The sequence below is a fragment of the Centroberyx affinis genome, unplaced genomic scaffold (assembly GCF_046629955.1).
Source record: "Centroberyx affinis isolate AG114_WGS23_722 - 3 ecotype Tasmania unplaced genomic scaffold, CSIRO-AGI_Caff_v1 ptg000809l_1, whole genome shotgun sequence".
NCBI lineage: Eukaryota > Metazoa > Chordata > Actinopteri > Beryciformes > Berycidae > Centroberyx > Centroberyx affinis.
Genome location: NW_027279412.1, coordinates 78,730 through 150,818, shown reverse-complemented (window position 1 = coordinate 150,818; position 72,089 = coordinate 78,730).

The window sequence follows — 72,089 nt, the reverse complement described above, 5'->3', positions numbered from 1 at the left end:
TCGATTAGCATTTAGGAGCGCACCGTGAAACTGTTGTCAGGTTAAAAGCTTTTCTGTATATATTAATTTATTAAAGGTTACTGTTCAATTTAGTTTTTAATTTATGTCCATTTCTTTCTTTTTTAAATATTTGATTAGACAGGAGCAATAAAATAGCATGTTATGGTGTCCTATCATTTTAATATGAGAGGGTGTAGATGACCCTCTAGGGCAGCAACCCTAAATCACTTCTAAAAGCTTTGACAAATGCAAACCCAGATCTTGTAACACACATTATTTATATAAGTGTTTTATGTTACCCTGCTTTGAAAACTGTATTAATTTGCCCTACAACTCCTATGCACCATAAAATGACCCAGAATGATGTCAGCAAAGCAGCTACAGAACTGCCATTTCCAGGGAGACTCTAAGCAATTTAAGTACCACACCCATATTCCAAAGACTTCATATGAATCACATGAGGCCATATTTCTATTACCCCATGGAATTTGGGGTAATAGGGCCACCTGGTCATGTAAATGTGTCTCTGTGAGCTTGGATCTACTAAAATATTCTGGCTGTGCAGGTCACAGTTGTTTCCTCACTCTGTGCCCGCTTCTGTGAAACAGATCTCATACGGTAGGTAGGAAGAACACTGGAGCAGGCTGTACTGTGTGGGAGCGCCTCTACTGACCGAAAAATGCAGGTGCACTTGCTACCCTACGGCACAAGGATGAGGTGAGACCAGCCGGTGTCAGATGGCAGAATGTGTTACAATTTCAATTGCCATATGTAAATATTGGCCTTGATTCTGTGCATATTGATACCTCCAAATGGCATTTCAGCACGACTCCAATGAAACTACGATGTTTGTTAAATTATAATCCGATAATAAATACATAATCTCTCTTATTTTACTGCTGTAGGCTAAGCTATCATATATATAAATCTTCTCCATCATTATTTCCAGAATGAGTATGGGACTCTCTGCCTCTCCTCTCTGTCTAATTTGATATTTCCCAAATAATGTTAAGGCTTTATCCAGCAAATGAATTTCCCAAACCACCGAAAAAGAAAATTCACATGAGAGTGATACATTATTCATTATCTTTCTAATTCAATGATACAGCTATCACCAAGACACTTGTACTCTATCTCTATTTTCAGCTATGTGATGAAATTCTTTGTGACAACAGTGCTGTTCTTTGAACAATGCATCATGTAAATACATTTGAGTGAGAATATCAGCAACTGCTCAACGCAATAGGAGGAGTGTATGTGGAAAAAGCTTGTCGCTATTTTCAACACCCACAAAGTTTTCCAAAGTTATGCACTGGTAGAAGGTTTTCAGTGTGTCAAAAAGAGACGCTTGGTGTACTTTTCTTTTTTTTTTTTACATACCACACCAGTGTCTGGAGAAAGACAGAATGAAATACAGAAAGACAGATCAGGAGGCCTTCATTCTGAGTGGCTGATGGAAATAGCATTGAGAGAGAAAGAGAGAGACAGGGAGAGTGAGAGAGTAGTATCAAACTTTTAAATGCTAGCTAGATGAAGAGTGTAAAAAAAACAAAAAAAACAAGGAAAGGAAGCAGGTCTCTCGTGTAAGCTTGATAGGGCCTGGGAAAACACGGCATCTAAGACATCTCGTTCCCGGGACTGGTGTCAGGGGAGGTGAGCCTCTCAAGCTCTAGACGCCAATTACGGGAACCCTTGCCTAAGCAGGTAACGAATGGAGCCATGCTCCCCGATGCTAATGAAAGTCCTAATTATTTCAGACAAAGCATCTGGGGTTGACACCGAAGGCTTCTAAGGGGATTGACTCCATGTGCCTTCATGCCAAACGTCGACGGGAGCTTGAGGAGAAATCGTTGGATGGATAGTTTCCCACAGGGCGGCTCGAGGGGGGATACAGGTTTGGTGGTGCTGGACAGAAGGATAGATGGATGGAGTGAGGGAGAGGAGGAGGAAGAGAGTGAGGGAAGATAGGAATGAGACAAGGTGTGGGCTGGAGGAAGGCCAGGAAGGGCGCTTCTGTCACAGAAAAAGACATGCAATAGCAGGTAATCTGTAGTCACAGAGAGCTCTCTGCTGGCTGGCAATGAAGGTCCCCAAGGAGCTGTCATGCCTTAGCTGGTGCTGTTGCTTTCTAAAAGCTTAATGCTGAGGAGGAATTAGACTGCTGTGTGTGTGTATGAGTTTGCGTGTGTGTGTGTGTGTGTGTGTGTGTGTGTGTGTGTGTGAGAGAGAGTGTGTGTGATCTCTTTGTTTGACATGCTTGAACAGGCAGAGCAAATAATCAAGCCCATTAACAATGACTTCCTCAATCACTTCCATTACTGGCTCTGTAGCTGAGAGAACTGAGCGTGGGTCAAATGACAATCCTTTCATGAGCCTCAGAGGAGTTGTGTGTGTGTGCACGGGGTGGGGGGGGGGACCACACACACACACACACACACACACACACAAACAAACCTAATACACCACAAATGAACAAACAGTAACTCTGCACTCGTGCCCATTAGCAACCACATTGTCGAGCGACTGTCCATGCCATTGTCAGGCTACTAATTTGAGCTAGCTGATTAGCAACAATGGTGTTTCAGCAGTAATATGTGAGGTTACTGTAGAACATGTTTGGCAAAGGAACAGGCGATGTCACCCACAAGTTCAGCTGTAGTTAACTTTTTCTTGCAAGTAAACAAGGAAACCAGGCAACTGTGGTCAGCATCTACATACAGTACATAAAAAACAAATGGACTTCTGGTGTCTTGTACCTCAGGATTGAGGACAGCAAGGTGGCCTAGTGGTTAGAGAGGCCGTCCTTTAACAGTAAAGCCCTGATGCTGTCATATGTATCAGCAAGAACCTGCGCTGCTGAAGTGTCCTTGAGCAAGACACTGAATCCCTACCAGCTCCACAAGTGCTGATCCTGTGCTCTGCCTAGCCTAAAAATAAAACTCTCCTACAAGGATCAATGAAATATTATGTTGTTATTATCATTATTAGGTTGCTTGGTGAGTGAACTTATGTTACAGTGTATCTTTATGAAAATACACACAGACACAGTGACACACAGTGACACATACACACACACACACGCACACACACACACAGTGCAGTTGTTAGCATAGTCATCACCACAGCTTATTTACTGCATTAGCTATCAGCTATCGCTCACTTCCCCATGTGTGAAGTATAGCTCACTGGTTCCCAGATTTCTCCAGATATCTCCCTCTGGAGCACTTAACGGTTGACCTGGCCGGTGCTTAGCGCTTGTTATGTGTGCATTGAGTATGTTAGTGATTAATTAAAGCAATCTATCTGCAGCTCCAGAGGGGAATCAAGATGCTGTTGGAGAGATTAGTGGCTGGAGAAGCCTTGGGAAGTTTATAGCACAGTAGCCCTTCAGGGTAAATACTGTTCAGGGTAAATCTATCTACCTATATCTACAGTATATCTATATGCTGTATATGCATACTGTATATACTGTATATATGTATATCATGAGAATAGCAATGACAAACCCCTCCTACAAAGGGGTTTGTTCAAAGTAAAGCAAAGCAAAGGTCTCAACTCAACTGCCTATGCTGATTATTTTAGCCTTAAAGGATAAGTTTGGCGATTTTGGACCTATATACTACTTTTTAGTACTTTTTTTTTTACATACCTGTAGTACTTGGACCTGCAGACAATATTGGCTCCCTAGTCACCTGTAGGTTGAAATGGCGAGCTCCCATTGCTAGGCTTCTTGCTGCTAACAAGAGAAAAATGTTTTTTTTCAAAATATCTGTCTTTGAAAACGACAAAAGGATATGCCGACCAACCAATGTCTTCATCATGCCGTCGGATCATGCCGCCAGTAACACACTTTCACCCCACAGCAGTCTGTGCTGCCGCAGAGAAAAATTGTTCTGTGATTTCCTGATTAGTGAAAGTGTGCATATTGGCAGAATGGTGTCATGAAATCAGAGCTAATTACAATTTATGTACTTTGCAACTTTTCCATTTACTCCCATCTCCCCTGTGGAGCCTACATATGGCTTTTTTGGGGATATTTTGACAAAGCCCGTTTGGACTCATTGTTAGCCGTAAGTCCCTTTGGTATAAAGCATCACAGATCGGCCGGGTTGATAAACATGCTGGGTATTGAAGTCCTTAAATTTCAAACAATTACCTCTTGCTGTGCAGTGGTTATGTTTTATGAATTATAATGATAATACGCCATCACTGTCTCTTAAAAGAATTACAGCATCCGTTTCAAGCTTACATTTGAGACAATGTGGGGATATACTGTATGTAGAGCATTATTTGTATGTGATGCTTCAAAATCATCATAGTATAGAAATATTGAAATCTGCCAACAGAAAGCAGCTCACAAGGGTTATAAAACTTATAGAGTTGTTCAGATTTAATTTGACTCTAATACCTCTACACATACATACCTCTATACAACTACACAAGTCTTCTCTCTTAAAAACTCACTTATCCTGGCTTGTTTTTTTTGTACTCACCAGGCTTCCTAGTGATTGCATTTTGTGTCAGTCAAACTTTGGGTAATTATGTAACCAAATAGGTTAGTGCAACTGAGAAATGCCTTACTTCCTACAACAACCCAGTCTATCCATAATAGATTTGAACAAAGTGGCATGGGAGACCTTTAGATCATGGAAATTCTGTTCCACGCAGGTTCTGACCAAAATATAGTGTAGAAAACCTCTCACTCTCTCTCTCTCCTCTCTCTCTCTCTCTTTCTCTCTCTCTCTTTCTCTCTCTCTCTCTCTCTCGCTCTCTTTCTCTCTCTCTCTCTCTCTCTCTCACTCTCAATCTCACTCTCTCTCTCTTTTGGGTAAAGCAACAATCCCATTTCAGAGTTAATTCTGTACTTGTGTCCTTTCATCCATAATTAAAATAACAAGCAACTAATTACTTTTGAATAATGCCAAGCCAGTCAGGCGGGTTGCACAATCCCTCTCCATAATTAAAGTGCACCCAAGAGTTTTGGCAGACATTCCCCTCATAGCCACGTCACTTTGCATTGTTTTCAGTGAACCCTAGCACAAGCTAACCCCTCCAAAAAACTCAGAGATACACCAGGGTTTGAATGTCAGCTAGCTTTCAGATGCTTGGGGCTTGAGTTAGTTAACTAAAGGTTTGAAAATGCAACGCAGCACCTTCTGAAGCGTCCTGAGGGCAAAGAACAGTGTAGCATGAATCTTGGGATGAAACAATCAGGGCATTCTCTTTCTCTGTACGCCAGAGCAAGAAACTGAGCAACAGTGCGCATGAATAAGTAATGATAGACTGATTGATGGTGATAAATCTGCATTATTTACCGTGAGCCGTGACACTGCAGATGTTTACAAAAATACGCCAAACCACATTGTTTTGAAGGAATGCCATCTGGGTGGCCACACAAAATGGTGTCTTGGACGAAACACCAGAGAAGGTCTCGGGAGATTTAGACTTTTTCTTTATTTCTATCTAGGAAAACAGAATTTCTATCTAGGTTTTACGCAACACCTCCACTCCTCCCCTCACTCCTCCTTCCTCCTCTCCCTGTCTAACACTGGAGCATGGAAATCACTTTTGCTGAGTATTCTACACCATGCCTAAGAAAGGGGTGAGAACCCTCTAGGGTTTTAAGCAGTCTCCATATCAAAAAGGCAAAAATATATACCAGCAGCTCATTGGATATAGGCATATCATGTTCGCATAATACACTGTAGATGCTGTGATATTTGATTTTAATGCCTAAATTTGATTTAATGCCCATACACCACAAGGTTTAAGCCTATCATTGCTTGTCCATTCTTATAACAAATTGCCCCACTTTTAGTACCTTTCCACAATGCTGAGGCTCTAAAACACTGCTCCCAATGACCGTGGGGAACGCCCCGGTGTAAAACCGTGCCAGGAAAGGCAATTTATCAGATGATATTGCCTCTGTGTAGAGTGGGGGTCCCAGGGCTCCTGAGCTCCTCCCTAGCACGGACTATTGGGTTTGGACCAGCGGCAGAAAGTGGGGGAGGTCTCCTAACTGACCTGTGGTCTGCCACTATCAATCTTAGAGAGATCCCAGTGCTTCAATGGACACGGATACACAGAGCCTAATGAAGGCCTCACGCTGCGCGCTGTCTGCTGCAGCACAACATGTTTATCTCTGTCAGTGTCTGCTGTGGTGAAGATTAGACAGAGGATAGATACTCGGCTCATGGCGGGAACGTCTTTATCTGCTGGTTTTCTTGTTTTGTTTACAATTTACCAGATTATCTATTTTCTTCTCATTGTATTAATAATGCAAAGGCATTGTGGAAGATATTGCTGAAACAACAGTCCATGTATATCTGTTTTTTGAGTGCAGAGTATTTTAAAATAGGTCAATGAATCTGTGCCTTTCTGTGCACAGAACACCGTGATGTGTTGCTGCCTGTGACTGTGAACTTCTGACACACCCATTAATGACTAATTGCTTTCCACCCAGCATCTTGTTGTCGTTCAAAACAGGTTTTACATAATTGATACCGCATCTGCCCAGGATGTTGTCTTCCACCATGGCCTTCTCTCTCTTCATTATGGGCTGTATTGGGAGGGAGATTTTATATGAACATTGCTGCTGACAGCAGTACATTGCTGTACATTCTGAGAGTAGCATATCTGTATTTTCATTATGTCTTTCTTTAGTTGCTGTTGATATTTCATATCCAAGGACCAGTTTCATCTGAACTAATTTTAATTTCCAGTGAAAACAATACTTTGACTCTCTGACTTGACTTATTACATGTTTGCAGTCATTAAGGTTAGGTGTGTGTATTCAAGTTATTTAACTTTTACCCTATTAGGTATAATGATGCATCTATATTTACTGTTCTTCCATACATAAGTGACACTGAGGTACACACCGAGAAAACTGGTGAAATGGGTATTTATCTTGCTCGGTGTTAGACAGGCTTGCTTCCTCATTCTGCACCGTGGCTCCACATAAATGACATGATAATGACATTTCAACAAACTGTGACAGGCTGAGGAAGTGTTAGAATAGACACGGTCATGTTGAATGTTGGTCCTCCCTGCCTGCTTGTCTTGAATGACAGCTGTTGCAGTATATTGTTCTCATTAGTATTTCAGCTTGCACAGCAAAGACAGACAGCAAAGTGGGGAGGGATTGAAGAGACTGACACCATTGCATTAGTGGTGATTATGTAGCATGATGATAACACCCCAGCTGTTGGGGTTGATTTATGCTAAGTCACTGGTTCTCAAAGTGGCGTCCCGGGACCTTGAGTGTCCATAAGGGGGTTCCAGGGGCTTCCCCAGCAAAATTAATATTTTCAATGAGCATTTCTGAATGTTTCATTTCTTAGGGGTTCATTCTCTACAGTTTAGCACAATGAGATAATGCATATGAATGGCTATTCTGTTAATTTCACTTGTCGCACTGTTATCTCCCCACTTAAAGAACAGACAGACATGAAATTCTCCATTAAAACATATCAAACAACAAAAAGCTTCTCAGTTGGGGGCTTCCTGGGACAAAATCGTATCAAACGGCAGGTGATCCAGATCTATTTGTGGATCCTTGATATGAAAAAAGTTTGGGAAGTCTGCGCTAGTTGACACTGTGTCCGTTTCGAAAATCCTGTGGGATTGGTGCAAGCTGAAAAGTTTCAACGGATGACATCCCCTCTGTGTGAGTATGAACAGCTGTGGGAGAGGTTTCTAAGTGGTTTGGTGTAAGATGTCAGCTTTGTTCAAGGAAAGTGGGTTGACTTGTAAATGGTGATGGCATTGTGATGGGCAGACAGCTGCAGAGCTTCAGGAACAGGATTAACAAAAGCATGTGCATTGTAATGCCAGCTCCTATTAATAAAAAAAAAAAACTAAAAAAAAGAAAAAGTCAACATTGACAGATGATGACAGAAATCAATCTCAACAGTTTTCAAGTCATTGCTTAACTGTAGAAGGGACTTCTACACACATATGGAAGCACTCAAGTTAGCCAAGTATAATGAAATAAAGAGGATTTTGTTGACATATTGACAGTTTAGTTTCACAATACATACTGACATACGGACAACAGGTATTTTCACCTGCAGCACATTGGTCAAGTGTACCATCAACATGTTAGGCAAGTGAGATTTACAAGCTAATGTGAACTGATGCCTTATTTTATAGTATTTTATTTTAATAAAAGCATGACTTTCCTTAGTCAAGGACAGTAGAAATAGTAGTAATAAAAAAAAGAAAGAAAAGAAATGACTCCCTTTGTGGGCTTGTGAAAGCTGTGGAAGAGATTGCTAAATAGCTTTGTGTTAATGTCTGCTTGGTTCCTGTCACCGGCTAATTGGTTTATAGTGCTGATGGTTGCTAGTTACATACCTCACTAATGTTCTTCTGTCAGTGGTTATTGGACAGGCTCTTTAGGCAGGTCCCACTGCTGCGACGTCAGGTTTTATTTTCTCTAACTTATTTCCTGGGAGCTCTCTGTGGTATTATTCTTTTTTTTTCTTTCTTTTTTGTCAAATTTGTTAAATTATTTACAGCTATTAGGCATAATGAAATGCTATTTTTCTCTCTTAGAATGAACTCTCATTACTCCAAACCAACAAGTAAATATCACTTAGTGTTTTCCAATAGGAATGTGTTTACACAAGACCAGATACGTAGGATACTATATGTAAAAGATCAGATACAACTGCCATGTTTCAATGTATCAAGTCTCTCGGCTAAACTCTGTGACATGCTCTGACCTCTTTGGTCCTACAGTAAAGCTAACATCGGCTCAGCGTCCTTGGAGAGGTTACTTTAAAGTGCTCCTACCCTTTCTGCAGCCGGGGCCTCATTATCCCCACCCCTAACGGACAGAGGAGCAGAATGAGAACATTTTTAAACCCCTTGGATCGCACGCTCTCCTCGCTGTAGTGTCCAAGCCTATTAGACCAGTGTGACACATGGAAATGAGGTCATGTATTCTCTGTGGGGCGATCCATATCCTATATTTCTGGGATTTCTCCTTAGAGGGAGTGAGAGACAGAGAGAGAGAGGGAGAGAGGGAGAGAAAGAGGGAGTTAGTCCCAGAGAGGATCATTAAAATGTGTAAAAACCCTGACCAACTGGGCCTTTCAGCCCTTTGCGTCATGACAAATGTTCTGAATATATAGATCTGAGAGAAACCCGTTGTTCCTTTCAAAAAGATGATAAATCTAAAACTTTGTTCCCTCGCTCAGTACTTCATTGTGCTTCAAAAAGCCTTTGAATGTAATTTATTACACTGTAATTTGTATGAATAAAACAATAATTATCTTAAGCAAGGCCATGAAGCAGTGGTTAAACTGCTGCCACCTTTGACTTTGATGCCTTAGGGTATTTTTTTTTCACACTACTGCTACTTCTACTGGCTGAACAAAGATAGACCTCTGTGCCTTGAGCTTGGTTGTACTGGCGCTGACCATATGATTTCTATGTGATGAAGACAGTAGACATATTGTGCCATCAGACTCTTTATTCTTAAATGTCTACTGTGGTAGACAACAAAGGCTGTGACTTTGCAGTTGCATATTAATTTTGATAGGTTCAGTAATAATTACAGCTCAAATGCTGGGTTGGTGCTTTCCTGGAGCATGTACTTAGTGATCATCGTCTTTAAGGAGTGCCAACAACATGACTGCATCTCTCTCAACCCACTCGTCATACAAATAACTCCGGGGCTTTCAATAAAATCAAACCAGATTTCCTTTTTCAGAACAAAATCTACTTTCTGTTGAGATGGCATGAAGACATGCTGAGAAAAATGGAAGAATTGGAGATTCTCAGATTGTTTTCCTGAAAGTTGGAGCATGCCAGCCATTTTGTGTGAAGAGACAGTTAGGGAGAAGGAGCCTATGGTTCTGGTAACCTCATTCAGTCAACCAAAAGAAGCAACAGATTTGAAATGTAAAAAAAAAATAGATGTCACATAAAAGGTCAATCAATCTTACCACTATATCTTGATCAGAGGGCATGCAGCTGAAAAAAAAAAAGTTTTGAAAATATACATTTTCAAAAAGTTCTATTCTTTTTGGGAAGATATAGTGGCGCATGATAGATACACAGTCTAGTTGATGTTATTGACAAGGGTATTCACACATACTGGCTTTAAACAATGAAGTCACTCAGGTGTAAAGAGAAGCACAAAAGACCAAGGTCTGATACCAATGCAATCTACCAGTGCCATCTAAAGAGCAGTGTTTTGTCAAGATTACTGAATTAATGGTGATGCAAAGGATCACCTCACCTCTTTTAAGAATCTAAAATGAAAAGTGAGTTAGCATATTATGACATCAAGGCTTGTCCCAGCCGATATCTGCGGAGTGATGTGTCACTCTATTGTGGATACGTGGCATGCTTGATCATGAAATGCATTCATAATAGATCTGTAGCCATGTCTCCCCCTCTATAACACACTTGGGAGTTATGCTATATGCCTTTTGCTTCTTGACATCTATATGATCACTTATTCATCACATGAAAGCAGAAATGGTATGAAATTATGTCAAAGATGAGTCTTAACTTTCAAAACATGATTCCATACATACACAGGGAGTTAAAAGTATCAGATTAAATGCTTGTTTTTTTGCCTCGTAATTGTAGTGGAGCTACTTAGAATACTCACACGGTATTGCGCAACACCATTTTAGAATCAAATGGCTCATTATGCAATGTAGTGAAGCAAGAGGGATGCTAGGGTTCAAGTGGAGTTTGAACCTGTCCTCTGTGACTTAGTTTGACATGTAGATGCACTTTAGGGCATCGATTCTGTATTTCAGGTCATTAAGAATGATTATGGATGGCGAAGGTAATCCAGATATTATAGATCAACACCTTTACTTGACAAGCACTAACACAAGACTTCGCCTGTAGAAGGGTCATTATAGTTTACAGCTATTGCATTTTACTACTCCCTAAGTCTGCCATTAGGTTTTCTCTATGTAATTGAATAGGGATAGTTTGTATAGAACACTAACACCATCTCTCTGCATGGAATATCTGCAGGAAAAAAACAAAAACAAACCTGAAGATGCCCCTGCATTTAATGCTCTACAATAACTTTTTATTGCTCCCTAATGCCTCTATGAACTAGTGGACTTGCCTCACAAGTAAATAAAATGGCTATAAATAAGTGAGGGCAGTGAAAGTGGAGAGGTCACCTTTCAAAGAGGCCCGCAGACTGTGCCTGTACTATGTAAATCAAATCCGTCCCTTGTTAAATTCGCCAAAATCTGTGGCCATTTATTCTTTAATTAAAAGGCGAACTCAAGGAGGCATGCCCTTCTAGTTGCATTAAAGGCTTTTGATTATGCAGTCAGTCATGTTTAATTCACAACATATTTCAGTGTCAAAAGATACATTGCACAGTCATGAAATATTAAGGGGACCCCTAGAGGCAAAGATCGCAAGCTTGCTCTCTCAAAAAGATCAAAAATGAGATAACACACCAGCGCACATCCAGGGCAGCGGTGTAGCCTCTTGATCCTCTTATCTCATGCTGCAACGGAATGGCGTATTCCATCGACAGAGCATGACCGGCTCGGAAGCGAAAAGGGGTAATGCTCACAACATCACGGTCATATAGGCACATGCACTCACAAACACACACACACACACACACACACACACACACACAGACACAGACAGACAGACAAACGTGCAAACACTCACACTTATGTCGCTGTTGTCACTGGCATTGTTGGATTACTGGCAGTTCTGGTTCTGATAAAACTACCTCACACATACAGACAGATGTAGCCTCCGCCTCCTGTACTACAGCTGCACTTTTGCTTCACCAAAAGAAGAATAGTTTGCAGAAACACCTAATGTTAATGTGGGATAGATGCAAGGTGGATGGATTTCTACGACTGACAAATCCTGCCCCACAAATAGATCCTGAATTTCTCTCAGCTGATAAATGTGATGAATTTGCTTACTTTTTAAAAAAATAAAATTGATAGTATCAGACTTGAGATTAGCTCAAGCCTGACCCAAACTCTCAATTTACCTACTACAACTACAAGTAAACCAGTCCTGATGTCAGAGTTCAGCCCCATCAACAGAGATACCTTATTAGAAATAGTGCACCACCTTAATTCTTCCACTTGTTGTCACGACAGTTTGCCCACTAACTTTTAAAAAAATGTTTTTAACTCCATAGAAACCGATGTTCTTAACATAGTGAATGTATCACTTCTCTCTGGCACCTTTCCTTCATCCTTGAAAACTGCAGTTGTTAAGCCCTTATTACAAAAAGGCAACCTAGATACCTCTACCCTCAGCAACTTCCGACCCATCTCAAACTTACCCTTTTTAGGCAAAATTATAGAGAAGGCAGTTTTTAATCAGCTAACACACTTCTTAATTTTAAATGACTATTTTGATAAATATCAGTCAGGCTTTCCTGCCAATCACAGCACAGAGATGGCTCTTTTAAAGGTTTTAAATGATATTCGTTAATAGTGACTCAGGCAAGATATTAATTTTAGTGCTTTTAGATCTTAGTGCAGCATTTGATACCGTCGATCACAGTATATTTTTACATAGACTGGAAAACTGGGTTGGTTTTTCTGGAACAATTTTAAAATAACTGAAATCATACTTGGAGGGCAGGGATTATTTTGTCGCTATTGGGAACCATAACTCAAAACGCATGCCCTTGACCTGTGGTGTCCCTCAAGGGTCAATTCTCGACCCACTTCTGTTTAACCTGTACATGCTCCCACTGGGCCACATCCTTCAGAGCAACAACCTTGCTTATCATACTTATGCTGATGATACACAAATTTACTTAGCTCTCTCATCAAATGACTACGGTGCTATAGAGTCATTATACAAATGCATTCTGCAAATTAATAACTGGATGTCTCAATTTTTTTTGCAATTAAAGACAAAACAGAGGTAATTTTATTTGGCAGCAAAGATGAGAGGCTCGGGGTTGCTGCTCACCTAAACGATAAGGCACTAAAAAACAAAAGAGCAGGTTAAGAACCTTGGTGTTCTAATAGACTCCGACCTAAGTTTTAACAGTCATGTAAAAGCAATAACAAAATCAGCATTTTATCACCTTAAAAACATTCCAAATTCAGGGACGCTATAACAAAACAAGATTTGGAAAAACTGATTCATGCTTTTATCTCCAGCAAAATTGATTACTGCAATGGACTTCTGACAGGACTTCCTAAAAAGATCATCAGGCACCTGCAACTTATTCAAAATTCAGCCGCAAGAGTTCTGACCAAAACCAAAAGGACAGCCCACATCACCCCAGTCCTTAAATCTCTACACTGGTTGCCAGTAAGCCTCAGAATTGATTTTAAAGTTTTATTACTTACTTATAAACCTCTACATGGAGTTAGCCCTAAATATTTGACTGATATGCTTGAACAATATAACCCCACGAGACCTCTTAGATCACTGGGGAGTGGACTGCTAGTGGTGCCCAGAGCAAAATCTAAACAAGGAGAAGCGGCTTTTAGTCATTATGCAGCACAGCACTGGAACCAACTGCCTGATGGCCTTAGGAATGCCCCAACCATTGCAGTCTTTAAATCCAGACTGAAAACCTTACTGTTCTCAAGTGCTTTCAACTAAATGTTTTTAAAACCTAAGACCTTATTATCATGTTATTATTATTATTATTTTAAATCCTTTTTATTTTTTTATTTTTTTTGTTTTATTAAATTGTGTTATTTTAGCTTTGTATTGTGTTGTTTTAACTTCTCTGTAAAGCACCTTGAATCTACCCCAGTGTATGAAACGTGCTCTATAAATAAAAATGCCTTGCCTTGCCTTGCCTTGCTACCACTCTATTGTTATGATGGTGGTACAAGATTTGCCTGTATCCGAAAGAAATGACATGAATCATATCACACACAAAAAAATCTAAGCCTTGACTCTGCAGTACAAGTTGTGGTACTTTCAATTGATGGAGGCAAATGCAAGCTTTTTGGACTACAAAGCATTCCAACACATTTTCAAAATACTTGCTAAGCTCAAATAAAACTCAGGTCACATTTTCATCTTTACAAGCTTAACCCAGCTTAATCCCCTGATTTGACTCACCCTTACCTCTGCTCTTCAAGAAACCATCGCACAATGAAATGTCTGATGTTTTGGTTGACTGTGTGTGCAGTATGATTTAAAGTGGCTGCGCTGTGTCGTACAAGGGAATCACATTCTGCTAAGGTTAAACCCTTTGAATTCATGAGGTGGTAAAAGAAATTACTTTCTTGCCATAGCTAAGTAATTTCTCAGTCTCTGCTTCATCCATTGTACCTCCTGTAATCTCCAGGTTTGATTAATTCAAAAGATGGATCTCTGGCAAGAGCCAATCTCGACATGTTCTGCTCTTTTCATAGAAACAAACTGTAAAAGCTTGCTTCCCAGAAACCTCCTCTGAAATCCTGGGTGAAATTGTTTTCAGTCTAGACTGTGAAAATTGACAGCTAGATGATTGTTGGAGGGTTTAAAGTACAGATTACACCTGTCACTGTCTTTAACACAATGATTGAGATGTTCATGGAAGACTAGATGGGAAACTTCAACTTTGGCCAGACAGTATAGTAAAATGATAAGACAGTTTTGTGTGATAAGACAGTAAGGTATTTGTCTCAATAGAAAATCTATTTGATTATATCTATACCCGTTAAGTCTGAGCCTTTGATTGCAGATTTTGGAAAAGGGCATGAGTTCATTGTAGTGGAAACTAGGGTTTTGAAAGGTTGCTGTGAAGGTCAGAAAAGCTTTTCATAAAACCGTTGTTTTTCAGTCTTTCCCTCTGAGCTGAACGCTGAGGGAATATTTATCCTCTAAGCTCACCTAAACATAATAGAATATTTATGAAAGCCATTTCCACCAGCTTGAATAGAAATGATATTGACCTCACCATAATCTATCTATAGGGGTAGCAAAGACTTTGGTGGAAGTGACGGGGGGTGTGTGTGTGTGTGTGTGTGCATGTGTGTGTGTGTGTGTGTGTGTGGGGGGGGGGGGGGGTGGCTCAGGCACATCTTTAGGTGTGCCTGTTGATGTGTTTGCACCAGAGGGCAGCCAGATAAAGGACGCTGAGGACTACTAAGTTAATGAAGTATACCAGCAGTGCTCAGTCATGATTACAGGCTTGGCTCAAATTCGTGTGGAGGGGAGATTTTCTGCTTCAGAACCACTTAGATCCCTACAGAAAATCAGCAAGAGAGGGTATTCATCAACACTGGAGACTTGGCTGGCATAAATAACAAATGCACAATGGATGAAGATTGATTTTTCTTATGTTTACATAAGCAGACATCTGACTAAAAACACATAACCAGAGGCACTTGAGCTGCCTAATGTCCTGCCATAATCACCATGATATATTAAACATAACCAGTTGTGCTAATTCGGTCATTAATTAAGATAATTAATGCATTTCCACATATTTCTATGTAAACTTACTTGTCTTGACATAACACATGGGTGGTACTAATATCTTAAATCTATCTTAAAGCATTAAGGAGTTATAGAAGTTTCAAGAAATTCTGTTTTTAACATGCAAATGTATACAGCAAGCTCCCCTAAAAATACTCTATAGGGGGAACCTGTGGTGTAAGTATGAAGTGTAAGTATGATTTGAAAAAAAAAAAATATATATATATATATATATTGGAATCTACAAGAAGGGGATGAATACGTTCCCCACGGGTGTTTTTCCCACATTAAGCCCGGCCTCTCTGCGTGTATCTATACTGTGAAATCACCTGGGATAGAAATTTTACCAGCCCAGTAGCATTTGGATGAAAATGTTCTGAATGGGAACCGGTGGAGATAGTATGGAAATGGAAGTCAAATAGTCTCACCGGGCCATTGCTCCCTAATCCTTAAATTCCATCACTGAACACCCTTCAAACATTTTACATAAGCAATGTCCAAGACTTGGACTAAGCCCTCTTGGCTCATGCACTGCACTTATCCTCTAAAGTCATCCACTTTGGGCTAAAGTCATCCGGTGTATATAGAGAGACAAAACAGCTCCTGATCCCGGACTCAGAGGAGTTGAGGCTATTCTATCTGACCCGGCCTTGTAGAGTCTGCTGATTGTTCCAGCAGCTTTAAGTCAGCATGGCATTGCCCCCTGGGAGGTGACACATACAGTCTTTCTCAAAGGCCACAAACAGGTGAGGAGACTTTATTTGGCTCTGGCCAGAGGGTGTCTGTGTGCTGACACGTAAGCAGGCACGTAAGCGAATATAGACTCTCACGCACATACAAACACTCCCCGACTCTTTGCATGTGCACGTACATATACACTCTATTTCACTCTCACATACACACACACGCACGCACGCACACACACACATACACCTGGAATGAGTCAGGGCCGAAGAGGAGCAGGAGGTAGCGGGGAAGGACAAAACTTCCCTCAGGTGTCTGACTGTCATGGCAGCAAATGGGCAGCTCATAACAATAGACCTGCAACACTCACATTGAATTTCATCAGGACTTTCATCCTCAAACCATAAGACTTTGTTGTTTTGTTGTTTTGAACAGTGGTATGACAAAAGGGGTGACCTTAAAAAACAAAATCCTGTAAATGAATTTTGCCCAAGAAAAATGCATTTCAAGTCAGGTAGAAGGACTGGAGCAACAATGTCTAGGTTAGAGAAGTGAACTTGTGACCGGAAAGTCACTGTTTTAAATTTGCAAACTGGCTGTGAAAATCTGGTAAATGAGCAATGCCATCCCCTCCATTAACAGCTACTGTTGAGGTTTCCTTGAGCAAGGCATTTAAGCTCTAACAGAGAACAGAGATGCTCAGTGGCCAGACAGCTGCTGTTATACTGAGCAGCTCCCAGCTGTGAATGAATGTACTGTATGTATTTAAAGCAGGTAGGGATAGGACAATATAGTGTGACTGTGCAGAATTATGTATGTGTGCAGAATCTTTCTTGCAATGGCATTGGCTTGCTAGAATGTAAACAACAATTTAAAAATGTCAATACAAAGTGCATAATATAATTTTGATGAAGAGTTTGTGAAATTGTGATGGACAAACCATCTCATTTGTGATTACTACAGCAGAATAAAACATAGCTAATATCACAATTAATTTTTTCTCCCCCACAATACGTATTGCCACATTTTTGTATTGCGATATATTGAATTTTCGATATATCGTCCCATCCCTAAAAGCAGGTCAGTGCTGAAAAACAGCATGTATATTCTGAAGACTTTTCCTGGAGGAACAGAGGTTAAGATATTCATAGGAAAACATTTAATCTGCAAATAAAGTTGAAGAAAATACTGCACCAGGAAAAAAAAAAGCACCATGAACAAAAATAACATTAGGCAGCAGCACTCATTTATCAATATTTAAATGCAAACAAAACACAGTTCTGCATTGAGTATGGGTACACGCTCAACATTTCACACCCTGAAATGCAATTTATAGATGTATTCTTTCTATGTCTGGAGGCAAATATTTCAATTAGTAGTGTGACACTCTAATCCCAACCTTAGCTGTGTCCTCTGAATCTTTCTTGCCTCTTGTCATTATTTACAGTGTTAATAAAGCTTTTCTAACGGCCTACTTGACTGCTGCTCCTCAGCTGTGGATAATCCATCAAAGAATGACGGATGGGGGAAACACAAGCGCACACACTCACACACACACACACACACACAAATACGCAAAAAGCACAGCTGGTATTGCGCGAACTGTAAGAGGCAATGCTGAGATTAATGATGCAGTCTTTGAGTAACAGTGGTGAAGACTGTTTTACATGATGAATGCTTTTTACTGTGATAATGTATTCACACACCAACTAATACAGACACACACACACACGTGCACATACACTACATGCGATGATTCGCAGCATAATCTTATACTTAAATTGGCTGTCAACTTCAATATCCGCTGTGGGAGGGGCTCTTTTCCAAACTGTCATCATTGTCAGAGCAAAGCATGCTGTATGGATTGTCAGACATTTATACATTTCTATATGAAATATGATCAGTCAGCAGGGATTTTACCCACCTGAATATTCTTGGTGGCAGGTGTGTATTAATCTTGTTAACCAGACGCACAGCTTCGTATATCACAATATTATTACATTCGTCACAGATATAAGAGTTTTGAGAAGCAAACAAGCTGGAGTTTAAATAACATCATACATTTTGACATCAGCTCCATGATAGAAAGCATTTCCCTTATCTCAGTTTTCCCTTTTTTTGCCGCTAACTTGGATAATTTGGAAATTACTGCTAATTAAATATACAGTAAAAGGACTGAAAAGAAAAGAAAGTGGAATGCAAATCTGCTACCTATCTTATACTGATAAACATATTGATAATCAAATATAGCATACAGGTGCATATGCAAAAAAAATCATTATCTGAAGATCATAATTGAATCTCTCTCTTAATATCCAGTCTGTAAAAGCATTATCATTTTGTCAAAGTAGACACCCGTCTTTTTTCAAATGGTGGATATCTGATTTTGAAAGAAAAGATGCAAAATGTAATGAAACAGCTTATACCATGAGAGTAAGTGCACATGCAAAAAAATAAATATGCCAAATTAATGTCTTTTTTATCAATAAGATGTTAGTAAGATGACAGCTGAAGGCAGCATGCAGGTGGTTACCCCATCACTGGGGTAAATGAGTTGTTACCCCATAGTTACCCCACACTCTGGCATTGTTTACCAGCTCCTATAGTACTCCAGCCTGAGTTCTAAAGAGCCTGAATAACTCTCTCAGGGTGATACTCAACTTGATTAGTTTTGTAGAGTTTGGGTAACTCTTCAGATTAGTTTCTGGGGAGTCTGAAACTTGGCTGGAGTCCAACTGTCCAAACTCCACTAAACGGTTTTAAAATACGACAAAGCAAGATAGGATAGATAGAATTATCCTCTTTTTTCTAATATGAAGCAAAAATTAACTGCTGTTGTCTTCAGCTCTGATTAACATTTCCAGTGAAAGATACAAGTTGCTGAGGTGGGGAGCTATATTATCCAGGAGGAAGAAGAAATGCAACAGCATTTGATTAAAAAAGCTGTGATCAGTGGCAATGAATTAATCAATAGTGTTTATTTAAGCTGCAATGACCCGACAGAAGTCACGCAGCCATACACACCCACAAGTACACACATGCATACACACAGACACACACACACACACACACACACAAATCCTTGCTAACTCAGTGGAAATGCTGACCAGACACGCTTCCCAGAATCTGATCAATGCACTGTAGAACTAATGGAAATAGGCTCTTGATAGGAATCTAATGGAGGTTCACTTAAACAATTAACACTTAAACATGCTATTACATGCTGTTCCTGTAAAACCGGCACTTTACTAGGAGACAACACTTATTATGGATTCATACTGTACAGATTGGCCCACAGCTGAACAGATCTCTCCTTCACTAAAGGAGAGCTGAATGTAGTGGAATAACATTTCCATAGACACAACAGTCTAAATATCTACAGCAAGTAGTCTATTGCAATTGTAATTGAATTTGAAATGTATACTTCCATGATCAGTGTTTGAGCTGACAGGGTCTGTTGAATTCGAATTACAACAAACAAATATCTCATTTTAGTTTAACATTAGTGTGAGCCACATGCCTTTCCTGCTTGGAACAGCTACCCAGGCTTGGATATCCATTGCATGCAGAATATCCATCTAAATTTGCACAGAATTAAGTCTCTTTTTGTCACTCAGGGGATGTCTGACTTTTAAAAGAAGCAGAGGCAAAGCAAATTTTGAATACTGACAAAGTTGAGATGTTCACAAAGGAAATACACAACAAATGAATGCACATTTCTCATGTGTAATGTTCAGGCCCAAGTTAGCCTAAATTTATGGAGAATATAATGCAACAGCAACCATCCTGCACATCTAACAAATATATAACTTGACCTAAAAGAGCACAGAATGCATTCCTCTTGGCTATGTATCTTTAAATTTAACAACTTGTGTCCCTGCATCACCCATTCCAAGCATATACATTTTAATGTGGACTGTCAGTATACAGCATGTATTGCAATATGCCATTTTCATTGTAATATCCTATACTAAATAAAAATCCATGGGAAAGCCCACTGAAATCAAAAGAACATCAGATTTGTCATCAGATGAAGACTTGATGCACTTCATAAAAAAATAACGTGGTTTATCATATTGAGCTAATGCAATTCTGCTGAGCTAGGAATAATCCATACGCCTAAAAAATTGAGGAGTGCTCCATTTCCTGAAACTTTTGCAGCTAAGAGTGTCATAATATAGATGTGAGCTGATTGAAATATGCATACGCCACAGTGAAACTGTATGATCTGTAAAATCAATACTGTACACCAGCATATATATACATCTTATCTCCTCTCTTCGCAAACTCTGAGATGTGTCTTGTTATCCAGAAAGTCTTTGGGAGGATGAAACCTCATTAAAGGGACAAGAGTTGCATGAGACAGCACAGAGGAGCTTTGTAAAAGCCTGCCTTTGAAGTTCAAGTTGAAGTGCAGAGTAACACATACACACATATCGCCTGCACAAACGTATGCATATGGGCATGTGCACACACTCACACGCAAACACAAACATACACAGTACAAGCAGCAAACACACACACACGGCAGAGCAGATTGCAACACAACAGAGCTAAAAAAAAATGCTGCTGCCCGTGTGTCTTGGGAGCACAGAGACGGGCTGAGCTCCTAAGACAAAAGTGGACTGGGAGAGAAAAGGGAGGGAAGCAGAGAGATAGAGAGGGAGGCAAAGGAGGCTGACAGCCCAGAATAAATGACTTGACTTCAAAACAACTCACATCTTCCACATCCCTGCAGACTCTTCACCAACCACCCACCCACCCAACCAACCAAACAACCAACCAATGGAACAAAAGCATTGTGCTTCTCGGAGAGGCTGTTCATTAACTGCTTGAATGTGTGTTTGTGGCACCCTCCACTTCAAAGCCTCATCTGATTCCTCCCACCATCACTGAGAGAGAAAATAAGCCTTTGTCAAAGGAGAAGGACAGCCAAGCATCATCCCCAAGTTAGGTTTTTGAGTAACAAGCAAACTGGCCTTGCAAAACCCGAAAACCCAGACAGACTTTATAATGAAGTGCTGAGTTGAGAAAGCTTGCTGAATATTCTATCAGTGAAAACTACCAGGCCTCTTATCTATTGTATCTAATAGATGATGCAGAAACGGCAGCAATCAAATGAGCGTTACAGAAGCAAAGAAAGACTTCACAAGAGTGAGAAGTGAAATAACACGTTTTGGAGTAAATAAATGCTAAGGGAGTAAAAGATAACTAAGGCACTCTCACACTCTTGTCTTAGTCCTTCTGAATCAGATCAAGATCACTAGATCAAAGAAAAGGAAGAGGAAAGTAAAGGCTCGTCGGTGTGATAAAAAAACAGATAGATAGATAGATAGATAGATAGATCGATAGATATATAGATAGATAGATAGAAAATCAGGACCACACTTAATCAGGACCATACTTCCCACGTCTATCCATCTTGACTTCCAGGATGTCTTGTCTGACATTGAGAGGATAAACATCACCCCCTGCTGGTGAATGTGCAGGCCAGGTGTTGAGGGAGCGATTACAGTCCGTTTGAGACAGCTTGCAACACCAGGTGGCAAAACAAATAGTGATGCCGTGCAGCACTGAAATGGCCAGTCACACTTGAAGAGAATGACAACTTCATTTGTCATCTGGAGAGAAAGAGTAACGACCGTCTCTCTCCTCACCTTTCATTCTGTCTTCATTAGCCTGAGGTGACCCGCACGTAAAGGAAAAAAAAAAAAAAAAAAAAACCTTTGTTGCAAAAGTAATGCAACAAGTAAATGTGATGGACTTTATTGTGTAGGCCAAGCAACAGCTGACTGAGGCAGCTTACTCCTATGTGCAGTGAATAAAGCCTCACAAAACCCTGCAAGGAACAACTCCTGTGTTTTTCTGCACTCTTTCTCTGTCTTCACTGTTGCTTGAAGAGAAGATAGTGAGCAGGGGGTTTGGTGGTTGTTCTTTGCAAGGTTATTTCAATGTGGATAATGTGCATAATTACACAGTTTAAGCTAAATGATACACATTCACAAAGATATACATGAACAACTCGGTGTTGTCATGCAATAAGGGTTTTGCTGGTGCGTGTAGATTTTTAGTTAAGATTAAGCCCTGTGTGTTTTAAATAAATGCTGAATGAAGATCAATTTCACAGAGGAGGAGATAGGCCGATCCAAACCAGTGGGTATAGTGCATAGCGGTCACCTAAGCAGGGGCGTGTCTGACTGGCCACCCCAGGTGCCACCCCCAAATCCTTAGTTATGATTGGCTGATGGGCATGTTAGAGGTGGGACCATCAAGCCAGTGCATTGTTTTTTGTTTTTTTGTTGTTGTTTTTTGTTGTTGTTGTTCAAAACTATGCTCCTGTGTTCCAAGAAACATGCCTTCAAGCAACGGAAAGCAAAGAGAAAACCGGGATCTTTTAATGTAACCAAAAAAAAGTCTGTCTGACCAAACTGAATGGCAAACATGAATGCAGCACCTGGAGATAAAAACCAAGAGGTAATGTTAGTAGCCTACATTTTTTATATGCATACAGTAGTGATGCTTGGAAACATTATGGATAATTCTGGTTATTTTCAATCTGGGTCTTGTGTTCAAAATTTCATCACTTAATTCAGTGATTCTCAACCTTTTTCATATCAAGCACCCCTAATTCAGTCCACACTAGGGCTACGGACCCCCATTTAATTCGATTTGGGATCCAAATCTGAAAATATTTTTAATAATATAATATTTTTATCTTTTATTGAGGAAACATACAAGGCAAAGGGTTTGTGGGAATTTGGGGGATGTAAGGGGTGGTTGAAAATGGATGTGGGGGGTTGTGTTTGTGTGTGTGTGTGTGTGTAGTTGTGTGTGTGTGTGTGTGTGTGTGTGTGTGTGTGTGTGTGTGTGTGTGTGTGTGTGAACATGGGTGTCAATGTGCTCACATTGAAGAATTGCAGGATTTGTTGGAGTCTTAGTTGGAAGTTGACTCCATCTTGTCCTCCTTGTTCTTCTTCTCCTTGCGTTTCGGAGTAAGGGCATCAGCAAGTCTACACATCAAGCTATGCTTCTTCTTCTTCTGCTTCTTCTCCAAAAGCTCATTGATGTCCCTCTCCAGAACAGCAATCTTATCCATCATTAAGCATTTTCTCTTTGCCCACCCTCGGTCTTTCTCCTCCAGGGCCTGCTGGTTGTCGGGCCTGTTCCTGGGCCTTTTCCTAGGCCTGTTCATGGGCCTGTTCCTGGGTCTTTTCCTGGGCCTGTTCATGGACATGGACCTGGGCCTTGACCTGGATCTGTGCCTTTTCCTGGGCCTGGACTGGGGCCCGTTCCTGGGTCTGTTTAAGGGCATAGACCTGGGCCTGGACCTGGATCTGTGCCTTTTCGTGGGCCTGTTCCTGGGCCTGTTTCTGGGCTTGGACCTGTTCCTGTTCTTGGTCCTGAGCCTTTTCCTGGGCCTGTTCATGGGCCTGGACCTGGGCCTGGGCCTGGACCTGGATCTGTGCCTTTTCCTGGGTCTGGACTTGGGCCTGTTCCTGGGCCTTTTCCTGGGCCTGGACCTGGATCTGTGCGTTTTCCTGGGCCTGTTCCTGGGCCTTTTCCTGGGCCTGTTCATGGGCATGGACCTGGGCCTGTTCCTGGGCCTTTTCCTGTGTCTGGACTTGGGCCTGTTCATGGACCTTTTCCTGGGCCTTATCCTGGGCATGGACCTGGGCCTTGACCTGGATCTGGGCCTTTTCCTGGGCATGGATTGGGGCCTGCTCCTGGGCCTTTTCCTGGGCCTGTTTACAGGCATGGACCTGGACCTGGACCTGGATCTGTGCCTTTTTGTGGGCCTGTTCCTGTTCTCGGTCCTGGTCCTTTTCCTGGGCCTGGGCCCGGACCTGGACCTGGACCTGGATCTGTGCCTTTTCCTGGGGCTGCTCCTGGACCTGGACTAGGGCCTGTTCCTGGGCCTATTCATGGGCATGGACCTGGGCCTGAGCCTGTTCGGCTAGGCCCAGGAACATGAACTGGACCCAGTTCTGGGCCTGAGTAGAAGAGTCAAGGTCCAGAATCTTGCTAACATATTCATCTGCCTCCCTCATTACCTGATATTCCTGGCTGGTCCATTTCCTCTGGTTCTGGGTCTGTTCCTGCTTCTCAGCAGAAGAGTCCAGGCCCAGAACCAGCTTGAAATGTTCTTCTGCCTCTATCATGATTAGATGTTCCTGGCTGCTCCATTTTGTCTGGAACTGTTCCTGGGCCTGGACCTGCTCGGCCAGGCCCAGGAACATGAACTGGATCTGTTTCTGGGCAGGAGAGTCCAGGTCCAGAATATTCCTAACATAGTCATCTGCCTCCCTCATCTTCTTACATTCCTTCCTGCCCCATTTCTTCTGGGTCTGGGTCTTTGCTGCTGGACAGAAGAGTCCAGGCCTAGAACCAGCTTGAAATGTTCTTCTGCCTATCAGCAGCAGATGTTCCTCGCTGCTGCAGACTGGGTTCAGGAGCCCAGTCTTTCTCTCCACAGGGAATTCCAGGTAGGCTGTCTGCCCCACTGCGCTGTGGGTGGGGCTTACCTGGAAATCCTCTGGCTCCATGTTCTGTATGTCCTCCATGTACTTGTTCCTCTTGTTTTGTTTTCTCTTGTGAGTTGCTTCCATTGCGCCAAAAAGTGAAATGCCTCTGTGGGCCGCTGCATGCTCTGTATGCTTTGTACCTTGGAGTTGTAACATTGTAACATCACACTGCTTTCACAACCAGCAGGCCCTGGACTGTATGAGGTTGGTGAGATTCCAAGTTCCCCTTGACCGACTGGACTGTCAAAGATGCTGTGTGTTTTAGATTTTAATCAGCTTCAAGATGATGCTTAAAGATGATTTTTGAAAGAAAGTTGAATTTAGAAACAGTGTCAGAATAAACACTGTGCTTGAGCTGTTCACACTCTTCACTTCAGTGTGTGTTTATTATTCTAGACTGTGGCACATCTTGCTGCTGGTCCAGGTTCCCCGAGGCCTGAGGCTATACTCACATTATCAACACCACATCCCAAGAAAATTTTGTTCCAGTGCATTTTTTGCAACTTGGGATAGCTCTGTCACTGAACTGCATCTGATCCCAGCAACCATGAGCAAACCTGAGAACTGCATCTTGACTTGATTTCTTATCAGTACTGATTTGACAGTTTGAAATATTTATTTATTATTATTTATTATTATTCTCAGGCAGACTGCAGGCAAAACTCTCCTGGAAACAAATCACTTAAATTCCAAACTACAATCTCTAGTTAGACTGCTCCATGTAACCTGAGAATTCATAAATAGTTTCAATTAACTGTACAAAAGACTAACAAGTGCTGAGATGGGCATCCATAACACTTCAATCATCTGCATTTATTTAATCATCTACATAGCAACGAACATAAGGGACTTAATAGGCTACATCAGTGATTCTCAGCCTTTTTCATATCAAGGACCCCTAATTTAGTACACATTAGGGCCACGGACTTCCATTTGATTATATTTTTTCTAGCGGATCCAAATCTGAGAATATTTTTTATGTTAGATATGATTTTGTCCAGAATTCCTTGACAATCTGTATTGTAGGCAGAGAGATAACAGTGACTCTATGACCAAAATAGTCATTCTTCTACATTCTCTAATTGTGTTAACTTCTTGTAAATGAAATATTGTTGAAGTTTAACAATTCATCAATTTGCTGAGGACCCTTTGGAACACCCTCATGGACCCCTGGTGGTCCCCCTGGTAATTCACTGGAGAGCTTTCACATCTCCAGATAGCCGGGAACGCTGCGGTCCAATAGGTAGATTACAAACACACAGGGCAAACACAATCTCCAACAGTTGAATCCAAACGGTGATTAAAACATGTCCTTGCAACACCCACAGCAGTGGGACCTGCCTACATCCTTCCTAAAATTTGCCATGCACAGTGCCACCCTGCATTGAGTCTGTGCCCCACCTTGGCCACCCCATCAAAATGGCCTGGACACGCCACTGCACCTAAGAACAGACTGTTTTCGATTAGATCACAGCATCTCTCTGTTTCCAATTGCACTCTGTTCACCATAACGCCGATCATCCAAATGTGATACAAAGCATTTAGAGATTAAGTCTGCTGAGAATTGGTACAACAACCCATATCTGGAGCATAAAACATCATCTCATTTTGTGAATGTCTTTGGATTTGTACTGTATATAGAAATGAGAATCATCCATCTTCATCAAGGCAGTCATTTTCATGCAAAGAGTCAAGCAGAGGAAGAGAATTATACAGTATGTACGCATATCTTGTACACATTGTGTGTGTGTGTGTGTGTGTGTGCGTGCGTGCGTGCGTGTGTGTGTGTACGTGTTTTCAGAGAGGATTTTCTTAGCAATCCTACTATCCACATCTGTCAAGTGTATAAATCTTGTTTAGGTGCCTTACAGTATATTTCCTATATCAATGACAGACAAGCGCTGGCAAAATGGTTTTAGCTAATTGGGTGTTTTGAAAAGATGAAGATGAAAGCAAAGGGATTTTTGATGACATGGGGGATTCACTCAAGAGAGAGCGGGTGTTTATTTGTCTCTAAAATAGAGCCTTAAGCTGGATGCTTGCTGCATAGACAAAATAGATTTTTCTGTCAGGAATCATCCTGTTTCAGATTTGTCCATACTGCTTACCTCCATTAGTGTTTACTTATACAATAAATATGGAAGGGGATTACATATTCCTATGTTTGCAATTCTCAAAGTTCAAAAAGACAGATGGGTCTGAATTGCATGGATCTTTGCCTAGACGGAATAGGAAGCTACTTCACAACTTGAACTAATATGGGAGATAAGATACAGTGAGAAAGACAATGGAAAGAGCAACTGTTATATCTGCTGGCAAAAATAATCTGTTTTTTTGCTAGCAGGATAAGGATTTGGCCTTTCAAACAACGTGAGCCTCATGCTAGTTTGGGACTCAAAGTAAAACTGCAAATACAGTTTATACTTGTCTCTGCGCCTCAGGTCACTGATAAATTTGTTAAGCGCCCCCTCCTTTCTACATACTTATTTTTGTCACACTGGGATGGGAAAAATAAAGAAAGGCCTCCTCCAGGGACACCAGTGCCCCATTCAAATTTCTAAACTCATCTGAAAACAGTCTCTAAAATGATGTCTGATTATCTACATCAGTCGCAGTCACAATCAAAATGAGGTTCAAGTGTAAAGTAGGTCAATCTGGGCAGCAAATGGACATCTGACATTTTTATATTGCAACCATCAGATACCTCTCTGCTTTGTAAATCAATGAATGGCTTTCAAGTCTTGTTTGAAAGTTTACTGGATACTGGAGTGGGGCATTAATTGATTTTTTATTTGATATACAGCCATTTATCTTTCTTACATTACAGTTATATGCAACACAAAGACGTTTAATACAATTTTGTGAAATGAGCATGAAATCTGAAACACAGATTACATGTTGTGGCCACTAATTATGTGAACATTACATAACATTCCTTCACCACAAATTGGATATGTGACAATTGCACAGAGTGGTGACGCCATTTTCACCTGTTCATGACATGATAACGGTAGCTAACAGGTAAGCTTAGGCAGTAAAACACCTTCAGTTAAGGTTAGGGTTAAGGTAAGACACCTTTGCACGTCCATCAATCACCCACTGACGGTCTTGTAGAGAGATTTAACCACACATTGAAGCAGATGTTCTGTAAGCTTACTGATGTGGATGGTAAAAACTGGGACTAGCTCCTACCCTTTGGCCTGTTAATAAATAATAATAATGAATTTTATTTATATAGCACACTTTAAAATACAACAAAATCTCAAGGTGCTTCTCCATTAGGGAAGTGGCCCAACACTCCACTGAGTTTTTCCATTCAAACTCCTTTACGGCCATAGGCTCCTGTGAATACTGGACCTCGCCAAGGAGGCCTGGGAGCAACAGTCATGTCCCTACCATTCTGTCATTGAGCATGGTTAACAGATGCACCACTGAATGGCCCAAATATGTACAATTGTACAGGAATACATGAGGAAGGCCCAGGAAGTGCGAAATGGTGAAGTTGAAGAGATCAAGCCTTAGGCTGCAGCCACACTGATCCGTTGTGTCTGTCCGTCTCCGTTCATTTCAATTAATTTTCAATGAGAGCTGTCCGTTGTCCGGGCAGCGCTGATGACGTATCCGTCTCCGTCAGATTTCCGTCTGTTTTGACGGACAGGAAGTTCAACCCAGTTAAACTTTTTCTGGACGGACGGATTCGTCCCCGCAAATCAGAGGCATTGTTTTAAAAATAGCGTTGACGTTCCAAAACAGCCCAACGGGCAGAAATCTATCCATTAGTATTTCTGTCCGTTTTCTGATGGATAAGTGTGGCCACGGCCTTACTCACACAATTCTTTTACATCAAGAATGGTGTGACCGGCAGTTTACCCTTTCGCTGCCTCTCCCCTCTGTTTAGCAAAATGCTGTGAGCCTTGTTCAGCACAGGTTTTTCCAATTCATTTGAAACGTGTGCACTAAACAAAACGTTCAGCGCAAGATGGGGCTTCCCCTCTGACAGAAACTCAAGGGGTGAACACATCTATTATAGTCCCTTTTTCCATTTTAGTCACACATGAAGTCACACATAAAGGCATTATGCATTCTACACTATGCTTATGATGACATTGCCTGTGGTGGGGTTTGAAGCTATTACCTTCCATTTATGGGACAATCTTTAACCATGAAGCCCCAAAGCCCTGTGGGAAATGCTGGATGCAAAGGTATGATATTGCATATAAGCAGAGATGGGCAGTATTTCTGTTTCTTGTATTTGAAATACATATTTCAATTACTTTTGAGTATTTTGTAATTGGTATTTGACAGGGCTGAAATGTATGAATGAATGTAATTTGCAACAAGATACTTTGGAGTGGAGTAATTTTGTATTTTCAAAATACTCAAAATACTTTCTCCATGATTCATAAAACATAAAACAATTCATGTAAATACAGTACTGTGCAAAAGTCTTAGGCACCCTAGATTTGTTATATACATTTCTTAGAAGTCTTCGATGTTTATTTGTTTTCTGCATTAGTGTGTCAGTAGACTGCTGTTTATTGTAATTTTTTGATATTCAGAAACTTTTCATTTAATTAGGTTTGAAAGCATCTTCGCTTTATGGATTTCTTTGACATATGCCTAAGACTTTTGCACAGTACTGTACATCTTAAAATGAAGAACAATACACTTAGACACACTCGCACACAGTGAGTTTGTAAACCCACACTACTTCACAGTATTTCCGTAATCAAGTTCATCTTCTGTGAAGTCCCCCCTGAGTATTCTCCCTACAGTGTGATTTGTGCGTATCCTTTTTACCCACAGGTTTTATACTGTGCATGTTTGATTGTTAAATAACAAGATTAATTAAAAAATGAAGCAGGCAGTTGGCAAAAAAGCTCTGTTGAAGCATTTTTTTCCAAGTAGGCTATTCAAACACAGCTTCTTGTTATTTCTAGTGATTTCTTAATTTCAAGTCCAAGAAGAAAGGTTGAACAGTAAAGTGAAATCTGTTATGAAATCTGGCATTTTGGGGATATACGGTGTGAAAATGGTGTGAGTGTTCTCGTGTGCACGCGTGGATATGTGTGCAAGTGTGTTTATACCTGGGTAAAATATGTACATACAAAGTACAGGCATATGCATATACAGTAGTATTCTACTTCCTGTTCTTCCTTCCTGTATGGTTCAAACTCTCACCAGAGCCTTGAGTACATTGTAAAAATCTGAATGTTTTGCCATTTTGTACAAATTCTGAATGCCCAATGTTACAAATGTATTTTCCTGTATTTTGAAAATACAAAATACATGTATTTTATCTTGATACATTTTCTGGCTCCAGTATTTTGTATTTTTATTTTGATACATTTATTTGAGGGGTATTTTGTATTTTGTAACAAGATACATTTTGATGTATCTTTGCCCATCTCTGCATATAAGAAGCATGACTCCGGATTTAGTTATTGATGCAGTTTAAAAAAATATTTAAATATTTACATTTAAAGAGATGGTCACTTGAATGAGAAACATACTTTGTGAAAATATCATCTTTCAAGTAGTCAAGAAGTTCACATGCATTCGATTTCCATTCTTCAGTACTTTCACATCTGGATCATGACAGAGAGCTATAGCTTGTGTCTTGATATTGACAAAAAATAAAGCCATTATACAGTAAGGAACACCATTTCCTTTTCCACCCATATGTTTTCCGCCTTTGTGAGAAAGTGGCCGGTCCTTCTGAGAAGTTGCATGGATAAGCTGAGAGGTATCATTTGTCTCAGAAGTTTGATACAAAGAGATTTATCTTCTCAAGGATTTCCTCATCAACTCAGCATAATCCAGCTTGAACCTTTACATGCGTTATGAACTTTATAAGCCTACTGAATGATAAGATGTCAGGTTGCGTTTTGAAGTAAAGACAAAATAAATATAATGCTGTGATATAATGTCTTCTAATGGTTCAGCACATTATTTAATAAATCAAGTAGAATGGTGTTGACAATCTTTACACTTCAAAGTATTTTCTTTAGGGACAAACAAATAGATGGCTAGAATAAGAAAATTGAAGCAGCACTGACCACTGGTATTCAAATGAGGGAATATCTAAAAAAAAAAAAACAGGGCTAAAGAACACAGGGAAACATTTTCACATTGCTTTAACTCTGCTGTCATTAAATAGTCATTTATCATTCTTTGCCGAGTTTGCCTGCAACTGGCATGCATCACATTGCATTTAATAGTCTGTAAATCATGATTTTCACTGGATTACACTTTGAAAGCAGAATGCTAAATATAATCTGTGTCCATATGCGGGTGAGTTGAGGAGGTAGCTACGGTAGAGAGGAAATGGGTAGCCTACTGTAGCTATACTGTGATCCCACCTTCCTATTTATTTCAAAAGGAATTGGGCTGATAGGTGGGTATCACAGAACATGAATGGATAGAATGGTCATTACCATTCAAATCAATGGTCGGAGTGGGGGCCATTTTTATGTGAACTGTTTAGCTTCTGTTTGAACCGACTCACGGTAAGTCACTGAGGCAAGAGGTTTTGCAGCATGAACCAAAGGACCTTCTCTGTCGCCTTGCTGCCATGGATTGCTAATGTTGAGCAGAAGAGCTAGCAAGAGAAGCACAAACTTTGATAATGCTACGTTAGCCTTGTCGCTAACGTTTAGCTTTCAGTTGAGTTCTGACAGTTTGCTAAGCACTTGTGCAACAAACACATCTGCACAGTTCTCAAGCAAGTGTGACAGACTTTACGGCCTTAATGCCCAGACCTGCGTTGTCACCATAGCAATTAATCCTTGAAATTTAATAATCGCCATTTTATACAGTCCTAACCAAATTACCATGGCAAACAGTGGAAGAGCCGTTCTATCCATTCAAGTTCTGTGGGTATACTCCAAATAGGCTATCAAGAAAAAAAGGATAGGTACAGTCCATATGTGTCCATATGCCCTTGACTGTACCACTGGAAGAAAGCATCATTTCAAAGAAAGGTGAATTGCACAGGCTCACACTGATTATTCTGCTCAAACCTCTCTAGAGATCTGCAGTAGCACATTCCACACAGTAAATCAAGCACAGTGGCCGCATAATGCTCAGCATACCATTTTCTCAAGCTTACCAGCATCAGCAGACATTTCTCACTTTCACAAATCAAATACATAAAATTTCTGGATTTACTTTACCAGCAAATGTGGCAAATCTGGTGTGTTTACACATTATAAACATTTTTATTTCGTTTTCTTTTCATTCATCAGATATTGCTTTTTTGTTTTTGTTTTTTTTACTAGAATGTGTGACTTCACTGTCGTAGAAATCCTGAAGTTTGGTCTAGTGTTGAATATGCAGTTGTAGCAGTTGTATTTTAAAAGCTCTTTCTTGTACTCATTGTTGGAGCATTTTTGTGGCCGATGCAAAACACACACAGTGCAGAACGAGCATGTCGCCTCCTTGAGAATTTTGTTTGGTTTACTTACTTTGACAGCAGAGTGCCTTATGTCAGAGCATCGTAACGCTGTGTGTTTTATCCACTAAGGTAAAGACTTCGTCCTCACATACTGAATGATAATGTAGCACCTTTGTGGCAAGGGTTTTTTCATTTTTTTTTTTTCAGTCTTCAAAAATACAACAAAATTGGCAATCACAGTACTTTCTCTGCAGAGTAAGCTGAGTATAGTACTGTACATATTACCATATACTGGTATGTCAATAAATAAATAAATACATAGAAATTAACAATACATAGCCTCCATTCCAGGGGTTAAATTACCTTATACTGTGTAAATACAAAGTGTAATTTCTGGGCATTCATGCTTTTCATACATTTTCATACATTTTAGATATTTGGAGAATGTTGCCTTTCACGTTCTGCATTATAACTTCCTGTTGGGTCCGTGTGTTAAGTATAATTAATTTGCAGTTGTTCACGTTGTATAATGAAAAAAACACCTAAACAATGTGATGACATATTATGTGATACAAGGAATTCTGAAAGCAGGCCAACAACCTCACTGAAAATTGAAGACCTAGATATGGTTTTCATATTGTGAATGTAGCCATGTTTTATGTCCTGTGTTCAGAGGACTCACCTCAAACTGAAATATTAGAATGTAAATTGATAACCTACAGTTCCTTTACAAGACAGTTTCAAAATGCCTTAATGTTTTACTGAGTTAATTCAGTGAAAATTCCAAATTGCAATAAATTATTTGTGTACTTACTGTAAATGTATTGCATTTAATTACCACCCATGATTCATAACAATACACATCCTTTATTTGATTTTAAGGGGAAAAACATCATTCAACACATTATTTCTTTAAGTTAGCAGGTATTTATAACTCCCTCCACTTATTTAAGACATTAGCATTTTAATAGGCTTTTAACAATGGCAAGAGGAGGCACAATACACAAGTAAAATTAACTTTATTTCATGAATTGTTGCATTTTTTACTGACAGAATTAGACCATGTTGTGTACACCATCACTGATGAATAAAAATCCAACAAAACAATACCACAATGATTTATGATGAATAATTCATTTTATGGGACCAGTATGAGCTACTGTACATGTGCAATGTACAAAGATTAACCATCTCTTCTAATCATCTAGTAAATTAAAAGACAGTGCTTAAATCCAAAACTAAATCAATGTAGGCTTACTCTTACACATTACAGCATAATCGATAAAGTCATGCACACAACAAGACCACAAACACACATAAAAGTTTGACTTACGTAAATGACTGCAGCGGCTCAGTGCATCTCGGTGCGTTTACTTTGAAAATCCCCGGGGCTGGTTCCGCTGCCTCTGCTTCCTTTTACATAGTTTCATCCCGTTTCATCCCCAAAGTGTGTAAAAGAAAAATGAGTGACGCGTTAACAGTTATGAATTATCTTCATTATTTAGGCTATTTGTTTATTTATTTAGTTTAGCTCTCCTTAAATTGACCACTGCAGCCAACATGCTTCAAAACACACAACTTTTACTTTGAAGGCGAGCTGTCTCTGTTTCCGGCTCTCGACTTACTTGTTCAATTGTCATTGTACAAGTTGGATAATGGAACAAGCTGATGCTTGGCGCGCTGAATTGCATTGCACGTCTTAGGACAATGAAATTAGGAAATACCTAAAAAAATTGGATTTTTCATTATACAACGTGAACAACTGCAAATGAATTATACTTTATGCACGGACACTGTTGTCAGCTATGGCCTTGACTAAATCGCTCCACAACCTGCCCACATTTTTAATTTGTTACATTATGTATCTAGTGGTAATAGCCATTACGATTTTGTTGTTTTTATTGGATTGGTTTGTCAATTAGTCGCAAAAAGAAACTTGCCACAGGAAGTTGTATGCACCAGTTTAACTGTTACCGTGACGATGACCTATTCGTTTTAAAGGCTGTTAATAGCAGAGCCGGTCCTGACCTCCATGGGGCCCTAAGCAAAATTCTGCTAAGGGGCCCTCCTACCTGATCCGTGAGCCATGTAAACCATTTGCCATTGCCACACAGTCACACCTGACACCCCAGTGCTCCCACTACAATCCTCCCTCCTTTAAAACAGTTTGCTCCATCTGTCGGTCTAAGAATAAGTAGATCTATGCAGAACAGAATGAGTATAAACAAACAATATTTATTGAATAGAATATTTTCTATAGAATCTTAAGATACATGAATATTAACATTAACATAAATAAGAAATTGTAGAGCATCCATATTGCCCAGTATGCCCAGCTAATCAACATTTTAAATTCAATATTTAATCAATAGTCAATGTCAATCCATTGCTTTCCATCTTGCATTAGTCCAGAGTTGTAACTAAACCTTGACTGAGAGACTAGATAATCATTGTCTTGTTTTAAAATTATGTGCACCTATGAGGAGTGCCATCACGCCCATATACTGTCTGGACTGGTCCCCACAGAGGTTGCTGCTGGAAAGCGCGAGTTTCGCGGTTATCTTTTCCGAGCTGCAGTCTATAAACACCGTTGCCTGTTGGCGTTTATCAAACGTAATAAATAGTTGACACAGACAGACCAAGAGATGCACTGCCCAGCTAGGTTAGCAAGACAGACAGACTAGAGAGAGATGCACTGCAAGCTAGCACATCAACTTAACGTTACTGTTATTTGCTGACATCAAACTTGGAGAGGAGAGAACACAAGTTTGATGATTGCTGTTCCCGCAATTCACTCTCATTGTGTTGTTTTTTCCCTCTTTTCGTGACCAGAAGGATAGTTCCGCTTCATCCTCTCATCGAAGTTGTAAACATTGACACATGCTTTGACACGAGGGGGAGGTGGGGCTCTACTCAACTTGCGTAGTGAGTGTATAGGGCCGCCCGGCTCTGGTTAATAGGATTTTGTTTTTCAAATGTTTACATTTCTGTATAAAATATTTTGAAAATTCTAGAATCCCTGGAACTGATTTTCTGGAATGTTGACTGTGGCTCTCATTCACACAAAGTTCTGTAACATTTATAGAAATTGCTTTTTATAGAAAATGTTTTAACAAGGTTTCTGATGCTCTGCGCTTAGTATCGAGCATGCAGTTAAAACTGCTCAATACTGCACTAGAATGTGCTGAAAAATCATGATGTCTGCCATGAAAAAAGTTGTTTTCCCTGTTAACAGTTTTGCCATTTCATGGTTGTCAAGTTCCAGCCCTCCTCAGGCAGTAAAAAAGAAGCATGTGTCAGTATCTCTCCGTTGGTCTCAGTCATTAGCAATGGCCCCAAAAATCACAACCATTTTTATTTACTAAAAGCAGCAGTGGCATTAATAGGCGCCTTGGTGTCTGGTCTGTACTCAAATAACTTATGCAACCCCTTCTGGTCAATTGAGATAAGTCAGCTAAATTTAGTTTCCTACTTTGCTGATGTCCATGCCTCCTAGGGTGGCCGTGATGATCAGGCTTTTGGTAGGAATGGTGGAAAGAAAGAAAGAAAGACAGAAAGAAAGAAAGAAAGAAAGAAAGAAAGAGCAAATCAAGTGAGTAGGTCAGAAGTGGTGGGAAGCTGGATAGTTGGCATAACAAAATACTTGACACATTTATCCTTTATACTTGAAGAGATTTTCATCTTACTTCCATTGAAAACGTGGGCCTCAGTAGGAAGCTGTTGACAACGCTTTGAAAAGATTTACCTCACATCTCTTCAGATGGGTTCACCACCTTGCTCCAGGATGAAGTGTGTCAGTCACCTGTCTCTTATCTCTTGGGGAATATATTTGAAAGCTCTTCTTAAGAATTCAGACGTGTTTGTTATTCCATCATAGGTTTCAAAAGTTAATTTGGAAGTGAAGTTTAATGGAGTCAGCCCAAAAAAAGCAAGAAGCCTCTTTTTCTCCTTGAGTGTGTTAAGAATTGCTCTGGGGAAGAGTTTGTTTACAGTCGAGAAATGACTGGGAATGCAAGCACTTAATGAGCAAGAAAATGAATGCTTCTCATGGAGAAAAAAACAACAACCTAAAGTTAAAGGATGTGCGCTTGAGTGTGTATGTGTGGGGGGGGATGCCCTCGCCTATTATATATATGATCTGTGGCCTTGTGTGTACGTGTGTGAGAGAGAGAGAGAGAGAGAGAGAAAGAAAGAAAGAAAGAAAGAAAGATCATTATTACATGTGCATGTTTTCCACCAGTAAATGCAGCTGACTCGTTATGCATGTTGTTATTAGTTTTGTTGTCAATCTTCAGGAAGAGAAAAAATGCATATTCAACCAGAGGTTCCCAGGCAATTACCATTCACTGTTCCAGCGTCTTTCATGTTAAGGTCATGCTACTCACACAGGCTAACCTTAACATTAAACAGCAGTAAACAGAATTGATGCCCCATCGTAAATTCTCCCCCCTCTGATCTCCTCTGCAAGCGATGAGGGTAGTAAAAAGGCTGGATGAATAATGAATTGAACCTGCTGTGAAAATTAAACAAGTGTTCACCATCAAGTTAGCTGGTACAATTAGGAAGGTGGAATTGCTACATCATTTCCATACATGAATGATTTGTACTTTGAACCTTTTTTTTCACCTCCATTGATATTGTGAGTCTGTTGAAAGTCCTAATATTCTCTCCTGGGCAAGTTTTTGGGCAGCAGGGTGGAATAGCGCCTAAGGAAGCCGTCTTTAACCGGAAGGTGCGGGTTCAATTATCCCCCTGTTGGCAAGCACGCAGCCTGCTGAAGTGTCCTTGAGCAAAGCACTGGATCCCTACCAGGGCAGCAAGTGATTGGGCTCAATTAAGTATCATCATCATCAAGTTCAGCATCTCTATCATGAGTAATACTAAGTCTGTTTTCTGTTTTCGTATCATTGAGAAATATACTGTATGTATGCAGAAGTTGTTTTTATCGGAATGGTGTTCTTTTATTGATTGTGGATTGCTGATTGTTGCCATGGGGAAGAGTTAATCCTTGAGAAACGACTCTGAATACAAGATGCAAGCAACTGTGTGTGTGTGTGTGTGTGTGTATGTGTGTAAGTATTAGTTCTCACCATTGCCAGCAATATTAAGAAGCCAACTTTCTGTCACCTCCGACTCACTATGTTTCAATATAGCTTATAAAACAATATAGGTGTTGTCATTGACATGAAAAAAATGAAGAAATTACCGTTGTGCAGTGTAGTGGTGCAGCCGTCTGACAACAGAAACAGCAAGACAACATCTGTAATGTGTTATAAGCTATATTGAAACACAAAATTAGTGATCACAAACAGAGTCGGAGAAAGTTGGCTTCTTAACATTGCTGGCAATGGTGAGAACCAATCTATACCTAGCAGAATTACATTAGCCATGTTTGTGAAAAAGGTCTATAAACCAGTTATCTGAACATCCCCCTCCCCACACCCTCACATAAATTCTCCCTTTGCCTCTTCCCAAAACCTATGACCTCCACTGTGAGTGGTGACAGCAGTAGAAAGGTTCGGTATAATGAAGGCAGCAATCAAAATCAGAACTTGTTTTCCTCTTTCTTTCTTTTAGAGAAAGTCACAGAATGCTGAATATCAGGTTTGCCTCTCTCAACAGCCAAATAAGATGCGAAGTGACCTCAATTTCAACACTTAATACAGAAAGAGTAAATATGCAGATAAACGATTTCTAGATAATTATAATTGCACAGGATCATGGACTTGTAATCAGTTCCCGGCTAGTACTGGGAACTATTTTGCAAAGTAAAAACATACAGCAACCATCTATTCGAGGCATGACAGCACCAAACTATTCCTGCAAATGAAGAACAACAAGAAGTGGCAGTTTTGTCACTTTGGTCAAAACTAGACATGATTTGTTCAAGTTCTGTCTAGACATCTGGTTTGGAATTTCATCAGTAGTCCTTTAGACGCCCGCAGAAATTACTTCAATGCATTACTGTCCTTTTTGAGAAATTTGTGAAAGCTACATGCTCTTTTAAAGTGACAGCTGTCCGTGTAGCATCTTTCTGTGTGTAATCCCTTTGCAATTTGGTGTGCTACTTGCATCAGGGAAAGAATGAGGATTCTTCTTAGTATTTGCATTTTACTCAAATGCACTGTGGAACTTGTGGAAGCCACATGCTTTGTTTTTTTAAAGTCACAAGTTGGCCAATGTGACTGAAAAATCTTTTCGTGTGTAATCCCTTTGCTATACTGTGTACCATTAAAGCCAGAGAAGCCAGAACAGACCAAAGGCTGACTGACATCTTTAGTCGAGGACTCTTCTTACCTCACCGTGTCCTTTTTTATCATTGTGGACAGACAGCTGTTTTTAATGTTGTCTTTTTTTAAATCATCTCTCCTATTCTCCTCAGTTCAGTTGGGGCATACAAAGGGGTTAATGTCTTTGTTCCACTGTCAGCCCAAGAAGTTAAGAAATAAACTAAAATAAAAATCGGGACGACAAAAGGAAGGAGAAGAATGCTGGCTTCAAGTTCAGACATTCAATGAAAGATGTTTTGATGTAGATGAAGGATTTGCGTATGCAGTTGGTTTATTCTATTGATTAACTCCCTACAAGTTGACACTGTTGATCTAAAATTCATGTGATTCTTTCAATATACTTCCAAGGGTTTTTCTTCTTTTATTCTAGCATGGGGTAGCAAGTCTTTTCATGTTTTTTCATCTTTTTTTTTCATGTCTGTACAAAAAAGAAAAGCTTTGTAGCCATCTCAGCATGGTTAGGTGTGTTCATAACAGGATTAACATATAACACATGCCATTTGGTCGACGCCTTTATCCAAAGTGCCTTAAGGCCCATTCACATCTAAACCTATAACTACAAAGAAAACTACAAAACGATTGAAATCATTCTAAGAAAACAGAATGTATACGGAGAGGCTGTTTTGCATCTTTGTATCTTTGAATCTTCAAATAAAAAAAGTGATCACAAGCAAGAGAAAATAGAATGTATATGTGGCAGAATGCAGAATTTTTTTGGGTGCAGAGACAACAATATAACATTTTCGATCTATCAAATTAAAGTTTGAAGAGAGCTTCACTGCTTCATTTGAGGGACTTATCACCAGAAGAAGCCAGCACTATTTGACAAAGGCCATCTCCTCAGACAGCTCCTGTAATAGAGAAGAGTAATCATCCTCCATTTTGGTCTGAAAACTCATGCACCGACAAAAAACAATATCATCAATGCTTGAGCGGTACAACAAGGTGATTTGTCACATTGGCCAATTAGATTGCAGCAGGATATGTCATCACTCTGTTTACTGCAAAGCACACCTGGGAAACATGGCTACAAAGAAACCCTAGTCTTCTTCTTCTTCTTCTGCCTTCTGTCCACCGGCACACATGAATATACATTCAGACAAAAATTCCATCCATCCATTGTTGTTGTTGTTGGCGCTAATGACCCATTTGGCTTTCCGTCTTGCGGGCTCTAGCCCCGCGAGGCAAGACCTACGAGTCTTCAACTCCTGTTTGAAGTCTGGCCGACGTGAGACTATGCAGTCCCTTGTCGTTGACTCTTGTAATGTGCAAACTCAAGTTATTGCCTCATCCTAAAGTGTGTGAACTATTTTGATGCAAGACGGGATTCGGTAGCTCGGTATATGGGAGATGTCCTGCAACATGCAGTCGTGTAATGTGCTTCTGTCGTTAGTGAGTTGCTCTCCCATTGTCTGTCCTGTCTGTGCTGTAGATCTTTTCAAAGCAGGGTGACAACAGATCTGGCTCATATGGCAGCGTGCACGATTTTCTTTGTTGTCGCTCCCATGTAGCAAAGACCCTTATGCGACTCCCCAATCAGAGGATAATGAATGGGGCAATTAGCAGTGATTATTAAGCGCTTTGTGAGGCTTCACTTTGCCAATTTATCATGAGAGCATGTTCGATTTATCAGCGCCCCTCGAGACATAGGATGATGACAGGCAGCCACATATACATACACACACATGCACACACACACACACACCCTCTGTCCACTTCCTGCCGCACTTGGCACAGAGCAAAGGAAGAAACCAAGGGCGCCAAGTCCTTGTCTGTCCATTATGTGGCCTGAGGACAGTCCACGCCTGCCTCCCATCACTTTAAGATAAGTTAAGAGAAGGGTACAGAATCGACTCACTAAAGCACACATAATCACAGCACAAACAAGTAAATGGCAAATATGACAAAAAGAGAATCCTGCAGCTCGTTTCATCATCATCTTCCAAATGAGCCTTGTTGATAAGGAAATATACTGTCAACATTGTCTGCTGAAATAGACTATTGATTCAGTCATACCTTGCTTGTCCACTGTACACATGGTTCATTACGTTACTCAAACACTCTATGAAGGCTTCATTAGGTCTCTCTGGCCATTGTATAATTCATGCCGAGCATTTGCTTCTGCAGACCCAGTGCACGTCAAGGTCGTTTTCATCCGAGCTGTGACCCAGAAGGGTTGACTGTCCCACAGGATAAACGAATGTTTGTTTTGGAGTGCCTGTTGTGTTTGATCAGGAGGGGAGGCGGAGAGCAGATAAAAGACCCACGGGTCGACTCCGGACGCATCCGCAGAATGACTGATGACTGGCCTTCTTATACTGCGTCTGGCCTCCTAATGTAGCACTGCATCTCCTCCTTCAATATCAGTGCAGTTATTTCTTATTCTCTTTTGATATCAGTCTTGGCGGCCAGAGGAGTGAGGGATGGAGGGAGGGGGTCGTGGGAGGTGGTTTAGAGGGAGTTTGATGTAACTGGCAAGAATCAAGATTAAAGACGAGCGGCGGTGGTAATGACACAGACTTGGCAATTTATCAAGCGTTGTTGTCTGGCGGAGGCACATCAAACTAATCACTCTTAGAGCTGTCCCTCATCGGAGCCTTAGCAATATCCCGCACGACACATCGATCCACATTTAATGCCTCTCCAAGAACTTTGAAACTGACACTTTCTTGTTTAAAATGTCAAAGCATTCCTTGCATTAATGGAACACTTTTCATAAAGGAAATCGATATCGGGTGTCGCAAAGTTCTGCTCGTTTCCACCAAAGACAAAAGATCTGGTGCTGTTCCAAACCATGGCGGACCACGTGATTGGATTAGCCAAGATTTAATTGGGTAATGTACTGGCTAAATATGGACTTAGTCAGACAATTCAGCACATAAGAAGTGTATGTAGAAGGTCTTACCATTAGGCAAAGGGAGGTGACTGCCTTGGGTCCCGGCAGCCAGAGGCCCCACAAAATACAAGAATAGAACTAATGTAAACTTATTTTTAATCAATTTACTATTGAAAAACACCCCTCTTTTTGTTACAGTAAATTATTTCAGTCTTGAGTCATGGCCACCCCCTCCCCCCACTTCTCTATCAGGAAAGTGGGATAGACAACTTCTAGTGAGATTTTACCACTTGACTTTAAGCTCATATCTGAGAGAGAAGTTAAAAAAATAAAATAAGCAAAGCTACCCAAGTTACATAGAAAGGATGGATTAAAAAGCGAGAGAGTTGGGATTCAGGGGGCCCCATGCTTGACTCTGCCTAGGGCCCCCAAATCACTAAGTCCGCCCCTGTGTGGGTGTAACACGATTTTGATTTCTTTATGAACTCAGTGGTTCTCAAACGGTGTGCCAGAGCAAAATGGTGTACAGAGGGGTGAACTCAGGCATGCCTTGACATCTAACACATTTAGCTGATGCTCTTATCCAGCAAGACTTTACATTGAGTTAGCAGGTAGGGATTCACTGTCTTGCTCAAGGACAGATAGACACGGTCAAATAATTTGAGCTTTGTCAGCGGCTCACAGAGATGAACATTGTGCTATTCCATTAACCCATGGTTTGCATTTTGGTCTAAACCAGTGCAAATGTGTCCTCAATAGTCAGAAGTTGAATGGGAGCCAAATGAGGAGATATGGAGGTGAGAGCCAACTAAACGCACTGTAAATCCTTAAATTCAATCCCTGGATATACAGGTGATCCTTGGAATTTTTAAGTCTCACGTATCGGTGTGTCGCAGCATTAAAAAGGTTGAGAATCAATGTGTTAGCATATCAAAGCAGCAAAAGCTTATTTCTTTCAATGCTGTCTGCAAATCTCACTGGTTTAGATGCAGTCAGTGGTCTTATCCATTTTCCCCAACTACTGTACTTCTACCATGCTGCTATAATGACCGATTGTGTACTTAGTTAATGAGATTAACTCAACAAGCCATTTTAATTACCATGATGAACAGCATGCATCAAGTGATTCAGCTGCACAATATGCCCTTGACTGGTGCTTCACAGATCATGTGAATGTGAATTAAGTTAGAACTGAAATGATGTAAGGGTTATGGCTTATGTAAAGGCATATAAGGCTTGCATTTCTTTGATAATAATTAATGCCATGATGAAAGTACTTGGATAGAGAGAACCAGGGAAAGAGAGAGAAGCAGAGAGAGAAACGTGTGATATGTCTATGTGTGCGCAACCTGACAGAGGCAGAGAGAGTAAGAAAGAGATAAAGGGCAGGAAGGAGAATGAGCGCTGGTAGAGGTAATCCATTCTTCACAATATCAAAGTCTCAGACAGGCATGAAACAAGTATCAAACAGTTTCAAAATCAGGCCGGTGAGAGGACCCAAATGATATTACCGGAAAGAAATTCAGTCTCAGCTTGCATGCGAGGTCGGTGGTGGTGCATTTCATACTAAACACGCTTGACCTCTGTATCAATTCCAATGACTTGGTTTAAACGCCCGTGATGCAAAGTTGAAGTTTGTACGCAGCCTTCCCCAGCATGGTTTTCAACTATGCGGCATGCCTGCGTTTTAACCCCACCCCCACACACCCAAAACAAAACTCCTCTCCCGGCAGGAGGGCACTGCTGCGTCAATTCTCTCTCTGCAATGAATATTTGATCAAAACGCCCCGTTGTCTGCTGCAGAAATAAGGACAGTAGGAAAGTCAGTTTTAATGTGTATCTGCTGCATAATCTTCTGAAAGGAGGGACTGTGAATATCCATCAAATTCAATTGAATCTTGTAAATTGGGAATTTTTTTACAGCATCCAAACAAAAAGCAATTGAGAAAGGCTGTGTGCATATGTTTGTGGTCCCATGTGTGTGCATGCGCATGCAAACTAGTTTTATTCTATAAATTAAAGGCAACAGAAACTAACTTTAATTCTCTGACATGATTAAACTGTTTATGAAGGTATGAGAACTTTTCTTTGTACTCCAGCATAAGTCCCAATCAACATTACTTATCCCTTCCTCCGCTTCAAAGGGGCTTTTACTTTGAGGAGTCAGTTTAAAGTTCTTAAGGCATACTGTGATCATCAACTTTTGACTTTTTCTTGGTGCGTATTGAATCTCATTAATAATGTATATAGAGGCATCATCCTTATTGTGTCTGTGAGGAATTTGCATATAGATTAGATTATCTTCACAGCAGTCAGCACCAGGATGATTATTCATAGTTTAACAGTTAAAAAGCTGCTGTGAATCACATGACACCAGTTAAGGGATAATATCTAAGTTAGGAGTTCAATAATTAACAATGTCAAATACAAATTCATAGCAAAAGGTAAAACTTCACTGCATTGTCTTGCTCTCTGGTCAATCTTTAATCTTTGCTTCACTTATACTCAAGTTCTATGAAAATATTTGTTTATTCACTTGTACCTGATGGCAATATCAAATCAAGCCATCCAATTCACCAATACCAATATCACCAATTTATCAAAATCACTTCTTTTAAAATTGAGAGCAACTCAAAGCCAGAAGATGAGTAGCTGAGTCAATGGTGTTGTGCTCATTCTGGCATTAAATCTATTCCGGCAGGTGATAGAATTGCACATAAAGAGGAAATTACATTGTCTTACTGCTTTTGCAGAAACACCCTGAGAAAGAGAGGGGGGGGGGGGGGGGGAGACAGAGAGAGAGAGTGAGAGAGAGAGAGAGAGAGAGAGAGAGAGAGAGAGAATGAACAGTTTCTGTAAAAATGCTGGGTGTCCCAGAACATCCTCATCCTAAAGGATTATGGCTCAGTTTTAATTTGGTTGGGGTCAAAGTTCAGCCTGAGTTGAACTCTGAATTAGCATCTTTCAGCAGGAAGTGGGTCACCCCACTAAACCCTTCCCAAACACATTTCTGCCACCAACATCATCATTGTTCCATTGTAGGTCAGTGAGGAAAAAATGTTTGGGTGCTAATGATGTATTTGGGGAGCTGGACCTTGGCCTAAACCTGTCTCTCTCTGGGAAAATGAATGTCCCTTTCTCCATCCGTTTGTCTATTGTTCTGTCCTTCTGCCAACCTGTCGCTCACTTGCATTGCTGTGGTGCCAATATGAAGCATGCAATTTCATCAAGGATAAAGGGGACAGAAAAAAACAAACATTTATGTTGAGCCACACTGGCTGTATAGGGAGCCACACAGTTTTATTGGGTTCATATCTGCTCATATGTTTAGGGTGTTATTGGGTTCACAGTTTTTATTGCAAGGATTCAAAAGCCAGAGTGATTTCGTAAAGCATGAAGATAAAGTCAAAAGGGGCTGTATTTTAAGTTTATTTCACAAAGTCAGCTCTGAACTCCATATTACATTCATAGACCCTTGTTGCTCAAGGAATATTTCAAGATCTTATAAGTACAGTGGTACAAATTGTGCAACTGAAAGCAAGACCCTATTTCTGCTCTTTGAAGACCTTTCTTTTTTCCTGTCTCACCACGCAAGGTTCATTGTAACGGCAATGTGACAGACTGTCAACAAACATCAAGTCCACTGTGTGCTGTGTGGTGTCAACAACCCAGAATGCTCCACTCCCCCACAATCCGTCAGCCATGACGGAGGCATTCATCACAAAAACCTGCAGGAGAAGACAACTGCCTCAGCCCACCTCACCTCCACCCACTGCGCTCTCACCTTTATTCAACCTGCGTTTTGTTGTTTTCTCTCCCACTCTCTCTGTTTGCGTCTCTCTCACTGCAATCCTAAGCGCACACAATGCCCACATAAGCACACATAAAGCACATGTAAACACACCAACACACACATTCAACACATCCCTGCCAGTTACAGTATCATGCACAGGCAAAGAATACAGTCTCCCCATGTGGTTTTCCCCGCACACTTCTTCTTCTGGCATGTCCTGTGTCTGTTCTTACACATGACAGCAGCCTTTGTGTGCTTTTGTATAAGTTCTCTCTTGCATGTCAAAGGGATTGCATAGCGGCTCTTTGACAGTGTGTTAAGTACCCATGGGAGGAGGAAAACCACATTTCCTCTCCGGGGATTCAGAGACACCATACCAAACCACCTGAATGCATTAGAAAGCATTGCAGTGGCCATGGCGTGCCAGAGAAGAGAGAAGAGAAGACTTACTTTCGGTTGACATTTTCACATTGTTCAAACTATGTGAATAAAAGTAAAGTATCATCGCTTTGTCCAAAATTCAAAGGGTCTGTTTTAAAAAAGGCATTGCTGCCCACATTTTAGTACAAAGCAGCTTGATTCAAGCATCTTGATATGAGCTGCCAGGGCAAAGGTCAGACCAGGGAACAACATAGGAGAACGTTTAGGCTCATTCTGTTCAGTGCAACTGGTAAAGGCAAGTAGGATTTCCCCTTTCGAAGTTGATTCCTCCCTAGCTCAATAACACGCCCCCCTGAAGCACACGCCCCCTGAACCCGGTTGGCAGAATGGTACAAAACAGTAAAAAAAGTTTAAAAAAAAGTACTGTGAGGCGAAATGCCAAGCAGACAATTAAGGCTTGTTCCAAACCAAGAGTGAATCTGGGCTTGGCTTTCACCCATTGGCGAGTATTGAAGGAGAGGATGGGGATCAAGAGTGATATGTGGAGTTTTCTGTTGGACAGGTATGTGCCGCTTAACTTAGCTAGCTAGCTAGATATCAGCTTTTCCACCAGCTACACTAACAATGGTAGCTAGCTAGCTCACGACACTAGCTCTGACCAGAAATCAAGTTACTCTGTATTAGGACCGCCACCGTAGCCAGTGTGGCTTTTAGAGATAAAGCAATTCAGCAGTGGTTTTGGTTACAGGTGGACACACCCACTGCCAAAACTCCCAGAAACGCCCCAAACATAAGAAAATCCAGGCAGAAGGCAGGGTCACTGTCACTGACTACCAATTACTACCAATTACAAATAAGTAATGATTGAGTAGGATCATTTTTTGGATGAGTTTATGATATTTCAAGGGGGAAAATCCTGCTTAGTATGCCTTTAAATCCGTAATCAAGGACAAGGAGGGTAACTCTTACCATTGGACAATGTACTCTAATGATTAATCGATAAGCCTTCAACTCACCTCATCCTACATGCATTAGAATTGTCCAGTCCAGGACTCATCCATATGCATTTCAATGACATCGGAAGATATAATGAAGATGGTCTGCTCCTCCCATGACTTTCTGTATTGGAAAATAATGACCCTTGGCTTGTATCTGCTTGAGGTACTTATCACCCGTTAGGTAATCAAGGGCACTAGTGAGGATACTTTCCTCAACATTAAACTTTTATGAACTTTGATGTGCCGTAAGAATTAATTTTCCTTTATATTGATCCATTTTTAGTGACTTTGAGACACCTTGGACTTTAAATAAGAGGGCTAATGTTCCCAGCCTGATAGAAGTTTAGGATCAAGGTATATTATTACAGTATTTTATCAGAATTGAGGAGAGTATATTGTATGGCTCTTTTAATTTTTCTTGGTTTTTGCGCTCATCTCATGGAAATTAGGCAGTTGAGCTTTCAAATCCCACATTATCTTAATACACTGAAACAGATATCGGCATATATGACAGATAGGAAGGGGTCATATATATGAAAACAAATAGGAGTCCCATTTTCCACAATGTTCCCATCCGTTCCGAGGTGAAGCGTTTCCATCTTACTGCGGCTGACCTGCTCTGACATGGGGAGGTGTCTATCGAGGCGTAGGGGGCTTGTTATTTTCCCAGCAGGCACCTCATTAGAGTCCCTATGACCTTTTCCAATTGAACAGACCAATGGTCACGCAACGTTTTGAATACAGATATCCATTCGACTGACATTTATACGAAAGAAAGGACATTCTGCCCTGTTTCCAGCAAGTGCTGCCAACCTGAAGATTGGTCTGGCTTTTCAAGGATAAATTAAACTGCTTCTCTGGCAAGTTTTGCCCCTGTTGGGAAAATATACCTCAGTGTTGAAAAGACAATATGAGTCCTTAAAGGGAAATTCAACTAAATTTCAGTGCAGATTACTTTCCAGGGCAATATCAGCAGCACCTTTCTGATGCCTGATGTCAGGTATTTGAGTAAAACTGCACTTTTATTGGCAGATATGAAGACATATTGTGCCAGCATTTACTTGCTGCACATAGACTGTAAAACTAGATACAGACCCTGAACAACCACACTGCCGTATACCGTCTGTCTGTTATGTCTGCTGATTGCTAGCTGAATGATAAATGTCATTGCAGCAATAGGTGGGATATATAGAATTCAACTTGTCCTTAGGATTTGAGAAATAATCAAATAACTGAATTGGATTTGAATTGGAATAAGGTCTTAGGAATCTTAGGGACCTGCAAATCCTTGACTTGAGTGGTATTCCCATTTATGATTAAATGTAGAGATCAAGTGCAGTCCTGCAGAAGCTTGTTTATCCAAAGCCCTTAGGAATCAAGGCTGGTCAAGAAAATGAAATGTTCAAAAAATCTAAATGTGTTTGGACCAAAGCTTATTCAATAAAATAAATAACATAAACATGTATGCACACACATTCTTAAATAATCTCTGCAGTCTTCCAACAATTCCACACAATTGAGTATTTTCATATTACAGTATTTTTCACAAATTCTGTTTGCAGTTTGTAAGGTGTGGATACACATACCTCTGCTGTACTGTGATTTCTAATGGATCTTTGTTTTGTACCAGCCTCTCACGTTGATGCATATTTCAAGGTTTCTCCTTGAGCATTAAGTGGGAAACATCGCGCAGTCATTTGCATATTCAATTCTCCTTTACACTCAGTAAAACAACAGATAAATGACATTATTCCCCTCAAAGCCACACTTTAATAGATCTAATCGAAATCTTGATTCCTGACACTCATCATGCATATTTTCTAGGTTTAACGTACTTAGCACACACATCAAAAAGGGCTAAAATCCATTCCAATTATCTAAAACTGTGCTAGCTGTGGTCTTGTCCTGTCCCTGTCCTTGGCTGGCCTGCTGTTTTGCATCTTGCATCTCATTAGGACAAGAAGCGCTTATAGTCTCTGCAGAGAGAGGTTTGTAACCTACATTACCTTCATCTAGGTCAAGTACCCAATTTACACATCTTGGTCACACTGTGTTTCCCTATTTGCACATTGTTTGTCATTCCTCTTTTTTTTCTTTTCCTCTCCATTTCATTCTCTTTTTCTCATTTTCAGTGTTATATTGTTATTATTAAATTGATGTCAAGATGTCATAATTGAATTGAAACACTTGGGCACGACCAAAGTGACGATGTTTGTATTAATATCCTATGATAATTTGGACAAGCCACATTTTCTGGTCAGTGTCTCTCACTGGTCCGACGTTCATTAACGCCTCATAAAAATTAATGCTGTGGGATGTGATACTGATGTCTTCATTTCACAGCCTAAGCAGTAATATGTGACAGCACAGGGCCCTGCAGACCCAGAGAACTGAAGATTGAGCAAGATATGGACCATAAGGACACATTATTAAATTCATTACCTTAAAAAATCCAAATCATGTGATAAAGGGTTTGAGTTTTTGAAGGTTTAAAATCCAAAATACTACAGATGTAGCCATTGTAGAAGTCCAACATTTGACTGCATATTTGCTACTCTACTTAATGGCCTGGCAAGTACTAGTACTAGTTTGAAAAATAAGTATTTTGTGCTACAGAAGACTACAGTGGCCATTTCAGTGGATAGTTGCAGGATTGATGCAGGCGTAGGAACATTTCTTTATTGCTACCCCTGAATATATCAATTTTGGAAAGAAAAAAAATTGCTTAAATTCATCAGTTAATGATTCTGACAACTCAACTAACTGTAAGCAAAGGCCTTCAAGTAGTAACTTACTTTCATGGCAGCAATAATTTTGAATAGGTGTTATTTATTTATTTATTTTTTCAGTTGGTGAATAATTCATTTACAAGTGACACTTGTAGCTGAATTTCTAGCCCTCTTTCTTGTTTCAATTTGTTATATTCCATTAATGTTATAAATGTGTAAAGTCCTGAACACTACTGGGCTGAACATGAGCATTTGAAAAGTAGAAATGTTCTTTTGAGACCATTTATCATGACAGTGAGCATATGCCAACATCACACCACTTTCTACAGCTAATGTGATGATCACTGTCAGGTCAGCTGAGTCGGTACCACATTTTAAAAAACTTTTAAAAACCCATTTGTATAGGCTGGCATTTTTATAAGTTTGTTGCTTTGCAATTCCTATTGGTTTTATTTGTCTTTTAATTTTGTTTTGTTGTTTATATTGCTTTTATTGTTGAGTGTGTGTTTCTGTTTATAAATTGTATTTTTACTTGCTGTTTTCATTCTGTGTAATATTATGCATTTTTATTACCAACTGTGAAGCACTTTGTGACTGCTGTTTTGAAAAGTGCTATATAAATAAATAAAGTAAAGATAGTAATAGACGACAATAATAATAATGTAATACTTCATTGATCCGCTTTTCTCTTTTCACTCGGCCCACTCCAAAGCGCACAGTTTCAGCTGCGGACCTAGGGATTTGTTGTCTTGCTCAAGGACTCTTCAGCAGATGCTGAAGTTCACTGGGAAGTGAACCCAGGTCCTCTGGTTGAAGGACAGTTTCTCTACCCACAATGCCGCCTGCAGCTGCTGTTCAAACTTTAACTTTTTCAGAAGAAAACTCCTGTTTATCCCTGTCGTGACCTCCTGCTGTATCTCTGATTTCACCTTTGTAATGCTGCACACTGTGCTAAAAAGGGGTAATGGAGTAACTCGGCCCGGTGATACAGAGGGCCAAAACAGCAATAAAAAGGCTGTTTAATTTCCCCCCAGTTAAAGATCACTGTGATATGGGGGGATGCACACATAATTGCAGGAATAAGGGATAGTCATCTAGATGGGAGAAAGATGCCCTGGGCTTAGCTGGTTGGTTGACAATACTGTCTCTCTCTGTCTCTCTCTCTAGTGGATTACAGATTATCTCCCTCTGGCATCAGTTATAATTTTAAAACTATTTATTTGGCATTTTTGCCTTTATTAGATAGCTCAAAGTAGAGGGAGACAGGAAAGACTGGGAGAAAGAGGGGTATGCAACTTTTACATGGTACGTGTCTGAGCCCACTCTAACATTAATATTTGACTCAGAACAATATATTCAAGTTTTCTGAACATGCGGTTGACTCTCACCAATTCTAATGTAATGAGATGTCTGTCTATAATATATTGCTTAAAAGCAGGACTAATAATTCAGTTACATGAACATATATTTTTTATTTTTAAAAAAACACAGTTCCTGCACGGTTACCGTTACATTCACAATGTTCAACATTAGAGTACACAGTTGTCAGCTTGTGTAATTGTACATGAAAGTTGAGCAATAAGTTTAGTGGAAGCTCAGATCTTTTTTGGGTTTCATCATTCTAGAAAAAAAAAAAAACTCTCTTACAATTTTACTAGTTTGTGAAGCTATGTTCAAGTTGTGGCAATGCCCCACACTGACACTCTTTCTTGCATTCATATTCAAATATTCAGCATAAATGCAAAATCTGCCTCAGTATTCAACAGAGACCTGTTTACCAGCACAGGATGGAAATAGATCAATACATCCAATGGTTTATTTCCAATTTCATGCTTTTCTGGCTCCATCAGAATGTGTCAGCAGGTGATAAATCCCGGTCCTAACTACTGCAGTGTCAACAGGATTTGAATCCACACTGTCATACTCTCATCATAACCATATTCAGGAACGTTATTTGTCGAGACTTATGTGTAAAATGTCACAGACAGACAGGCAAAGGCTTACTGGTTTATTTTCATTCAGGCAGATGTGAAGATGACAAACATGATTGGGATAGGATGGTCAAATAGACTTTAGTAAGCAATGGTGTCCTCACAATTGTTTTCTGCATGTGAGTATCTGCTTAACTAATAATCATCATTATATACAGTATGTTGCTACAGTATAACACACACATGTATGGTACAGTTTACACTATCATGGAATTACTTGATAGGCTTGCAAGATTATTTTCGAATAGATGCTGGTGTAAGAGTCTAATTTAAATGCAAACAAGCCGTTTCATTGCTTTCTCTTCTCTCAAATATGCATGATTTAGGGAAAGAAGCACAACTAAGTTATTCACACCCCAGGGACATAAACAGACTTCAAAAGGAAAGCAAGATTTGGTGGCTATTTTCAACAGAACCATAATAATGAAACACAATAGACAAAATTTGTAGTAGATTGCAAAGAAACAATGTATTTTCACTTCCCATTCCCATAAAAAGACGTTTGATTGCACATAAGTATTGCAAAAAGTTTCACAGCAGCGCTTTGGACGACCCGTTAAATTATCCCTCCACAGACTCAAAGTAGTCTTCTTAGTCTTGGTGGGACAATATGGCAACCCAGTATGATGATAGTTAATTAAAAGCTAATCAACGTAACCATCTATTTCTCTCGCTGGCCTGGTTTTTGACTGCGGAGGAGTCCTCGGCTGACTTTCCTCCCCGTGCGACCATCAAACAGTGACCCTGCCTTCCTGATGGGAATGGATGAGAATGGCTGCCTGGTCTCCTGTGACCCAAGGCCAATCATTAGGATGATTAGCCTGACAAGTTTAATTCCTCCCTCCAGGTCCCTAATACAACCTCAATTAAACTGTCCCAGTCCCTGGACAACCCTAGGCAAGCTGGACTCTCTGTTCTTCGGTTTATTACGGCTCATCATCATGTGTGTGTGACCATGCTGATTTTCATCTCTGGACAGTTTAATTTCACACACTTTGGGTTTTTCCTGTTAAAATCCAGTCATTGATTCATGATGTATCTGATGCATCAGTGGAGAATCTTCATTAGAAACGCAGCTTACCGCTACTTTTCATTTTGAATAGCGGGACGTTCCATAGAGTGGGTAAAGATGGCTGTGAAAGTGGAATAACACTATTATGTTTGGCAATAAAAAAAAGTGGATTTTTAATTTCAGCAATTGCAAGAGCCAATCCCTTATAAAACGCTCATGTGGAAATGATCAAGCCAAATATTTTCTGCGAGGAAATTAAACGGCGGCTCATCTCTATCTATCTTTCCCTCCGCTGAACTAAGTGTAAGACTTTATTGTTTTATTCACTACAGTAGCTCATTTTACATTATGCCAAAGAATATTAATAAATCCATTTTGGGGTAAGCAATTTATGCAGATGCTGAGATGTATTTCTTTGCTTTAGTATTGCACCTACACTCCACTCAGTCTTCAGACACCTTTTGAAGGGAGAGAGAGAGAGAGAGAGAGAGAGAGAGAGAGAGAGAGAGAGAGAGAGAGAGAGAACACAAGCATGACAGAAAAAGTAAAAAAAACACTAAAGGAGCATCAGCACAAAAATAGCTGCAGCACTTTAACAAATAGGGGAAAGGTAGTGAATCGTGAAATCAGCGGTAGACTGTTATTCAAATCTCTCTCCTCCCCGGGGAGCTTGGTAAGACCTCAGAGTAATCACCTCGTGAGGGAACAGGTATCTCCTCCACTGAAAAGTGAAATCATAAAATGTTTGTCTTGAACTTGCCTTTCACACCATGTATATCCAAGACTGACGCTGACTGTTTAGTCTGACTCATATTCTCTATAACGGGGACTGTTTGGACCTATTGAAAACACCAGTGTTGATTGTCATAACATTGTTATGCTGATATAACGTTGAATACTATATCTGACATTGGAGGTTTTTAATTTAAAAAGTGCCTCATAGTGCATGAATGTATGTATTTATAGCATGGGAGTATCTTGAGGGAATTACATTTTTATTCTTTGCTTTACCCTTTGAGTTATATGGAACTATAAAGATAGCAAGCTACTGTACAAAAGAAAATCATTAAAAGCAGATTCATATTCTCCACATCACTGCACGGCAAACATGGGAAAGGCATAATAGCTTTAATATGATGAAATAAAGAGGTAAGGAATGGAAACCTGCGTTTTCATTTGATTTTAATAGTCTTCTAAACACTATCCACCAGCAACTGGCAGCCATATTAGTCAAATTTTTTGCCCTTTCCTGCAATTTTTCATATTTCAATTCCTGTTGAAGGCAGAATCATTCAGTGTGGCTAACGTAACCAAAACAGCAGCATCTTATTAATATCTAAAGACCAATTGGTAGAAATATAGCTCAGCTAGATATTGGTTTTACCTATCATTCTACAATAACTATCTCATTTCCTCACTGCGTGTAGAGCTGCTGTGAAGAGGAACTCGTGGCATGATGCTTTGCATTGTAATATCTTGACAGACCTATTGGTATTCAGTATGAGCCTGGGAATAAACGCAGCTCTCGCTTTCTCACAGATAACTTCCTCATTTACATTTTTACCCCGTCTATAACACGCCGAACACACAAGTACATAAAAACGTGCGCAGATGCACAAACACACAAACACACACGAACATACAGTACATCAGTCTCCCTATCAATTACACTACGCACTATAAGATTTAATCAGTTATAATGATGTTCTTACCCTCAGCATTGCCTCCTACCTGCATCCTCATCACCACCTGAACACCTGGTGACCCCTCACTCGTGAAGCTGCTCTAAATGGGATTTAGTCACCCTGACCCTGGAGGTCTGCGTCTGTAATTAATCACTCAATGTTTTGAAACAACAGCCTATTAATGCCCATTGGGAGCGATCCTGTGAATCCTAATGCCCGCATTCAGGCTAGATATCATGTTTTTTTAGGACACAGCTGAAAATTCATCCTTTATAAAATTGCCATTTACATGTTGAGTTGTTATTGTTCTCATTATTCTAAAGCAATATTGTTAATTTGTTTGTTGGGAGCCCAGCAACAGCCTTAACAAGCCAGAAACATGAGTTGTCCTTTTGACTTCAATTTGATGGTGTGATAAAAGTGTACTTTCAACCCTTGGTGTTATCATTTTTATGTATATTTGTATTGTTATATTAATATGACTGTTACTTGTGGGCTTGATTGGAACCAGCACTGCAGGTCTTTCCTGTATTTTAGCTAACTGTTGTGTTCTGTATGTATGATTGGTAACTTTACAGCACTTTGTAAGTTTGAGCTGTTTGCAAAAGTCCTATAGGATAATCATCATTAGTAGTAGTAATAGTAATATTAGTAGCAGTAATAGTAGTAGTAGCAGTAGTGGTGATGGTGGTGGTGGTAGTATTAGTAGTTGTATCAAGATGCCATTGTGATCCTGGTCAACTTTTTTAAAGATTTATATTTTCTGACAAAAAAAACAGAGAAACTCCTCAGGGTGCATGAGGAAAGATACCTTTACCTTTTGCTGAGCAGGTCACAGATTTATTCAGAGCATGACATAGCTGCAAGAGCAAGGTCTGTATAGTGGGTCTCTTTTATTCTTGGAAAAAAAAAGAAGCCAAGACACTGTGTTAAAAAATAAATAAATAAATAAAACATCTAGCGTACAAGACACTGACAAAAAGTACTTTTCTACTCTACTGTGATGCAAACAGAATGATTAATATGGTGGTGTACCACACAGTCATAAACAAGGCTTCATGTTCTCTTTATTAAAACCCAGTTCTCTCAGGGAAGAGTGTTTTGGGAGAAAAAGGGAAATAACATGCCGATTGGCAAGCGAGAAACAAATGAAGTTGTTTTCATTTTAACATCAGATAACGGCAGCAAGAGCCAAGCGAAATGGAATCACGCTGTCAAACTGTTTATGCCGCGAAATGAGCCAAAAGTAATAAAGCAGCGCCCACGAGATTGTGTCCTCCCTTTATTGTTCATCTTTGAAACCGCAGAAGCACAAACATGTATGAATAAATGGACACACATATTACACACACACACACACACACACACACACACACACACCAAAGGAGCATCTGCATGCCAGAGACAGCGACACAGATGATTCAGAAATGGACTGTTCAACCCCTCTGTACGCATGCTCACACACGCATGATCCTTCACTTCACAGAGGCATGTGCACATATACAGTACACACACACACAAACACACACATTGTATAACTTCTCGGACACAAGCCACACTGACATTTTGCTGGCAGTGTGCAAAGATGAGAAACAGGTCATCCAAACCAACATGAAAGGCCAATTTCTGTGTATCCTTTTTTTTTCTCCTGCATTTGACCAATTACCCATTTATGTGTGGGCAGCATTGAGGCAGAGACAGGAACAGGAGCAAAGATTGGCAAGCTTTGAATCATGCCTCTTCGGGTCACTATGGCTGGGGCAGTGAATAGAATCTAATCATATCTGATTCAACAAAGATGTTTACATGAAAAAAAAAAGTATGGAAAGCTAAGCATGCATTTAAAGCTCAAGGTCCCTTGCTGATATCAAAGCCCTAACTTTATCCATAAAATCATAATGATTTAAATTAGTCATGCATGCTCACCTTCCCCAGGATGAGCAATAGTGACGGTTGAATTGTTTAGGCTGTATTTCAACGCCACAGACATGCCAGATTGCGGATTAGCCAGTCCTGCGTGAACAGACAGCACAACTTTCTGATGCGGCAGCCATTCATGGGGATGCTGGCAGTAAAGATAGATGACCTGGATGATAGGAAGTAAAGAAAAATGGAGGTCAATATGGAGATAAAGTCAAAACAGGTGCTAGGGACCACTGTAGGGGTGTAAAATGAAGGCCTGATGTGGTGGGAAGGGAGCGGTAGATTGGCGATGATAGGTGGGTATGCATCTGTGGTGTGTTTGTGTGTGTGTGTGTGTGTGTGTGTGTGTGTGTGTGAGAGAGAGAGAGAGAGAGAGAGAGAGAGAGAGAGAGAGGGAAGAGGGATGTTGGCGATGTAGTGGGGTGTAGATGAGCAGAGCAGAGGTTGAATATGGTAGAAGGGTTGATTAGATTGGGGGTGTCTGGCTTGTGGGGATAAATTAGAGTGCATGAGAGTGTTGCATGTGCATGCGCGCATGTGTGTGTGTGTGTGTTGGAAAGGGGAGTTTCGATGACATGTGGTGAAGATGGAGCGAAGCTATAAACCAGGTGGCTGTGACTGTTGGAAGGTTTTAATATGTGTGTGGGGGCTTGGAGGACGACGGGGAGCTTAGAGAGGTTGTATTAAAAGGGTGGGGCTTGGATGACAGGACAAAGTGAGAGAGAAAGCATGATGGGAAAAGACAACCAGGTGAAAGAAATGGGACAGAGCAGGGCTTTTATGTTCCCAGCCCGGAGACAAATTGAGTAAAATTGTGCCCCAGGACCCAGACTCTTTAAACATACTAGTCAGAATCAGAAGGCCTTTATCCGCCAAGTACATGAGTGAAACAAGCACAAAATAATTTATCAGCATTGTGAAACACAGACATTATTCCTGAGGCTGTAAGGCTGTAAAACTGCACAAACGGTAAAATGACACACGATCGTAAACAATCGGAAGATTGTGTGTATCACCGAGTACGTTTATATGCACATCAATACTCTGATTACTGGGAGTAATCAGCTTAGGGCAATATTTCGATTACAAGGTTTACAAGGTTCAAAGTAATGCAATTTCTGTAATAACCCGGTTTACATGGATTAATTTAATCATCGGTCTACCGCTCGCCACTCCACTGCACTGTGCCATGTTGTTTGCTTTGTAAATACATTGGGGTTACTGCGTCTGGTGACCTCTGATATGTGCAGTTTGAAAAAACTTAAATAAGTCCGACTAAAGTATTCACATGCCTCCGTAGTTGTTTACAGTGTATGACCATTTCAATAGTCAGTGTATTGCCTTCATCTGGTTAAGATTTAATTATTACTGTGTATTTACACATACTCACTTGGATGACTGGGCAGCAGGATGGAGTATGGGGAGATAACCCTTCAAACAAATGACCTGGGTTCAAGCTGGGGTTGCTATTCCGCTCTGTCTGTAGCTGTGGAGGGGAAGCAAAAAGAGACTTTCCCTCCAGGGATTAATAAAATATCACATTATTATTAATGATAAATAAAGTAACTATGATAATAACGGGGGTTCCTTTTGGGTGGGGGAAGAGCCCACAGACTGTCCTTAGGACATTTGGCTGGGTTTGGGCACCGGCAGGAAATGCAAATGGAAGAGGAGAAGGATATGAAGGGGAGCGTGGGATTTAGCTGATTTTGGGAGCAGGGAAACGGGATGGTGAATGAAAAAAGGGAAAGGAGGGAGGTGGAAGGAGGGAGAGAAAGAAACAAAGAGAGAGAGAGAGCAGAGGTAGACGGGAAAGGTAAGGAGGAATGGAGGGAGGGGAGAGAGAAATAAGAGTGACATAAGGAAGGACGGAGGGAGAGGGAGAGATGGGTGTTGAAGCTGGGACATTGCTGGCACAGTGTGGCTGCGCGGCCTGGCAAGGCTGTGGGAAGAAGCAGTACACCTGCTCTCAGTCCAGTCCCTGTGGATCTGGAAGCACTGCCTGTCCTCACTCTCTCTCACACACACACACACACGCACACACACACACAGACTTGCAGACACACACCAATTTTATACAGTACACACACAGAGACGCCGTCATGCACATGTATTGGTTTTACATCAATGAATATTCTAAAGCCACAGGAATATATTTTACTACTTCTCCTGTCTGGAGGCTGTTGTTTTGACCTTTGCACTCTTTACTTTTGGTTGCTTGTAATGTTGGTGATAGAAAAATTTAAGCTTCATTGCACTTACTGCAAGTGAGTCTATATACTGTAAGAGCAGCAGCTAAATGCCTAATTTGTAATGTAATGTAAATATAAATTCATGCACTCACGCCGCACAGTTACACACATACACACTAGTGCAATTGCATATTCAGGCAGAGCCTTTAGTTACATGACTCATCTGTTCTTAGCACTCTTGAGTCGGTGTGTGTGTGTGTGTGTATGTGTGTGTGTGTGTGTGTGTGTGTGTATGTGTAGAAATGTCTTCACACTCGTCGAGGTGCTCTGTAGCCTCAAATGACTGCATTAGAGTGTCTGATGAGGCCTGTTATGTAAGAGAATATTTTTGGTTTACATCGATAAGCATAGAGCAAACAGATTTCAGAGGATTTTGGAGGATTAATTCGAAGGAAAAACAACACAGAACCCACTTAAGATTTGCACTTAATCATGACTTAATTAACAAACAAATTATTCAGGATTTATCTATTGAGCCATTTGAAAATGAGCGCAGCTATCAAGAAGACATAACCTAAGTTGCAGCAAGGATCATTTCCTCATATAAAGTAAATGCAACTGGGAGCTAAGTTACACACTGATCTGCCATAAAGCAATATGGAGATGACAAAGGTATAGTTCACCTATAATCTTCCTAAGAACACATTAGACCTCAACAAGTGAGCATCTTAGTATACCAGATTTAAACGATTAGTGAATCCTTTGTTCAACCATACTACAATTACAGCAGCCAAAGTTTTTTCTTTTTGTCCTTCCTGTTCTCAACAACTTAGTTCAAAGCGTTCTTTGATTTCCTTGGTGTGTTTTAAAAGAAACCCAATTAATATTTTACATTTAAAAGGCAGTGGATAGCTGCTTGTCTGATCACATTTCCCTTCAGCTAAAGATAAAACACAGCTGAGTGTTGGCCCGTATCAGTCCAGTTGTGAAGGAACAATTCAGGAAAACTCTGAAGCCAAATTAGTCTCTATGGCAGCGCTGGGGAGTAACGATGAATTTTCATCAGTATCTGAAGTTCTGCTTATCAAGTTCATTCCTCCCAACTTACAGCTTGTTTCTCAGCCCACTGGAGCAGAAGTGTCAAATAGCATTTCAACATTTATGCAATTTCAGATATCACCAATGATCTTGTCTTATGAAATATCCAATAACAATAATAATCTGGTGAATGAAGCAGACTATAAAAAATATGTCCACTCTGAGAGAAGTGGTGCTAAACAAGAGCCACTTGAGCTGCCTAATGTCCCGCCATAAGCACCATGATATATTAAACATAACCAGTCATGCTAATGAGGTTATTAATTAAGATAATTCATGCATTAATTAGCAAATATATCAATGATACTATAGCACATGATTGGTATTACCACTTACTAATATGCAAATGTAGGCAGCTTCTATGAAGTTTCTATCATGTATTGTTCTTGAGTTATTGTGTTCACAAAATCAGCAAAATCAGTATCATCTTTTAAGTCACTCCTTCAAACTTACTTTTATGTAAAGGCATTTTCTTGTGTGGCTGTTGTTCCTTTACTTTTATTATTTTATATCATGATTTTATTATTTTATTTTATCTTTTATCCTTATTTTATTCCCTTTTTACTACCTTTTAGTCCTACTTTTTTACTTTTTTTTACTTTTTACTTTGTAACCTTGTTTTGAAAAGTGCTATATAAATAACGTTTATTAGTATCATTATTTATTATTATTCACAATACCCCCCCCCCCCTTCTAAAAGAAAAAGAAATTACATTGAACCATGCTGATTCAACATTTCTTCATAGCAAACTTTACTTTTTACAGTGCAACAGTAGTTTCTGACAGGCAAAATCACCCAGAAGTTTTTCAGATATGACCTTGATTTGTTCCTCCTACCCTAATGTTTCTCTTTCCGTCCTTTCAGTAAGTGGAAAACGTGATGCTCCAGTGTGCTGCTGTGATGGCCTCCCATCTGGGCCAAGCTAGGGAAAACGACTATTGTGGACACAGGTTGTTGACCAAAGGCAATCTCCCCCATTGTGGCCAAATAGCCCACAGAGATGTAAACATTACATGGAAGAATGGCCTACTGATCGACCTCAGAGATTGCAAAGTGAAGGTCAATGGTTTGTCCAACAGCCTATCAGAGCATGTGTGTGTGTGTGTGTGTGTGTGTCAGAGTGGGGGTGTGTGGGATTGGAGTGGGCCAGGGGGTTGACAGTGGTAAATTGAACCACCTAGTTTCAAAAGGGGCTTAAAAGAGGATGTCACAAAGGATAAGCTTGATCTCTTCATTGTCACATACCTGTGGGTGAAACACTTAGGCCTGGATCTACTAAAGGTTTGCGCCCGTGCAAATCGCATTGCGGGTGCTAAAACCTTGTTTTCTGATCTACTAAGACACAGGCCATTTGTGCCTGAAATCATGGGTTGATCTGTGTGTGCCGTTTTTTGCGCTTTGGTCTAATTACCTCTGCCAAGGAGGTTATGTTTTCGGTGCCGTTTGTTACCTCCGCCAAGGAGGTTATGTTTTCGGTGCCGTTTGTTTGTTTGTTTGTCTGTTTGTTTGTCTGTTAGCAGGATTAGGGAAAAACTACTGGCCCGATTTTCATGAAACTTCATGGAAGGGTGTAGCATGGGCCAAGGAAGAACCCATTCAATTTTGGAGCGGATCCAGATCTGACTCACGAACAAGCAATAATAGCACAAACCTTGGCGGAGGCCTGCGCTCTCCGAGTGCCCTTTTAGTTGCATATGCATTTGTGGGTGTTCCAATGCTGAGGCGCAAAATGAAGGGAGGGATTTATGGAAATTGGCAGTGGACGTGATTTATCAAGAGGCGGTGGCTGTTATCACCTGCTGATTATGCACAAAATTTAAGACCTAGAAAAAGCATGTATTATTTTGTGCATAGGATAGCTCTGCCGAAAATGTCTCCTGAACCGGCTCCAAAATCAAAGTGACACAGTCATCTACACAACATAACATGCAGCCATTTGATCGCAGGGTTTAAATGAGTATGCTGACTTAAAAATGTACCATTTAAGCCTCATTGGCAGAGTAGCAGAATGCGCTCTCAATATTAAGACTATATTGCTGACACTTGTGATAAGCCAATGTGCCTTGATGAAAACAATGAAGCTAAAACATGTGTGCGTAATAATTCACGACAGTGGAGAGATGTGTGCGCGGCTTTTCCAGCTATTATGTAACCATACCTTCACCAGGTCTCCATCCCTCCCACACTGGCACCTGCGTCTCGGTCAGGCTCTCCTGCACTTGCTCCTCCAAGGGAATTAAGGCTCCTCTTTGGCTTTATTTGTAGTAAGCATTTTGGTTCACCTCCTCATCATTTCTGCAGCTCTTTGTGGTTTTCTCTGCACTTATTTTGCCCATCATTGCGTTGCCGCTAATGGGCTCGTTGTGCGCATTGCTTGGCCCTTATATTAGCACAGTCGCAATTCTTAATTAATTATCTGCGCCTCCACTCATTTGCGTGTCGAATATCAGTAAATACCTTGTGCTGGCGGTACCAAGTGCAACCACAATTGCTTTTGCACTGCACTGGGAATTGCGACATGTTAGTAGATCCAGGCCATACACAGATGTACGTCCACACACACACACACACACACACACACACACACAGGCCACAGGTGTTGCTGATAATATCAGTGACCCACTAATTTCACTTCACTGACACATGCTTGCTTGCTTGCTTGCTTGCTTCACTGCTATTATTCTGCCTAAAGTTCATGTTGTATTAACTCTTTAAGGTGGCTTTCATACACCTGCTTTTACACATTGTTTGGTGCAGACTTTATAAACTTTTTTGCTAAGTTCGGATCATTTTGACAAGTGAGGACCACAAAAGTTTGTCAATATCAGCCTTTCCTGTTCCATTTGGACAATGGTGTGGATAATGTCTGGTGTTAAAACAATTTCAAAGAGTCCAACCCAAAGAGAGGAAATGACTGAATGAAATATGCATGTTTTGTTGGTTCATGGCAGGTTGTTTGGGTTGTTTTTTACCAAATTAGAGCAAAGAGGAAAGAGTTTACGCCTCTAGCTTGGTCGGTATTGTAATTGCCAAGCCAGTAGCGACCATGGAGTCATTAACGATATTCTTTTCTCTTTTTTTCCCACAGCACAGGCGAGGGCATCACAAGGCAGATTCAGGTCAGTCAGTCAGTCACTCAGGTAACGCTTAGTGAGATGATGTACTTCATCAGATGGCCTCTAGAAGGCATTTTTGACAGTGAGATGCAGTGTTTCCCATACAGAGGCACAAAATCAAAAGTTGGTCAGTGTGTAGAAATGGATCTAAATCGATCTCTAATGCGCCTGATGTCGCATCACATTATGTCTGTAAAAAAAAGATTTGAAAGATGTGAGATGTGAAAACAAAAGTGAAACTTAACATTCCACAGTCAGTAACAGGGATTTGCAGACAGTAACTCGTCTTCGCTGCCCTACAGACTTTAACGGTAGGTGGCGTCATCTTGTGGTATTTAAGTAACGTTAGTGGAATTAGGTAATTTAACTGTGTCGCAGTGCTTCAGTGCATAGAATTGAACACACGCCGTGGGTCTGTACAGGATCTGTGCTTGTTCTCCAACAGGTCCACTTGGTATTAGGCAATGTGAAACGAACCGGACCAATAGAATGTAACAACCTAGCGAACTCTGGTTCGGACTTTAAAAGGACTATTGTGAAATGTGAAAACACCCTAAAAGACAAGACACTACATTAAACCTTACATTTTTCATGTCTGTTTGTCTTTATACCAACAACATTACTCTTAGAAGTAATGTTAGAAATATCTGAGACAGTTTTTGTTTACTTTTAGTTCACTTCTTCTTTTGTTTTTGCCGTTGGGGACACTCATTCCTTCTACCTCAATACTGGGAACTTTAATCTAACACAGCAATTACAGTCCCGCTACCTTATGTTTAAGTTATTAAGGCATTGTATGAATATGGGTACAGGGTAAGTCACTTCAAATTTGCGAGGAAATGAGCACCATTTGCATAACTCACTTGGCCGTGCTTTGCAATTATGCCCCCTGTTCCGACACATGCTGCATCGTTCTGCATGTAAATTCAATTCGGGCGATAAGAGCACCTTATGAATATACAGTTAATTGGCAGCAAATTCCCCCGTTCACTTTTCAATCGTTCCGCAATTACCAGAGCAATCATAATGGCTTATTTCTTCTATTCTCCCTCTCTCTCCCTCTCTCTCTATCCCAATGACGGTGCAGGACAAATACCAAAACAATTGCTCCCCGGGCTACATCTCTTAAACGAGAAAAAAAAATAGAAAATGAAGAGGAAGAAAGGAAAAGATAAAAGGAAGGGGTGATCAAGGAGACAGTTGTGGCTCTTGCCTCCCGGTGCCTTGTGCACACGGCTGAATCTGAGGGAGATTGCAGGTGACACGGCGTCTATGGGAGATCAAAGAGGTTCCTTGCTTTGCTTTGCATACCTCAAACACTATCAATAATGCATTTTCCTGCCCTACCTGCCGAGTGCAGTGCCCGAGTGCGTGAACACACACACACATACACACACACACACACACTCACAAACTGGCCTACAGCAGTGCCTGGTATTAAACTGTACTGTCTGCTGAGCAATTCAGGAGGAGAGATGGTACGAGTTGACGGTTACCTCAGGGCTTAGCTAAGGCTGCTGAAGGTAGGTGAGCGCTCTGGTTAAAGCAACTGCATTCAAACAAAAAGTGGTACAATCACAAGCATTTATTTTCGCAGTGATCAAGGTCTGATACATTTACCTTTGCCTCAGACACCCAATGTAAGAGAACTTACATTTACATATAGGAATTTGGCTGATCCTCTTACCTAGAGTTGATTCCAATGCAGTCAACAGTATGGAGTGCAAGGGTTCATAGAAGTGATGAATTATTAATTAGAATTCATGGTATTAATTATTATAATACTGATAAATATTATATCTGATATAATCTGATTCATATCCCTGTGTCCCTAAAATGATCAGGGATGATATAGTTTGCTTGGAAGAAAGCTTTTTCCGGTGGTGAGCCTGGCAAACTCCTAGTAAGTTTTATGAAGAAAAAACACTCATCTGAGTTTGTACTGGCTTGAGGATGAGTATATAATGACTGAATTTTTACTTTTGGGTAAACTATTCCTTTAAAGGATGGTGGTAGCCAAGAATTTAGAGAAAGAGAAGTTGTGACTGTAAGCTCACTGGTTCAAATCCCTGGACTGGCTGAGAAAATGTGGGTAGGGAAAGTGAATAACTAACGCTCTCTGTTCCCCCAACAACTATTGCTGAGGTGCCCTTGAGTAACGCACTTAACCCCCATCTGCTCCAGTGGAGCTGCTCAGTGGCCAACTGTGGTTGTACTGGGCAGCTCCCTGGATAAATAAAGGTTAAACAAAAAATAAAGAAAATGTGTTTGTCATTTTTATAGACAAGGCTGGAGCAACACGTTGAACTGTGCAACATTATGTTACAATCATTAGAGTATAATGACAAGATAAGTCAATGGGAAATAAAACTGAGCTAAAATGGCAGACAGAATCCCAACCAGGAGAGACTGAGGAAGCCACTGCAATGAAGTTTCTAACCAGTTCAGCATTTTACTGAACTCATGAACTCACCCAGAGTGACTGAGAGTGACAATGAGTGAGGAGGCAGCAGTTCAGTGTTTTGTTCAACGATACTGGACAGGACACATGGCTGTTGATGGACACACTGGCTTTTACAAGTACCGAATCCGTGACCTTTCAGTTATGGAATGGATTCTCACTAGTCCTCCCTGTCACCCACGGTTGAGATATACTAAATATTTTTACGATATTAGTCTAGTCAACCAACAGTGGTGAGCAGGCTAACCACCTCTCTTTCCCTCTTTCCTTTCCTCTTTTCCCATCCTGCACGATCAATGCATTCTGGCATCATTTTACATTATCATGTTCATTGTAAATCCATATAAGTCATGTTGGACTTGGAGTAAGGACTGGCTAATAGCCTAGTTTGTATCATCCAGATTGCTTTGCCGGCAAAAAGCAAAAAAATGACCTTTGATGCCCATAATGCGAAGAGTGCCCCAGCTAAAAGCAGATGAAAGCCTTGGTTTGCTGGAGCATCTCACATTTACAAATTGTACACAACGCAGCTGAATAGCAAGTATCCATCAGGCAGCACTGAAACATCCATGAAGTGAGCTGCCTGATGGAGACTTTCCATTGGAACACGTAGCATGTGTGTTTGTGTCCATTTACATTCTGTAAATAGTTCAGCAAATTTCTAAGCTTTGTACTTCATCAGTCTCTCATTTTCAGCCCCACGCATTTGGCTGCAATTGTAGAGAATCATCAGTGTTACAGCCAAGTCATTTTTTGGTTAAAAATACAGTATAGTAAAAAAAAAAAGAAAGAAAGTAAACAAAAAACATATAATTTGCTTCAGGTTGCAGAACATCACTGCTGCAACATATAGAAAAATACATACAGTATATTCTTTCTTTATTAAAATTGCCTTTTTGTGAAAAGACAGTAGAATACTGTGAATTGTCCATTTGTCCCGAAACTGAAATTTACAGTACATTATGCAAAAAGCTTAAGTAAGATGGATATGACCGTGGGATGACCGAATCCCTCTCGGTAAGCTCCTCCTTCAGTCATCATGAGAAGCGAGGAAGTGGTTTGGAGTCAGGGAAAGAATCATTCTGTGAGAAACCATGTTGCAGCTGAGAGGGGCGGTGCACGGGTCACTGGAAATGAAGAGAAAATGAAGCATAAGGCAGATACCTACACACACATATAAACACACACACATATGCTCAATCACACACGTGCACACGCGCGCACACACACACACACGACCGGAATTTTCTGACAGAGCTAGCATACATCCGTGAAAACACACTCTCTCTCCATCTCTCCATCGCTCTCTCTCTTCTGCTCTTTCTTCGTGACATAACCACACACACATATGGTCATAGGTGCGAGCATTTGCAACACAAATTAGGTCCAATGTGACACTAAATGGAGACCGCATAATAAGCACTGAGAGTTCATGTTCAGTGTGGTGTGTGCCCTGACTTACATTTCTGTGGCCCATATCAGATGAGATAGGAATTCAAAAGCATTTCCTAACAGCCATTAAACTGTAATAGATGGGAAACACCTTGATCCTGCCACAATTAGAGTCTCTTTAAGTATGATGAGGAGTTTGTAAAAAGTGATTAACCCTAACCCTAACCATGATAACAATTAGTGTAATTTGTTTCAAAAATTAATGGCGTCAAAGACGCAGCCTAGACAACATTAAAGGAAGATGTGAAGATCTGGGTTTAATCACAAAAGTCTGAAAATACTGTGATACCACATTATCTTGATGGAGAAAAAAAGAACAGAACAGTGCCTTTGTGATATTAGTATTTCTTTTGAGCCATAGCTGGGAGGTGCACTTTTGAGTTTTATATTATTTCATATTGAGTTTCATGCTGGGGAAAGTAGAAGGGAAACAGTTCTCCCTTAAAGGGATACCTTGACATTTTGATTTTTTTAGTCCATTATTTCTCTTCATCAGGCACTTGTCACCTAGTGAAGAAAATAAGTGAAGAAAAAGTTTTTGGAATGGGGGGCAGTGTGTTGGCGTAGTGCAGAGCTTCAAAAACTTTTTCATGTCAAAGACCCCCAAATCAATACACACTGGGCCAAGACATCCATTTGATGATTTTTTCCCTCCAGTAGACTCCTACGTGATAAGATTTCTGTTGTTAGACAGGCTTTAATTTGGAATTGCATAACTGTTGCTATTGTCAATGAAGAAAGGAAAACCTGTGAACAGAATACTCATTCGTATATATTCTTTTTACGCTAACTTCTAGTGAATGCAATATTAATTAAATTAAACCATTCATTATTTTTATGGGCTTCCCATCAAACTGTTAAAAGTCTCCTTTGGGAAACACTGACCCAGATGTTTAAGAAGCGATCCCATAACCACAAACTCACAGGTTGCTCTGGATAGGAACAGCAGTTAAATACCAAAAATGTGTGGCACTTCATAAACCATAAATTGGCTTCCTAGCATTGTTAGCATTTGTCACTGAAACTTTTGGGTAATTGGGTAACAAAATCCAAGCTTGAGTTTCCAGTGGGAACTGTGGGGTGCTGCTACCCTCATGCTACATGTACATGTACAGTGCAAACACTTCCAATAACCAAGTAGCTGTAACTTTTTTTTTTGTCACACAATGTGACAAGTGCCTGGAGATGAGAAAATGCAAAAATTTTAAATGTCAAAGCGTCTGTTTAAAGAACACCTTTCCCCCCCTCTAGTTTCCCCCAGCATGAAATTTAATATGAAATAATATGAAACCCCAGAGGGAGCAGGGAGTCTGCAGGTTTATGTAAATAATGAACTGCTGAGATAAAGAATCATATGACTCTTAATGGGATACCTTGACATTTAGAATTTTAGGCAGATACTTTTCACATTGTGGGGAGATATTTGTCACATTGTGAGGAAAAGGTTTATAAATTATGTCCATCGATTTCCCTAAAAATGGATAGCTAGCATTGTTAGCATGGCATTTTATAGTCTAGTGTTATATTGAAACGGCTATGTTTACTACATGCAGCCTGGTAATCCATTTCCGGGACTAATTGAGCCCCATTCTGATGAAACAACCACATATACACAAACAATCAATACAAACCAGAGTAGTGCAAAACTATCCAACTAGGAATCATTTAAATAAACTACCAGATTGTCTGATGGTTCACTGTAAGCAGTTGATTGCGATTTCATCCAAATACCAAACGGAAAGTGGCAATTTTAAATAATTTAAATAATGGGTCTGTTCAAATCGACTAACAAAAGAATGAGAGACACTAGGTTTAAACAGACTGTTGAATAAATATACACATATACACTATGCGTGCAGTATGGCACAATCAAATATGTTGTTGGACTTTATACCATTTGCTCTTTAATGCACAGGTGGCAGCTCCACCATTTTGCATTCATTCAGACTATTTCCACGCTACTAAGTAACACAAAAACAGAGCGTACTCCAATTAGATGATTACATGTTGCAGACATGTAAACAGCTTCCCACATGAAATCCTTTGTATGGAAACAGTTAACCCACTTTAATATTCAGACTAATTTGATAGGGTTTGAGTAAGTAACTGTAGCTGTGAGAAATGCCGAAAAACTTGCAAATTTTTTTGTTCCCACAATGCTTGTTATTATAAATATGAATACACACAAACACACTCACAACAACATACAGTCAAAATCACAGTGCCTCTCACTATACATCCTGAATCTGAAGATAAGTCTTTAGCTGAGCATACAAATATAGATCCCCATGCATCGTTATGTGGCCTACAATATTTCCCCATTCAATTTACACACACTTGACTTCACCACAGTCTCCCACTTGACCTTAGATGTCATCAAAGACCCACATACACGTTCGTGAAGAACACACACACACGCACGCACACACACACACATACACACACACACACACACACACACACAGCAGGCCATACATATTGATGAGAGATGATCAGCGTCTTCCCCTTTCCCCCACTAAGCTTTTGCCCTTTTCTCATGTACAGCAAAGGACAAGGACTTGCCATGCATGAACATACACTTGCAGACACACACACACACACACACAAACACACACTCACACGTTTAAACACACCAAATTAACAGTCTGAAAACAGCAGCATTGTTGTTCTCCCCCTGCCCACTTCATACATACACACACAGACACACACACACACGTTGGAAGTGGCAGCAACAAATGGCAGTGAAGGCTGAAGAGTGCCCCCTGCTGTTGAACTGAGTCCAAGGTCGCTGCACCTGGTCCTGGTCATTCCCCGCTCTGTCTCTCTATTAGCAGAGGCTTAGTTGGAGGTGGAGGGAGGTCGATACCATACTGCAGCTGCTGGAGTAATAAAACCACAGGCGACCCTGAGAGAGAGAGAGAAAGAGAGAGAGAGCAAGATGAGGCTGGGCGAGCGGGCAGGAGGATTTAGAGTGGTAGCAATCGTCAGAAGCAGGACTCCGAGGCAAGATGAAGCCAGCAAACTCCAAGAGAGCTGAGCCAAGATAAAGTAAAGAAAGAAAGAAAGAAAGAAGAGGAGAGGACAGCACTGTGGGAGTCAAAAGAAGGGATGAGAAGCATGGCAAGAGAGAAGGGGATCTGTAGAAGAAGGTGGAGAAGTGGAAAGTCGGGACAGGAAGGGGAAAATCTGAGGAAAATGGAGGAAGAAAGGAAAGTACCAAGGGTTATATGAAGGGCAGGCTCAGGTTGAGGCGAGTGCCAGCTGGTCCCCAGCACAGTGTGTGTAACCTAGGAATATACCGGGCTGATTATTACTGTATTTCAATTCAATTACAATGAATCATAGGCCCTAATCATTGAATGCAGGTTATGTTTTTGCAAAGGAAGAGTATAGACTCACAACACACTGGAACATTGCTATATTGTCCTCCGTGGAAAGCACCAGTGAACCATATCAAGCAAGCCCAGAGCTTTTTTCCACTGTGCACCTTTTCCAAACACAGCTGGGGACAGTTTCTGGTGCGTTGTGTATTTGCCCATGAGTCATATTCACTTATCTCAGTGGTGGTACTGTGATAATTGTCATTGCTATGAGATAGATAGATAGATAGATAGATAGATAGATAGATTCTTTATTGTCCTCTTAGAGGAAATTTGTTTCCACAGCCTGTACACATACAAAAATTGAAAACAACATCCAACAAATACAAAGACATGGAGGGGCACAGAGCCAGTCACAAAAACAGAACAAAGCCCTAAAAAAAGGGGGGGACACAGGAGAAAAAGAGCATAAATAAGTCACAAGGGCACAAGTCCAAGCTTATTGAGGGCAGTGATGGCAGAGGGCACAAAGCTCTTGCTGAAGCATGCCTTTTTACAAATCAGGGATCTGTATCTGCGGCCAGATGGGAGTAGGGTGAAGCATGAGTTTAGGGGGTGGCTGGGGTCGTGTACTATGATAAGAGCTTTACGGGTGATGGCAGTGTCAATGAGAGACGGGAGGTTGGGAGTAGGGAGAGTGATGGTCTTAGAGGCAATGTGTGTGATTTTGAGGAGTTTGTTTCTGTTGGTGACAGTGAGCATGGTGAAATAGCATGTGGAACAGAAGAGGAGAATGGGCTCAATGATGCTCCTGTACAGGAGGAGAAGGGGGGGGGGGGGGTGACTGAAAGTGCCCTGAGTTTCCGGATGGCGGAGAGCCTCTGTTGACAGTGTTTATGGATGTCGGTGGTATGTAGGTATGAGTTTATTGTCCAGGGTGATTCCAAGATATTTGAAGCTCTCCACCATCTCGACTGTTTCATTGTTGATGGAAATGAGGCAGTGGGGGGTGCTGGGTTTATTGCGGACGTTGATAGATACCCTAGATATCCCACTATCTCCCTCCCACAGTAAATTGTTAGCCTAATTTTTTTTCTCCACATTTTCTGCAAAGCGAGCGTGGTTGTCTCATCATCTGTTTAGACGCCTCTCATCAACTCCAGTGACTCATGTTGCGATTTACAAGAACTTTTGCACAGCAAATTCTCCTTTTAATTAGATAGGAAATAGCTCAACACTCCATTATAAAAGGGCAGAGAAGATCCAATGTGTTGTAGGCTAGCCGTGCAATGGTATGGCAACAGAAGCCTGCATAAATGCCAAGGATTTTGGTAATGAACAATCATGTCATTTTAAAAATTATCCATGATTGATGTAAAAGTGCCATTTTCCTATCCCATACAGTTCTGATCTAGGGTCTGTGGAGACATTTTCCTGGTATGAAACAGAGCTTCTTGGGACACATGGTGATGTCAGAGGAAAAAGTTGGCAGACTGCTTTCACATCCTCCATCCCTTCCTCATTATTTAGCATAATTAGCAGTCTTCACTAACCAGCTAATAATAGAGCTGCAAAAACAACACGGGCAATCTGAACCCCAGTCGGATCAGAGGAGGACAGGAGAAGAAGAGGCAGGAGCCCACAGAGAAAGACGGGGTGGGAGGAGGAAAGGGGAAGACGAGAGGAGTGGGGAGTACAGTGGAGAAGATGGTTGTAATAGAAGTAGTAGAAGCTCTGGGCAATAGAGACTCACAGAGCTGGAAGGAGGTGCACATACAGAGCAACTACATCAGTGATCAATGAGAAGGCTTGAAGGGCAACCTGAAACCCCAGGTAATTGCTGGAGATCAGGGAGGTCTTCATCATCTCAGGTCTCCCTCTCCCTCTCTCTTCCTCTCTCTCTCTCATCTGATGGATGAGAGAGTTCTCAGCCAGCCAATGGACAACAGGGCCATTGAGATTAATCCCGCAATAAAAGGACCATTATTCCTCATCGGCATCACGAGAGGTCCATTCGTTATGGCAAATGGTCTTTTTGTATGAGTGTATGAGACTGAGCCCCACAATTAGGAGACCTGGCTTCATATGTCATCGCCAGGCCCGGACCGATGGAGATTGAGACGGAGTTGGCAATGATAGCGAGGGATTATGAAAGAAAGATTGAGGGAGAGGAGAGAAGAGAGGGGGACAGAGAGAGAGAGAGAGAGAGAGACAGACAGACAGACAGACAGACAGACAGACAGACAGACAGCCATGATGAAGGAATTATGAAAGAAAGAGTGGTGAGTGAAAGAACTGAGGGAAAAGGGAGAGGGGTGAAAGAGGGAGGAGAGAGTAAAAGAGGTAGATATAAAGGAAGAACAAGAGAAAGAGATGGCTGGCTAGCTAGTTGGCCAGCTGACAGGGAGCCCACAGTGAGACACCCCACTAGACTGCTCTTAAATGGCTGTCTGTCAGAATCGCAATGGCTGCCCTCTGTTCCGCTCCTTTAAATGAGCTCGTTATGGTCCAGGCCATTACGGAGTGGACTCTCTGTTTGGGAGAAGCTAAGAAGTCATTAGACATAGTGAGGTGGGAGAGAGAGAGAGAGAGAGATGGAGGGGGGGGGGGGGGCGGAGAAAAGGAGGAACCAAGGGAGGGAAAGGGAAAGTGATAGAAATAGAGACAGAAAGGGAGGGAGAAAAGCAACTAATGGAGGAAGTGAGAGAGTGAGATGAGAGAGAAGAAGGGAGAAAACGAGAGAGGGAAGGCTGGTAGTGAGGAAAAAAGAGAAAGGATAGAGGGAGGTCATTTTA